The 72,089-nt window shown below is 39.8% G+C and overlaps 5 gene segments (V, D, J or C); 3 read left to right on the top strand and 2 right to left on the bottom strand.

The window, feature by feature from the left end:
• Nucleotides 1-18,527: 18,527 nt before the first annotated feature.
• Nucleotides 18,528-19,088, top strand: LOC118240946 (the record flags this gene model as incomplete). The annotated part of the segment is given in 2 exon segments: nucleotides 18,528-18,545; nucleotides 18,783-19,088. Coding segments are annotated over 2 exon segments (324 nt in total), but the record flags the coding sequence as incomplete, so codon positions are not given.
• Nucleotides 19,089-33,925: 14,837 nt separating this feature from the next.
• On the top strand, nucleotides 33,926-37,353 carry LOC118240947 (the record flags this gene model as incomplete). The annotated part of the segment is given in 3 exon segments: nucleotides 33,926-33,960; nucleotides 34,800-34,906; nucleotides 37,067-37,353. Coding segments are annotated over 3 exon segments (429 nt in total), but the record flags the coding sequence as incomplete, so codon positions are not given.
• Nucleotides 37,354-44,045: 6,692 nt separating this feature from the next.
• LOC118240925 lies at nucleotides 44,046-44,771 on the bottom strand. The segment is given in 2 exon segments: nucleotides 44,046-44,356; nucleotides 44,537-44,771. Coding segments are annotated over 2 exon segments (363 nt in total).
• A 1,214-nt stretch (nucleotides 44,772-45,985) lies between these two features.
• LOC118240948 lies at nucleotides 45,986-46,895 on the bottom strand. The segment is given in 3 exon segments: nucleotides 45,986-45,990; nucleotides 46,273-46,674; nucleotides 46,847-46,895. Coding segments are annotated over 3 exon segments (456 nt in total).
• A 17,728-nt stretch (nucleotides 46,896-64,623) lies between these two features.
• Nucleotides 64,624-67,150, top strand: LOC118240949 (the record flags this gene model as incomplete). The annotated part of the segment is given in 2 exon segments: nucleotides 64,624-64,635; nucleotides 66,845-67,150. Coding segments are annotated over 2 exon segments (318 nt in total), but the record flags the coding sequence as incomplete, so codon positions are not given.
• Nucleotides 67,151-72,089: the final 4,939 nt, after the last annotated feature.

Genomic DNA, 72,089 nt, shown 5'->3' on the forward strand with positions numbered 1-72,089 from the left:
GGCCTCTGCCTTTTGACTCTTGGAACCAGGTCTATAAGACAAAGTGAAGTTAAACCTGGAGAAGAACAATGACCACCTAGCTTGCCTCGGGTTCAGTCGTCGAGCTGACTGTAGGTACTAGAGGTTCGATGGTCTGTGTATACCAAGAAGGGATGTTCAGCCCCTTCTAACCAGTGTCTCCATTGCTCAAGTGCAAGTTTGACCGCGAGAAGTTCCAGGTTCAGTACATCATAGTTCCTCTCAGTGGGCTGTAGATTCTTGGAGTAGAAAGCACAAGGGTGCAGTTGAGGTGGGCTGTCATGACTTTGGGACAGAACTGCCCCACTCGTACCACAGAAGCATCCACTTGCACAATGAAAGGAAGAGAAGGGTCGGGCTGTTGGAGAACGGGTGCTGAAACAAAGGCCCCCTTCAAGGTTAGGAAAGCCTGATCCATGGCCGAGGTCCACTGCAGCTGCTTTCTGCCCTGCTTATTTTTTAGGAGGTCTGAAAGGGGAGCAGCTATGGTGCCAAACCCCTGAATGAACCTTCTTTAGAAGTTGGCAAAACCCAAGAAACGTTGCAACTCCTTGATAGTGGTGGGTTAAGGCCAACTATGTATAGCAGTTACCTTATCAGGGTCCATGGAGAGGGCTCCCAGTTTGAGAGTACACCCTAAAAAGGTGACACATTTACTGTGGAACTCACTTCTCAGCCTTGGCTTACAGTTGATTTTGCTGGAGATGCGTCAGGACGGCCATTACATGATCCACATGCTCCATTTCTGATTGGGAAAACACGAGGATGTCGTCTATGTAGAAAATCAGGAACTTGTCTATCATGTCCTGAAATATATCATCCATAAATGCCTGGAAAACAGAGGGACTATTAGATAAGCCATATGGCATTACCAGGTATTCATAATGGTCTCGTGTCATGGTGAAGGCTGTCTTCCATTCATCACCCTCACATATGCATATGTGGTTGTAGGCATTACACAAGTCTAATTTTGTGAAGATGGTAGCCCCTAATAGTCATTCATGGGTTAAAGAGATGAGGGGAAGAGGATAGGAATACTTCATTGTCACCTCGTTAAGGGCCCGATAATGGATGCACAGCCTTAAACCCCCTCCTTTCTTCTCCACAAAGAGGAATCCAGCAGCGACTGGTGAAGCAGAGGGCCGTATGAACCCGAGCTGCAGTGCCTCACTGACGTAGGCATCCATTGCCTCCGCTTCAGGTCAGGAAAGCGGGTGAGGCTTAGATCTGCGAGGTAGGGGAGCCCCAGGAAGGAGCTCTACAGCACAATCACAAGATCAATGAGGTGGGAGTTTAGTCACTTTAACCTTAGAGAACACATCAGCAAAGGCTCTATAGAGCTCAGGGACAGACTGGAGTGCTAGTGGCTCAGGGCTCATGACTGTAGTGGAGAAAATAGGCAAAGACATGCAGTTTTGGAAGCAGTGTGCACTCCATGATGTTAGTTCAGCCAAGGACCAAGAGATACAAGGGTCATGGATCCACAGCCAGGGAAAGCCCAGGATGACAGAGTCACGGGACATGGGCAGAAGCAATTACTGAATCGACTCGCAATCTTTAGTGTGACTGGGACAGTTTTGTGTCAGACAATACCCTCACCTTTGGGTTTGTCATTAAGAGAATGAATACATAATGGAGGATTTAAGGTGACTCTAGGGATTCCCAGTGATGTAGCTAACCCAACATCTAAAAAATTCCCTGCTACACCGGAATCCACTAAGGTAGATAGAGAAACACTGTTACCATCAGCCCTAAGGACTACAGGGAGTGTAAGCTGACAAGTCAGATACAGTAGTGATGTTCTTATGTGTGTGTTGAACGTAGGAGACCTCCCATTCTCTCGACGGGGATGGGGACATACAGGACAGCTGTAGCGGAAGTGGCCTTTAGCACTGCAGTACAGGCATAATCCACCGGCGAATCGTCTGGCACGTTCTTGAGGGGTGAGGCGTGAGCAACTCACTTGCATAGGCTCAGGGACTCCACCAGATCTATCGTCAGAATCCTCTGATATGAAAGCCCGGGGTACGCGTTGTAATGGCTGATGGGTCTGTCGTAGGTTATTCAATAGCAAGTTTGATAAGTTCGGACAGTGTAGTTGACTCCCCTCAGCATGCGAGTTCCGCCTGGAGTCCCGGAGAAAGTCCGCAACAATACACGGGTTTCAACGCCATCTTGCTCCAGCCACTGCCGGCAGCGATCGTACGGAATTCCCCGGCGTAGTCAGCTGCCATGTGCCTCCCTTGATGTATCTCGCATAAAATAGTTCCAGGATCCCAACCACTCACGGAATGATAGAACACAGCCTTGAAAAGATTGTAGAATTCTGTTTCAGACTGTAACGTAGGGTCCTGGCTATCCCAGAGGGCAGTTACCCAAGCCCTTGCCTCACTAGTTAGTAGCAACAGCACAAACTGTACAGGGTCCTTGTCGGTGATGAATTATATGGAATAATGGGAGAAATACATGGAACACTGCAACAGGAAGATCTTGCACCGATCTGGAGAGCCATTGAATCGTTCTGGGTGGCCATGGGAATGCAATGAGCGAAGGAGTCACTGAAGTCACAGTAAGTATGACCTGTGAAAGTCTCTGAACGGTTTCGTGTCCTCAGCCATGGAAACCTCATGCTGGGCCAGTCTGTTTTGTACCTCCGCTGGATCCATGAAAATGGTGAAGTATTCTGTAATGATTGCACAAACCCTGAAGTGGATCCAGTTGTGGAGGTTTATTTATGCAATCAAACAGGTACGTTTAGTAACATGGGTAAGCATAGAACAGGTTGGTCTGAGGTTGATATACAGGGTAGCGTTCAGGAGGTGTCTGAGGGTCAGGCAGGAGAGAAAGTCTAGAAGCCAAGCAGGAGTCAGAAAAGCACACAGGATGAGGAAACGCTCGGTATGGCACATGGGAACAATACTTTGCAACGTGTGCACAGGGAAGGGAATCTTATAAAGGGGTTGGTAATGAGGGGAATGGGAATCAGGTGTGTGCTAGAATTCCGGTGAGTCAGATTGAGGGTGTGTGCGAGTGGGCATGGTTGTGCAGGGCTGAGGGTTGTTCCTGGGGCTCGTAACAAAATGAGATCTTCTCCATCATAACTGTATTCATTAATGCAACTTAAAATATTAAACATTACATTAATTTCACAGCCAAACCTTCACGGAAGGATGTAAACATCTGAAATTGAGTTGAGACACAGACACGTTTAGTACACAAACATTTCTCATGAGTTGTCCACTCTCCCACAAGTGTTTCTACAGTGCAAACATCCCCAAGAGTAAACAGTAACACACTAGAACTTATACCTAGTGTACATATTCAGAGGACTAAATGAATGCAACATCCAAAATGGTATACAAACTGTGCTTTCTTGACTATATGATGTTTTAGAAATTTGTCTTAAATATGTACAGCAGATTGCTCAGGACACAGACCAGTGCAGACTAGAATAACTTGGAATGGAATATAAAATATGGAACAGTAAATCAACTCATTTCTGTATAGTAGGTGTAAAAGTCTGTTTACACACTGTAGGCACCTATGGTATGAACAGACACCCAAGACATTATAAACTATTTAAAATGGCAGTGATTGTTTATTTACATGTACATCACAATATAACACATAAATCAATACTACTACAATACATCATTAAGGCAAAAAAAAAGAACACAATTAAGGGTGTGTTTTTGATGGAGGTACAGGTAGATAGTGTTTTTGATGGAGGTACAGGTAGATGGTGTTTAATGGAGGTATGGATAGATGCTGTTTTTTATGGATTTGTGCATAGTGTTTTTGATGGAGGTACAGGTAGATGGTGTTTTTGTTGGAGGTATAGGTAGGTGGTAGATGGTGTTTTTGTTGGAGGTACAGGTATATCTTTTTTTAATGGAGGTACAGGTAGATTGTGTTTTTGATGGAGGTATAGGTAGGTGGTATATGGTGTTTTTGATGGCGGTATGGGTAGATGGTGTTAAAAGGATTTATGGATAGATGGTGTTTTTGATGGAGGTACGAGTAGATGGTGTTTAATGGAGGTATGGGTAAATGGTGTTTAATGGAGGTACGGTGTTTCCTGGTGGGTGTTTCTTCCTGCACCATCTCCAACTGTGCCCTTCTGACTCAAACATCTTTCAGCACAGCACTGACTTAAATGAAACACTAAAACATTAAAAAGCTCCAGATCTGTTTCCTTGCTACATGTACAGACCAGTCTGATCCTCATCAGAACTGGGGTCATATGAGATCAAAATCTAAAATCAGGTAAAATCTGAAGCAACTCAGGAGAATTTAACACAGTGACGCCGTTTTTCTTTAAGCAAATAAACAGGCCTGTTTATTGTTCTTGTATTGACTATTTCAGCAGATTTCCATAACTCCACAAACACAGTATTTTGGCCTAAGACTTTTACACAGTACTATGTATGGCAGACATAACTTTACTATACATATCAGACATAACTAATTAATAATTAATGTAGATCTACTCCTTCTGCTGCATTAATAATGTAGATCTACTCCTTCTGCAACATTAATAATGTAGATCTACTCCTTCTGCAGCATTAATAATGTAGATCTACTCCCTCTGCTACATTACCATCAAAAAATAAATATTTGTAGAAACTGACAAAAACATTTTCTCATCTGATTTATTGTGTCCAAAGTCCTTAATAATTAAATGTAGATGGTCATTTAACCAATGTCTATACTCCTGTAGTTCATCTGTGCCTGTTTGCCAGCAGCAAAAGTTTGGCAGCAAACTCATGTAAAATGTCTATTAAGCTTTATAAACCCTATAAAATACGTCAATCACATTACTATCAGACCACTAAATTCTTGAAGAACACTTTCTCATGTACCCATTCTATCTATGGCTTTCAATTTTATTCACTGTAGGAATTCTGAGAAATGGGATTGCAAACTCCTGTTAAATGTGCATTAATTTCCTTATATACAACTTGTAAAATTAACTAATCAAATTGTTATTAAGACACTCTAGTATATTCTTTAAGAACACTTCCTTATATGCTCATGATTTTGTAAATTTAAAGTGTCTTTACTGCAGGAATTTGGAGTAATGGAATGGAAAATATGTTTGAAATAACCCTTCCAGATTGTGGTTATATCTTGTTCCTCATACTCAGGCCTGCTACTGGAGGCCTGGGAGTTTGAAGATGTAGTGCAGTATTTTGCTGTTCCTGTTGTGCTCTTCTGCACTGAGGTTGAGGATGTCCTATCTGGGATCTGATGGAGGTTGTTCTACAGCTTAGGGGTCACAGCCCCAACTGCTCATATCTCCACTGGCACAACCTTGGTGTTAATTTCCGCAATCTCTTTATTGATTCTTTGTTTCCCTGCTATTAATCCAACTTATCATATTCCTTCTATTAGATGTTTCCATCACTTGGGACTGCGACATCTATTACCACTGCTGTTCTCTGCATCTCGCCCACTATCACAATATCTGGTTGCTTTACTACTCCTTGTTTATGTCTGTCTAGATTTCATGGTCTCACGGGATATTAGTCTTGTTGTTCTCCATCACTCTGTGGTTCTTCACATTTGATCTCCAGCTCATATGCCATGCATATGCTTCTGTATATGATCTGCCACTTGCATGTCTATTTCAATGTTTGCTTTCTTTCCTGGTACTAGGTGCTAGATCACCTCAGATGTTCATTTGCACAGACTACATCTTGGGTCTTTTCTGGTGCTATACACCTCTGCTTCATCTACCTAGTGCTTAGTGCTTGATCTTGTGCTGCCATGATTACTGACTCTGTGCTGTCCTTCAGTTCTGCCTTTTCCATTCATTGGAAGGATTGTCTTTAGTCGACAACTTCCGCTATCACTTGGCGCTTTGTTTCATTGAGGGGCATCTCTTTCCATGGAACCTCCTCTACTTCCATGGTGAGCCCATCTGACATCTCACTGAGGCACTCCATCAGCTCATCCTTGGGGGCCATTGCTTAGATGTATTCATGAACGTTTCATGTCTCACCCTGGACAGTGGATTTGTTAGTCAACTTCACCCTCATTCCTTTTGCTATTTGCAGCTTTTGGGTGGAGTGCTCCATACATTGTTTCCTGGCCTTGATGTTGGCAGCTTGCAGTTCTTCTCTTTGCCAGCTTATCATGCCTGCTGGATAGCTGATGACTGGCATGGCATACGTGTTATGGTCATGATCTTATTGTTCCCAGTCAACTGAGTCTTGAGGACTTGCCTTACCCTACAGAGGTACTTGAATGTTGCCGTCCATCTCATTACCTGTGTTGCTTTACTTTGGAACTCCTTGCTGAAAAATCCCTCAACCTGATTTGAAGAGCAGCCTACAGGAATATCTTCATTAAAAACCATTTTTATCTTAGAAAATGAAATGTCCTTCCTTCCTCCTAGATCTCAGTTCTTCACACTGCTCCTGGATGAAGCTCTGCTACTTGTGAGTTTTTCCAAACTCTCCATTATACCATGCGCTTCATGGTGGGAGACTAGAATTTCTTTTGAACCTTTAGGTCTCACAGGTTCTTAAAACTCAGATTATATTTCTGAGTAATAAACATTTATAATCTCATTGATTATATTGTTTGTGTATGTTACAATAAGATCATCAACCAGGGAAACACCATGGTCATTAGAGAGCTGCAAAGCAGAGTGGTGGGAGGTTGGCTGGCTCTCGCATTTGATAGAGGACTGCTCTTTAAAAGCAGAATTTGGCCTGAAGATACCTAAGTACCCTGTTAAACAAGCCACAGTTTGTTGGAACTTCTGTAATATCAGATCCACTTAGGCTACATGTGGATGAAACCCAAGAAAATGAATCAAGAGCACTAAATATAGTAGGAGAGTCAGTGTCACTCCCTATCACACTTGATTCAACAAGCTTATCCAAAGCATCAACAACTGTAATATTAGCAGCAGCACACTTCAAGTCTGTTGATGACACTGATGGAGAGCTTTGTCTTGTGCTAAGGTTCAAATCAGTTTGGGTGGCTGTACCTCGTGCCATCTGCAGTGATGCATTTGTGGGAAGGACGTCACTCACTACCTGACTGTCTGTGGTAAGGGATCTCCCAGAGTTCATTGTTGCTGTGCTGATTTCAGACTCTGAGTACTGGGAAGGAGGTGCAGCTGCTGACCTCATCACTCTGAACCCTTGAATGCAAACTCACAGTCTGGCTTGCCTGACATATTTCAGATGAACTGGACTTAGCAGGCTGCATCTCCTTTTTATATAAATCAAGGATTTTGCAGATGTCCTCATCAGTGCAGGAATCACCATCACTCACTTTTTGCAAGACCAGCAAAAAAAAAGTTCTCTGCTATGACTTCAGTGTCAGAATGCGTAATTGGACTTTTATCCAATGCAACTGGAGTGCGTGTGGAGTATGAAGATCTCCTCAGAAGAATTAAGGCATTTGTTACAACCACGTCCAGGCTGTGAGGCCGTAACAAGGAAAACGAAAGATAAATTGCTAACAGAATGTAAGCTGTAAAAAGTGAATAGCAATAAAATAAACAAAAGCACAAATGGAAGTCTCCTTTTGGTGTATTTCACAGAGGATATTATTTACAAACAATCTTACTGGTGCAATGTCTTCAGCAGTGACCCAGGCCAAAACAATAAACAAAATCCACACTAATGGAAGAAAAATACACACTAAATAATCCCAACAAACAAAAGAAACATACAACAGACTTTCTTAACTACCTGACAGATAAACAGAAGCAAAACCCACACCCAACAAAAATGGCAGTCACTCCCTACCACCATTATCCAACACCAAAGCACCAAACAAAACAATATTTACACTCTCTGTCCAATATCTACAGGTATATGTGCAACAGCTACTGAAGCAGAAGGGGTGAAGCCAAAGAACAAAGTCCAAAAATGGGGAAAACAAGGTCATACACAAGTTATACAAAATTGCAACCAAAAGCCAAACAAACCAACAAAACTGTGTGTCTTCCCTCTTCCCTTCCTCCCTTGTGGGAGGGGCCATTAAATAGCAGGAGCAGTGGGAACTGTGTCCCTTAGTAAGCAGAGCACTACGGGCTGTGACCCCCATACTGGGAGAACGGCTCCAGCAGATCCCAGGAGCAACATCTGAGATCTCCATCCAGAAGATCACAGTCTAATTATTAGTTCTGTTGTATGTTTCTATAGGATTCATGACAATAGGTGTTACTAATGTTAGTATAGCAAATTATTGAGTTATAAACTGGGGGTAGGCAGGAATAAACTAGGTAGAGGCAGGGGTAAACTGGAGAGAGGAGGGGTAAACTGGATAGAAGCAGGGGTAAACTGGAGAGAGACGGGGTAAACTGGATAGAAGCAGGGGTAAACTGGAGAGAGACAAAGGTTAACTGAAGAGAGACACAGTGGTAAACTGGAGACAGGAGGGGTAAACTGGAAAGACACAGGGGTAAACTGGAGAGAGACATAGGGGTAAACTGGAAAGACACAGGGGTAAACTGGAGAGACACAGGGGTAAACTGGAGAGAAACACAGGGGTAAACTGGAGAGACACAGGGGTAAACTGGAGAGAGACACAGGGGTAAACTGGAGAGACACAGGGGTAAACTGGAGAGAGACACAGGGGTAAACTGGAGAGACACAGGGGTAAACTGGAGAGAAACACAGGGGTAAACTGGAGAGACACAGGGGTAAACTGGAGAGAGACACAGGGGTAAACTGGAGAGACACAGGGGTAAACTGGAGAGAGACACAGGGGTAAACTGGAGAGACACAGGGGTAAACTGGAGAGAGACACAGGGGTAAACTGTAGAGAGACACAGGGGTAAACTGGGCACAACAGAGGAAACTGGAAGCAGCTCCATCAGCAGATTGATGACTTCTCCAGAGGAATAATAACAATGGGGTGTATTTTTTTTCAGATGCAGCTGTCTGAAGGGATTAAGGACTCAGTGAAGAGGAACCAGATACACTAATCTTGAATCAGCTCATGGGCATAGATAATATGTTTAACCATCCACATACTGTTTGTACAGTTTTTCAGATGTAATACCAAACACATACAAAACAAAAATCAATTCTAACATTGTATTGTCGTGAGTCAGTATGTTGTGGTTCCTAGAAGAATGATTTTCTATAGATGTGTGTTGTTCAGTAGTGAGTGAGTGTGATGGGGCATCTCTCCTGCACAGAGTGTGTCATTGTGCTGTATCACATCCTCCCCCTCCACACCTGCAGTAGGTCCCAGCTGCAGCAGTGCAGTCTCTGTGCAGTCTGACTGAGGGAGGTTTTTGTACGACTCTCTAACACTGTGTGAACAGCCAGTTACCACCAATGTTGTGCTCACTCTGACAGTAATAATCTCCTGCATCTTCAGTCTGGACTCCTCTGATGGTCAGAGTGAAGTCAGATCCAGATCCACTACCACTGAAACGAGCTGGAATTCCTGACTGTAAGTTAGTAGCCCTGTAGATCAGGAGTTTAGGAGCTTCTCCAGCTTTCTGCAGGTACCAGTTTAGATAATGTCCATAGCTGCTGCTGTAATACACCGCAGGGTTTGTTCTACAGCTGATGGTGACTGTGTCTCCTGGAAGAGCAGATTTCACTGAATCCTGAGTCACTGTTACCTGACCTCTGGATCCTAAAAAATGAATACAAAACACAAAAAAGTTAACAATTAACTGTACATATGCTATTATATAGTACTACTAACCCTGTGAATAATTTTTTAAATAAGAATAGTAGATCTGTGTCACAGTGATAGTTCACCACAGAGGTAAAGCAGTGAGTTACCTTGAGTCCAGAGGAGCAGTGTGCAGATGAAGATGGGGATCAAAGTCATGGTTGCTGTGGGTGAAGTTGCTGGGACAGGCAGCTCTCAGTCATGAAGTGTTAAACTCACAGGACTATAAACACTCCCAGAGCACTGAAGCAGGTGCTGCACATGCAAAGTTTCCTCTCTACACAAATTCATCTACACACACACACACACACACAAAATAAAACTTATCCCCAAATGTAATTTAACAGACCTTATTACACATCTGTAACATGGTTCTATAGTAGCGCTGTTGCTGAGTGAGGGTACCTGTTTTTCCTTAAGCCAACTAAAACAATTTGTAATGGATTGGTCTATCCTTTATGCAGACATCAACACAGCTTGATCTATAGGCTCTGTTGAAATGGAGCTAGACAGAACAGGCTTATCAATAGCAGCACAGAGATTGTTGGATGTTGAAAGAGCAGGCTTAAGGACAGAGGGCTTAAGGAAAGCAGGCTTAAGGAAAGAGCAGGCTTAAGCGCAGGACAATTAGCTATAATGTGTCCATGCCCATGGCAGTAGAAGCACTTTCGTGTTTCCACAGAAACAGACAAAAGGGGGCATCCGATTTCGGGAAGCTCACAGGAGTCCTTGAGCGAGTTGAAAGACTGGGAGCTTCACTATGGGAAACAGGTGCATTGAAAACATTTCTGTGAGTCAGCACTAATTCATCTGCAAGCATCGAAGCAGCAGATAGATTACACATTTTTTTTTACATTTAAATACATTACAATGATATCAGGAAGACAATTCTTGAATTCTTCAACCAGTATGAGCTCTTTAATTTGGTCAGATGTGGCAGTTAAGCAGCACACCACTTCTCTAATAAAACATTTCTCTGAAAAATTGCACAATTGTCTGGCTGGGGTTATTCTTTTAGCAACTAAAATTCTGTCTGTTTGCTTCCTGCACTGGTTCATATGCTCAGAGAACAGCTGCTTTCACAAGGTGGTAATGTAGGCTCTGCTCAAGCATTAGGGAGGAACACACATCTACCTACTAACTTACACTGTAGTAAGATGGCCCATACATCCTTGGGCCAATTTTAATCCAGCACACAACCCCATACTGAAAACATTGCAGACCAGCCTTAATCCAGCACATAGACCCGTTACTGAAAACAATCCAGACTGGCATTATTCCAGCACACAGACCCCATATTATATATGGAATATTCAAATCTTATCTGAAAATGCACTTTAAGCACAAAAATCTTGCCTTAAGACTCAGTAAAACCATGAGACATAGCCTTCTTGTTTTGAGGGAGTTCATGTTGTCTGTTGTAGTGGTAGTGATGTTTGATTATTATTTTGTATTATTATCCCAGAAGATATCTTCAGATGTATTACACTATTTAACAGACAGGAGCTCAGGGATAGTGTGAGTAAAGATTTCTTAGCCTGTCAAAAACTGAATAAAATGCAGGGAGCCAATATGCCTGTTGTCTGTGTATGATCTGATTATGCAATTTGTATTCTTATGACTACATGTAGAACACAAAATAAATATTCAACCAAACTGATACACATCACGCACACATCTATGTACCTTCAAAATAAACAGAAGATCATTCAGTCTGGAAGATCATCTGGTATTCTGGAATGTTCTTCATTCTGATGGGATGACCCACAGTTCCCACAGTTATACTCCGTGACGTCACTAAAGGAGAGGTTCTGTGACTTCATTGATAACGGCCTCATGTCCATTTATTTTGCCAGAATATTTTGTTAACGGGAGTAGGAAAGTTCTCTCTTAGTGTGAAATGGCTGGGATGTAACAGGAAGGACACTGGTTGGGTCAGACCTTTATTGCCTTTTTGATTTGATATCTGACATTTTTATTTATCACCACAAGGGGAGCTCTGCTGACATGGGCATGTCCTGGCAGGAACACAGAAGTGGACCTGCAGTGCTGTGTGCATTCTGGCTTTATAGTTCTTTACAGATGTGTGTGTTCAGTAGTGGTGAGTGTGGTGCGGTTCCTGTCCTCCACAGAGTGTGTCATTGTACTGATTGGTGCAGTACAGAAATACATCTGTGATCTATTTGTGCAGTATAAAGCCAACAAGCCTCTGAGATCATCAGCAAGCAGTGAACTAGTCACGCCTAGAGAGATTTTTAACATCCTTCACATTTAACTTTTCACTTTTAATTTTAGCACTGGAATTCACTTTTATGTCTTTTAAAGTGAAGTCAGTTTTCTGTTTTTTAATTTTTTACCTACATTTGGTAAATCCTAGTGTATTTAGAGCTTTCTTCTTGGCACCTTCCATTTGAAGTTTGTTGTAATTAATAACCACTTTATCATTGTATTATATTTTCCCCTTGCATCAGTAATTTTATTTATCTGTGTAGTTTTTTTTTTTTTTACATAAGCCATCCTAACACGATAGATCTAAGGATGTAATAAGGTTGTTATGTAATAATCTTTTGTGAAGTATTTTAAATTACCATTGTGTATAAAGTGCTACATAAATAAACTTGTCTTGCCTTGTATCACATCCTCCCCCTCAACAACTGCAGTAGGTCGCAGCTGCAGCAGTGCAGTCTATGTGCAGTCTGACTGAGGGAGGTTTTTGTACGACTTTCTAACACTGTGTGAAGACCATGGCATTGACCCAGTGTTCACTCTGACAGTAATAATCTCCTGCATCTTCAGTCTGGACTCCACTGATGGTCAGAGTGAAGTCAGATCCAGATCCACTGCTTCTGAAACGAGCTGGAGTTCCTGACTGTAACTTGTGAACATGGTAAAACAGGCGTTTAGGAGCTTCTCCAGGTTTCTGCAGGTACCAGGCTAGAAGCTCATTTCCAGCATCAGTGTTCACTGGTGGACTAGATCTACAGCTGATGGTGACTGTGTCTCCTGGAAGAGCAGATTTCACTGCAGGAGTCTGAGTCACTGTCACCTGACCTCTGGATCCTGAGGAAGAAATTAATACAAAACACAAAACATTTAGCTGCACAGATACTTTAATGTGTTACTCTAAATCTGTGAATAGTGCATTTAAAATAAGAATAGTAGATCTGTGTCACATGGATAGTTCACCACAGAGGTAAAGCCATGATTTACCTTGAGCCCAGAGGAGCAGTGTGTAGATGAAGATGGGGATCAAAGTCATGGTTGCTGTGGGTGAAGTTGCTGGGGCAGGCAGCTCTCAGTCATGAAGTGTTAAACTCACAGCACTATAAACACTCCCAGAGCACTGAAGCAGGTGCAGCACATGCAAAGTTTCCTCTCCCCTCCCTCCCAGTATGAACATTACAGCTCTAAGTGCCCCCTCTCACACTGTGGCCCAAGAATGAAACAGTCTGTTTTCCCTTTACTGATGGGCTCATGTATATTTTAAAGAGCTTTGCTCTGATTAGCTGTAGTTAGCTACAGAGTTGATATTTTTAACAACCAAATTAGTTATCTTCTGAGTTGTCTTGTTGATGAAATATGAATTAAAAATTTACCTGACAGGAATTGACAGAATCATCTTCTATTGCAGATTTAAATGGGAGCACAGGCTTCTTTGAATGAAACACAGGCAGAAAAATAAAATGAACCTCTGTGTAAATAAGCTAGATGGTCATTACTACTTAGTTAGTTATGCTAGTAACTAACATCACTAATACTAGCTTGATAACAGCATGAAGTAAATTAAAGTTGTCAGCTCACTATGAAACTGTATACTTAAGATTATAGGACTTCAACCAACAAAATGTGTAAAAGCAGGGCCAGCTGCTTATAGGTTGTGTTTGAGATCGTGATGCCAATAAAATGCTAAATCCAAGATGGCGGCGCTGTAGCGCGCAGCGGCCACTCCAGGTCCGATAAATGGTGCTATTGTGCTACTATCTGTGGTCTCTACCACATTTTTCCAGCAACATAAACCACAAATACATGGAAACAACAGACCTCCATGTATACCACCACCATAGCCTGCTACGTTCCCCTCACACGAACTGTTCACCCTTTTGCCATCTGGAAAAAGGTACTGCAGCATCCGGTCCTGCACCTCCAGACTGTGCAACAGCTTCTTCCCATTAGACTCCTGAACTCTGGCTAACTCCAATCCCAATTCAGATTCCAAAAATGGGCACTTTATACACACACACACACACACACACACACACACACACATACACACACACACACACACACACACACACACACACACACACACACACACACACACACACACACATACATACGTACATACATACATACATACATACATACATACATACATATCCATACACACTCTCACACATTGTTTTGCATCGCACTAGTGCTGAAGTCAAACCTCACACAAATAAACTATGCACTCCTGTTGCAGTCTTGCACATTATCCTACTTGCTGCTAGAGTACTGTACTAAACCAGCACTGTACTCTGAACTGTTCTGGCTGCTACCGGTGACTGCTATGTTCTGTATAGCATGTCACTGACTCCTATGCACAACTCACTTTACATATTCCCAGTACTGTGTACTGGACTAAATAATTGCACTGTCTACTCATTTTGTATTTGTCCTGTCCTGTATTTATTATTGTTTATTTAATGTTTATGACATTTTACACTATATTGGATTTTTTGCACTTGTATAGCATGTTGTCTGTTGCACTGTGTTGCACCATGGTGCTGGAGGAACATTGTCTCGTTTTTATTGTGTACTTGTATATAGCTGAAATGACAATAAAGCCTCTTTGAACTTTGAACTTTGAAATTGGAACTGCCTCTCTCTTCAGTGTCAAACACTGGGTGGAGCTGCTCCATATTGTACTGGATAGGATACGTTCTATGACTAGATGACAAAGCCCTTTTGTAAATCACTCACACATTTATATTTTTAAATGCCAAAAATCTGCAGAGTAAGCTAACGCATTTGAATGAAAGTTGTCTGGGATCCTGTTAAATATGAAAACAACAAAGCCCATTAACAGTGTGGTTCCTTGGGAAGGGTGTGACATCATCTTCACAGCCTGGAATGGTACATTTCTGTATGTAATCTGTCATTTTCATAGTTGGTCTGTTGTCATTGTTTTGTTCTTCACAACTCCTGCAGAACTGCTGAAGCTTTGACTGTGCAGGTCGATGGTAATGTCACCTGGGCTAGAATGTGGGCTGGTGTATGCAAATTTTAGGAGCATAAATATTAATGAGTCAAGACTGTTGTGTAATATTCTAGGATTTTGGAATTGGCTCATTTTACGACCTTGTTTTGCTTATATGCGATTTGTATTTGAAAGAGTAAACAGTGTTTGAGGTTCACAGTATGTCAGGTCCACGTACCAAACTCTCCTTATTCAACTTTGCCAAGATAAATGCTGTTTTCCATTTTATAAGACTGTCTATAGTAGACAGCAAGTCTCTCTACTTTACACAGGCTGTTACTCACCTGCTCTTCCATGGCTGCTCATTCTCTGCCCATAGCAGGTTACATCCCTGTAACAACATTGACCCAGAGTCACTGTGAAGATCCAGCTGCTGTTTATTATAAAACAAGACCTACAAGAATGATTAGGCAAACTGTGCAAGAAGCATGAGGGCTGCATGACAGTACCTCCATAATCCAGGCTTACTGAGACCCTCCCAGCTCATTTTGGACATTTTGGGTTCCACAAAAGAAGATGATATTAAGTCCTGCTTAGTTACTCTACCAACTTCAGCTTTGAGACAAAACTGCTCTATGCTAAGATGAAGCTGAGCTTAGCTCAGTTTGATATGTCCTGTTGGACAGACCCTGTGATGTCATGGGTTTGCCAGCTGGAACAATGATCAAAAACAATGTTCAAGCACAGTTGAATAAACTGAAATGAACCTAGCAAATCCCAAGTATTATTAATTTATGTCTATTACAGCCTAACAAGCTATGACTTTCAAAATATTTGTAATCTATAAATGTTTGATTCTCCCAAAGCACAGACCTCAGATGATAGAGAACACACGTATTTAAAGAAATTATATTCTACTGTGTATCACAGGCTGATCTTCAATGAACAAAATAAATATGTATTTGTCATTGCTCACTTAAAACTAAACACTGAGAAGCTTAGCTCTTTTAATTACATGATCAGTCGTCTTTTCTAATGAGGTATTTATTGTTTCTTCTTATTGATTTCAGTTGTGCAGTGTGACCTGTGCTATTTCCGTGCAAAACTTTGTAGAACAAATAGTAAACTCAGACAAATATATCAGGAAAACTCTTTATTATTGGGCAGGTGTCAGTAAGAGTCTGATGTGTTTTGTAAATCTGCGTCTTCATTCAGTTCTCTGCACATTTGGAGATCACTGGCTGTCTGCCTCTGAGAAGAAAATGAGCAATGTGTGAGACAACTGCAGTTCCTCCCTCAGTACAGCTGGCTCTTCATCTGCCTCTGGGCTGATGGGAGATCAGTAGATTAGGTGAGTTCAGGGGTGTCATTCTGATGAGCTTCACCTAGGTCTGATTAGCTCTGTTCTGGGAGCTGTCCAGGGTCCTGAAGCACCTTGAGTTCCATGTTGCTGAAACAGATGTTACGACACAGTCTAGGTAGGGTCAGTGACAAAAATGATTAAATGATGAATATGGGTTAAATGGCAACAAACACACAATAAACAAAAACGGACTGACCACATTTATATTTTGTATGTTTTTATGCATCAAAGCTGGACATGCAGCTATCAAGTGCACTCTTTCGTGACAGTAAAAACACTCCTGTTTCTCAGGGACTTCACTGGTTTTATGTGGGGTAACTGGATTGTCTTTGCAACCAGATATACTGATCCTGGATCAGCTTGAGTACATGGACAATATGTTTAACCTTCTGAAGTCTCATGGCATTGTCTCTGTTTTTGCATATTTTCTTAAAATTCACTTTAAAACTTCTTAATTATACTTACATGCACTAATATTTGAAGAAAAATTGAGTATTTTCAATTTATGATAGTTTAACCCTGATCAAGTTCCTAATACAATGACTCCGCAATCTGGACGTTCAGATCAGTGTAGTGTTTTGTCAAGAACCAGTGCAGGGCAGCCTCACATTGTTCAATGCATGTTAATGTTTGTTTGTTTACAGTGTCACTCTCTGTGAATGTTGTTTTTGTTGATTCTTTGTCTGGTTTCATATTTGCTTGTACTGAAGATGCAGCCAAACAAAAACAAGGCAGTAAATAAATAAACATTTTTTTAGATCATTATTAGGTTATTTAGCAGAAATTCACAGTAAATTCACAGTAAAACAGGACTGTTCAGCTAGAACTCTTTAATTAGTCCTCTTACACTTCTCAGCATTGATCATTGATTTTGTAAAGTTATATTGGCACGTCCAAAAAATGTTATCGAATGGTTATTTTACATTATTTTTTAAACATCTTAATGTACATATATTTTGAGAATACCAATTAAGACTAATTGTAACACTCGAAAAACGAGCAAACGGAGAAATATATAGACTGCAAGAAAATATTATTTAATTAATTTATTTTTAATGCCTAGATATTTTCCTGCATATTTTGAAAATTATTAATTCTATCCGTTATTACTCTTTTGAATAAGTCTTTCTAGAGCGCAGAGAGAGCAGCTTCTTTACAGCAGGAGGTTTTTGTACCACCACTGAACGAGTTTGTATCACTGTGGAGCACTTTTGGTGGCGGCACAAAACTCGCAGTTGGACGTAAGTAGACTTTACCTTTTCTTCACTATTAATCCACATTATGTAACGTTGCGTCAGTATGCACGGTGGTTTTGTAAACTACCCGTAATCTTTGTTAGACTAATTGTGACTTTGTAAAGTATCTTCCTATCTAATAACCGTTGCTATGTCGTTATAGACCTTCTAATATATACCGATGGAGGGTGTAGAAAATTGTCGTTCAGCAGTAAAAACATACATGTTTCAGAAATATCTCTCCACAAACCTTCATCTGCATGTTTGGTTTATTTTAAAAGTCAGAAATATCGGTGCCTGACTGGATTTTATCGGTGCAGTTCACTTATACCGGAATACTCGCATACTGAAGATCAAAACGTTGGTTACAAATACTCAAAATCTTGTATTAAACATCTAGAAAACAATTTGTGTAAGTCTTCAGAAAAATTATCTTGACTTGGATGTTGCATTAAATGCTGTGTTTTTAGAGTACAAAAATATGAAAAATATCTCCTAAAACACATTTTTGTGACCAAAACTCTCAGTTGGATATAAATAACTTTTTCTCATTATTGGTATCTGTCTTTATTTTTCCAGCTTTACTTCTGATTGTATATAGTATGTATGTAGTATCTTTGATAACGTCTTTCATTACTAAAAAGAAAAGAAAAACAAGCGTCTTTGGGGTTGTATCGTTCACTAACTCTGAAGCTAAACTACGCGCTGTAAAGAGAGGAGACGGCAGTGTGTTTATAGCAGGTTTATGTACGGACCTTAAACTAAGTTAGTGTGGAGGACACTGGACGTAAGAAGAACTTCACTTTTTATTCACAGTAAATCACAGTTTTAAGTAGGTATTGTTTGTAATAAAGGTCTATTTATTAAAGCGCATTAAATGTCATTTTATTCGCGCATTTTTCCTAACCATTGCAGTGTTATTACAGCTTTTAGTGTAAATCGAACCACATTTTTATCGTTTTTTTTTATCAAAAGCATAAATGTTTCAGCAAAATCCCTCATCAAACCTTTATTCTGCCTACTGGATTAATTTTCATTAGTATAAGTGTTTGTCTCTGACTGGAGGTTCTCGATGCAAAGTACTTTAACCGTAATACACGCATACTGAACAATCACCGCCTGTTAAATATACTTCCATTTTAATTTATGTATGATTATAAATTATATTGATTTAAATGGTTCGTGAATTAAATATACTGCCAGGGTTTTAATGCCCATGGAAAATTATATTGTTGATCTAATACATTTCTGACTTTAGTTCCACAGAAAGAGGAAGTGAAACACAACTGATTTTCCTGCTAACGGTTCCTGCCTGTCTGAGCTGTAGACCGTGTTGTATCTCCTAGGTGACGCCCCGCCAACCCTCACGGTCCTGCCCCCCTCCAGTGTACAGCTGCAGCAGGAGAAGGTCACACTCGTGTGTCTGGCCAACAAGGGCTTCCCCTCAGACTGGAAGCTGAGCTGGAAGGTGGCTGGTAGCAGCTGGAGCTCGGGGGTGAGCCAGAGCTCCGGGCTTCTGCAGAAGGACGGCCTCTACAGCTGGAGCAGCACCCTGACCCTCCAGAAGGAGGAGTGGCTGAAGAACACAGTGACCTGTGAGGCCACCAAGGACTCCCAGTCTCCTGTCACACAGACACTGAGTAGAGAGCAGTGTGCTGAGCCGTGAAACTCCCACATGTGTGCTGATGTGTTCTCCTCTCACTGATTAATGTGCTGCCTTTTAGATAGTCTGTGTTTATTACTCAAATGTTCCTGTTTATTGTTCAAAATGAAATTAAAAAATTTGAATAAATGTTATAGTCTCTTAATTAGAACATTTCCCACAACATTACTCATAACAATAAATACCTTTAAAGTCTACATTTCTATACAGTAGAAACACTAATGTGTGATGAGGTATAGGATTAAACTTTGATAAACCTGCCATTTCATCAATCATAATAAAGAAGGAAGCAGGAAGCCAGATATTATGGAAGCAAAAAGTAAGATATTTCCACGTTTCATTCAGTAGAAACTGTAACACGAGTAAGTCGGTGTATTTTAGGAACATCAGGGGCTGGAGGACAAACCATCTTTGGCCCTTTCACTATATCACAATATTATCATTTTTAGATCATTTCTGCCTGAAACTAATCCCATAATGCTTTATATCACTTTGTAGCGCAAGCTGGGCTGTTTTTCAATAAAATACTCTCATTAAAATATTTCTGCCTGAAACTAACCCCCTTTAGCACTTGTCTGTTTAAAATAAAGCTTTGACCTAATGTATTAAGTGTAATAACAAAGAACTCCTTAATATTTGGTACATGTTTTTTTTTATTGCGTCACACAGTGCTATTATGACACAGCCTGGTTTATCACACAGTGGTACTGAACTAAATGTGTATTGCTCTAAGTTACCCAGTACAGGTTTAACATACATACACCCCACTCACCTGATATCCACCCCGACTCTGTGTGTGTGAGTGCGTGTGTGTGTGTGTTACTGAGCTAAAGGTTTGCTGCTCTAAGACACTGGAAACCTGGACACAGTGCTGTTCTGTTCTGGGTGTCAGAAATCTGCATTGCCTGTACAGATTTAACATACATACACCCCACTCACCTCATACACACCCCAACTCAGTGTGTGTGTGTGTGTGTGTGTGTGTGTGTGTGTGTGTGTCTGTGTCTGTGTGTGTGTGTTGTGGGGGCGGCAGAGGGCATAGAGCAAGCCATGCGCTTGTGTGTGAGAGAGAGAATTTTACTGAAAGATTTCAGTCAGTTTTTCAAAAAGTCATTGTTTCAATTGGTGGCATTATGTCATCTTGTTGTGTAGTAAGTTTATTTAAGCAAGTATAGTGAGGTTATTTAACTTTACACCCTAAAGATCTTAAATATTTCACTTTTACTTGTTAACAAAGATTTAGAATGGACATGAAAAGTATGTGTTGGTAGAAATGTTGCACAATGGCTGAGAATAATCAGAGGAAGGCACAGACATGGTGATTAGTGCTTTAGTGTGTGCTTACATCACCTCTAAACAGGACAGAATCTCCTGAAGATTACTGACAATGATTTAGCAGTCATACTACTAGTAGAGATTTCTCTTCTCTAATAACTACCTGCTCTATTATAAGAACAACTGTCCCAAGAGACCAAAGGACTCCGTACTGCAGTGCTGTGACTGGTTTCTGATGCTCCATGCACTGGGTGTGTGTAAATGTGCCTCTGTGGGGTCTTGATAAGCACTAGATAAATTCCATTTGTTGTTATTATTGTTATAACTGTAGTGTTTTGTCTTCACCTGCTCCAGCAGAAACAGAGAGATCATCTGATCAAAGAAAAGAGAGACAGGACTAGTTTGGGAGCTTCTCCAGGTTTCTAGTGATGCAGCCACACTGATAGACCAGGCTGATGTTCAAATCATTCTAACACATGAACATCAGGGCTAGAATGACATAAAGATCTACAAAACTCTCCTCTAACAGTGTTGACTGTATTATGCCTTTATGATTCATTATAGATTTTTATGTTTACTTCTGAGTCATTGTGCTGTGGTTCCTCTCCTCCACAGAGTGTGTCATTGTGCTGTATCACATCCTCCCCCTCAACACCTGCAGTAGGTCCCAGCTGCAGCAGTGCAGTCTCTGTGCAGTCTGACTGAGGGAGGTTTTTGTATGACTCTCTAACACTGTGTGAACACCCAGCTACTACTAATGTAATGTGCACTCTGACAGTAATAATCTCCTGCATCTTCAGTCTGGACTCCTCTGATGGTCAGAGTGAAGTCAGATCCAGATCCACTACCACTGAAACGAGCTGGAGTTCCTGACTGTAAGCTAGTAGCCCCGTAGATCCGGAGTTTAGGAGCTTCTCCAGGTTTCTGCAGGTACCAGTGTAAAGGTTGGGCACTCCAGCCCTGATACACTGCAGGGTTTGTTCTACAGCTGATGGTGACTGTGTCTCCTGGAAGAGCAGATTTCACTGCAGGAGTCTGAGTCACAGTCACCTGACACATGGATTCTGGGGGAAAAAAACAAAACAAAACAAAGCAAATCCAATTTAAATCATATTTTATTTTCCATTTCTTATGTTGCTTATATCTGTTAATAGAAGGTTTAGAATATTTTATTAAACAAGACATCTGTTTTTGTTTTTTTAGGTTATTCACCTCAAAAGCAAAGCATAAAATGATCTTTTACCTTGAGTCCAGAGGGCCAGTGTGCAGATGAAGATGGGGATCAAAGTCATGGTTGCTGTGGGTGAAGTTGCTGGGGCAGGCAGCTCTCAGTCATGAAGTGTTAAACTCACAGGACTATAAACACTCCCAGAGCACTGAAGCAGGTGTTGCACATGCAAAGTGACCTCTCTGTTTTAATACACGTCTACCAAATACTCTCTGTGGCCTCTCTGTATTAATACACGTCTACCAAATACTCTCTGTGGCCTCTCTGTATTAATACACGTCTACCAAATACTCTCTGTGGCCTCTCTGTATTAATACACGTCTACCAAATACTCTCTGTGGCCTCTCTGTATTAATACACGTCTACCAAATACTCTCTGTGGCCTCTCTGTATTAATACACGTCTACCAAATACTCTCTGTGGTCTCTCTGTATTAATACACGTCTACCAAATACTCTCTGTGGTGTCTCTGTATTAATACACGTCTACCAAATACTCTCTGTGGCCTCTGTCTGAAGTAATGACTCCACTGAATACCTCTTATATAACCATATTTAACAGAACCAACCATACTAGATAACTATAAACTTTATAATATAATGTAATATATATATACTCTTAAAGGTCAAATAGTACTTCTATTTAATATAAACAATGTCAAAAAACTATGGTACAGTGTGCTGATTATTGGATAACTGGAATTGATAAACAGATTTAGAGAGAATGATAAGAAGTATTTAGTACATTTTAGGTAAGTATTTCTAAACGTGTGTGTGGTGCAGTGCTCTCAATCGCTCCTCTGTACAGGATCTCTGTTGTGCCTGCGGTCTACATACTTTCCACAAGGGGCGCTGGTGAGTTGTACAGTGGATGTCTAAGATGTGAAGCAGAGTGTTCTGACCAGAGTAGAAGAACAGAACTGCTGTTAAAGTCACAGCAGCTCACTGACTCTTAGTGCTGCATTTAGGGAAGAGGAGGAGGAGCTCTACCATCTTCCATGATGACCTCAGTCAGCTGTAATGTAATGTAACACACTTACACAGTCCTGAACAATGGAGCTTATAGTCTGAAGAATGCTCTTTTTTCTTAATTCACCACTCGGGTGGGTTTAATTATTGAGTTTTGTTTTCACTTCAATAAAGCTTCATTTTGAACTTGGTCTGTTCTTGTATTATTTTATTATTCACTATCTGTACTGTAAGATTCTTTGCACTGGAGTGTGTTGTGCTTGAGTAAGTTGGGCTAATGAAAGCTGAACATCTGCAAAAAGTGTTGTTCTATTCTGGGAATGAGCAGGTTTCCCAGAGCACTGAAGCAGGTGTTGCACATGCAAAGTGACCTCTCTGTATTAATACACATCTACCAAGTACTCTCTGTATTTCAGTTTTTTTTTATGGTTCCTTACACACTATAATTACAACTCTCACAGTTAGTGAAATCTGAGACTCAGACAGCAAAACCTCAGCCCAGATCTGCACAACTATAAGCAAATTCTCAGCCTCAGACTTTACACAAATCCCTTCTGCTAAACACACTTCTCTACATTAGACACAGAAATCTAACATATACGGCATTCAGCAGACACTCTTATCCAGAGTGACTTACAAAAGTACATTGCCATGTACTCATAGAATATATCCAAGTACAGTAGGTTAGAATTAAACATACCAATGAACTAGAATAATGTAGAATACAGGGATGAATGCTGATACCTAGAAGTGCAAAGTACATAAGGTCTATCTTAAACTATGATAAGTACTATAAATAATAAGTGCTATAAACAAAATATGCTAGAGTTTGTTAAGCAACATAAACAATGCCCTACAATAAATATTAAATTAGACAGTCAATATGGGAGCAGGGTCAGTCGTCCTTTAAATATTCTGCAAATAGATGGGACTTCAGTCTGCATTTGAAGACTGCAAGGGACTCTGCTGTCCGGACAGCAAGTGGGAGTTCATTCCACCATCTTGGAGCCAGGACAGAAAATAGTCTCCATGCTTGTCGTCCATGAGACCTGAAGCAAGGTATTTCAAGCGGAGCCGTACATGAGCTTTGAAGTACATGAGGTACGGCTCGGGCTTTGCACATTGACTTCATGTATGAAGGGGCTGGTCCATTTTTAGCTTTGTAGGCAAGCATCAAGGTTTTAAATCTGATGCATGCAGCTACAGGGAGCCAGTGAAGGGAGCGCAGCAGTGGAGTAACGTGTGAACTTCAGAAGATTGAAGACCAGTCGTGCTGTTGCATTCTAGACAAGTTGTAGAGGTTTGATGGCTCTTAGAGGAAGACCAGCAAGTATTGAGTTGCAGTAGTCTAGCTTTGAGATCACAAGAGATTGCACAAGCACCTGGGTGGCTTCCTGCGAAAGAAAGGATTGAATCCTTCGTATGGTACAAACAAGGAATCTGCAAGGCCGGGTTAGATTAGAAACATGAGTTGAGAACGACAACTGGTTGTCCAAAGTTACGCCCAGGCTACGGGCAGCTTCGGAGGGTGATACCAGGGAGTTCTCTACAGAAACAGTGAGGTCATGGTAAGGGTTGGGAGTACCTGGGCTGATCAGAAGCTTGGTTTTACCTGGGTTGAACTTTAAGTGGTGGGCTGTCATCCATGACATGATGTCAGTCAAGCATGCCAAGATACGTCTGGAGACATGCGTGTCAGAGAGTGGAAAATAAATAAATAATTGAGTGTCATCAGAATAGCAGTGGTAGGAGAAACCATGCGAAGATATTACATCACCAAGAGAACGAGTATACAAAGAGAAGAGAAGGGGGCCCAATACTGAGCCCTGTGGAACACCAGTGGAGAGTCTACACGGTTTGGATGTGGATCCTCTCCATATCACCTGATAGGACCGTCCCTCCAGATAGGACTGAAACCATCTCCAAGCAGAGCCAATCACACCAAGCCTGGAAAGAACAGAGAGAAGAATGTTGTGGTTCACTGTGTCAAAGGCTGCTGAAAGGTCTAGAAGAATCAAAACAGATAACTGTTTGGTAGCATGAAGTTTCTCAGTCACTGCTATGAGGGCCGTTTCTGTAGAATGTGCCAGTTTGTAGCCAGACTGATTGGGATCTTGCAGCTGGTTCTGGGTGAGAAAGATAGACACTTGATTATAAACTGCTCGTTCAAGGGCTTATGAGAGGAAGTTGGTCTGTAGTTGGTAACGCTGGAGCTGTCAAGTGTGCCCTTCTTGAGGATTGGTACCACCCTAACGGTTTTGAATGCAGTAGACACGTATCCAGAAGATAACATGGTGTCACTTCTACTAAATACACTTCTCTACATTAGACACAGAAATCTAACATGACATCAATTCTACTAGTTTATCTGACTTTAAGTAAAAGACTTGCGGCATAAATATATGGAGGTATGTAATTTAGTCATGTGATCTGTTCACTTCATTATTATTTGCTGCACACAACCTTTTTACATATACGTTACAATGTTGTCTGGTGTTAACCTGACAAACGTAAGAAGAGGGAGAAACATCACTGGCCACAGATATATTTTTACTGTCCAGGGCCAACGTGGTGGTAACATCACATTGTGGCTGCAATCACACATAATGGAGTCCTCCATCGCCATGGCAACCTGAATCCTTACAAAAACACAGTCTACACACAAACGTTACACAAACTACACACCATCACCACAGTCCACACACTCACGTTAGACAGATTACATACCATCATCACATTGTCATGTTATCATATACATTATTTTTCAAAAGAACTGAGGTGTTCTGCTACTTTTGTGTGGCTGTGTGAACTGTGTGTAGTAATTTTACGAAATGAGCCCTGTTTTCAAAAACAGCCTTAAGCAATCATATAAAAAATATAATACACCAAATTCCTCCTCTCTTAGCTGTCATGACAATAAAAAAAACTAAATTATCAATATTCATTAAATATTAGGACAGTGTCATAATGCTTATTTATATTATGTATGGTAGCTCACTGGTTAAGGTACTTGCCTATTAATCAAAAGGTTGCCAGTTCACTTCTCCGCTGTTGGGCCCCTGAGCAAGACCCTCAATTGCTCAAATTGTATTCAGTCATAACTCTAAGTTGCTTTGGATAAAAGCTAAATGCAAAAATTAGTTTGGGAAAAGTAATTAAAGATTTTAAAAAAAATTTCCATTTCTGAAATATAAAGCTTGTGTGTTTGTGTGTGTGTAGTCACTATAATGTGAAAGAGGTTTTTGGATGATGCTTCATTAGAATGTATCACTATGGGTGACTCGTGGATGAGGCACTAAACTCAGTGAGTGGTAAGCTGGACTGTGGATGTCTCAGAGGTGCAGGAGGGAGTTCTGACCAGTGCAGGAGAGCAGAATGCAGCAGCTCTGTTTGTATTCTGTTCTGTGTCCTGGAATTTCTGTTACTTCCACTAAAATAAAGCTTCATTTTGGACATTGTCTGCTCTTTTATAAGAGACAAACATCTTTATTAATGTTACCAGACAGTTTATTGTGCCTGAGTGAGCTTATCTGAACAGACCAGAACATCTGGTGAAAGTGTGGCTCTATTCTGCGAAAAAGAGAATCACTCAGCCATGGTAATGCAAATCTGAGTTGCACCCCACTGCTTTCTCTCTCTCTCTCTCTCTCTCTCTCTCTCTCTCACTCGCTCGATCTCTCTCTCTCTCTCTCTCTCTGTCTCTCTCTCTCTCTCTCTCTCTCTCTCTCTCTCTCTCTCTCTCTCTCTCTCTCTCTCTCTCTAGGCCTGCTGAGGTGGATTATGTCGCCCCCTGCTGTCCAGGTTGGTGGCTCACTCTCCCTGCAGCTACTCCAACACCACCTAACATTCATTCCTCTTGTGGTGGTGAGTGTATCATTAGCCTGATTAAATGAACTAAATAAGAAAAACCTTATTCTTAGTAAAGAGAACATGTTTAACAACACCCTCCATATTCCTACACTCACCTCACTGTTTACACTTCTTGTTCACAAATCATTTTTGCACTTTCCATGTCTGCTGTATACATATGAAGCCTTGCAAATGTTTATTTTTAAATTGCCATTCTATTTCTATTATATTTTTTTATTATTTTTAATGATGCTGTGAGCTACCTGTTTTGTTGTACAAGTACAATGATAATAAAGTCTTTTCTGATCTTATCATATCATAGACCAGCGCCCTCCATACAGAACACGTTTCTTTATTAGTTATTGATTCCCCCTCTTGTCATGGTAGGCTGGTCATCCAGCAGGAGGGACACACGTACTCCTGCCCATGACCGCACTACACTACACTACACTACACACTACACTACACTACACACTACACTATACTACACACTACACTACACTACACTACACTCCACTACACACTACACTACACTACACTACACTACACACTACACTACACTACACTACACTACACTACACTACACACTACACTACAATATACTACACTACACTACACTACACACTACACTACACACTACACTACACTACACCACACTACACACTACACTACACTATACACTACACTACACACTACACTACACTACACTACTCTACACTACACTACACACTACACTATACTACACACTACACTACACTACACTACACTACACTACACTACACTACACACTACACTACACTACACTACACACTACACTACAATATACTACACTACACTACACTACACTACACTACACTACACACTACACTACACACTACACTACACTACACTACACTACACCACACTACACACTACACTACACTACACTATACACTACACTACACACTACACTACACTACACTACACTATACACTACACTACACACTACACTACACTACACTACACTACACTATACACTACACTACACTACACTACACACTACACTACACTACACTACACTACACTACACTACACACTACACTACACTACACACTACACTACACTACACTACACACTACAATACACTACACTACAATACACTACACACTGCAATACACTACACTACACACTACACTGCACTACACTACACTACACACTACACTACACTACACACTACACTACACACTACACACCTCTCATCCCATCAGTTGAGGACTACCCTGGTTACACACTCACCACCCCCTCATTTCCTTGCAGAGCAACAACATTCTTGAATGTTCACCCCATTGCCACATCAGTGCCTCACCTCAGTGGTCCTGCCCTCCCAGTTCACCTCCATCAAGAGTCCAGCGCTGAGTCTGACATCTCCATCCCAGCTCTCTATCAAGACCTCACTGAGGAATTCAGCCCAGTAAAGGCCACACAGCTTCCCCCACACAGAAAAACCGACTGCTCCGTCAAACTACTGGATAACACCTGCCCTCCTCAGTGTAAGGTTTACCCTTTATCTCAGTAGGAAAACCGAGTGATGGAGCAGTATATTCAGCAGGACATAGAGCAGGAGTACATTTACCCCTCCACCTCCACCTCAGTGTCTTCTACGTATAGAAGGACAGCAGGCTGAAGCCTTGCTGGGACCACAGAGCTCCTAATGCCCTCCTGGTGCAATATCTTCATTGCTGCTTTTGTGCATAATTCATGAAATTGATTTGTAATACAATAGTCATGACTTTTGTTTGAGAAAACTGACTGTCAAATAGCAAAAGTTTACTTTGTTAAAGTTTTAGTGTGAAAGGTAGTTTAGTATATGGATGGACTGACATGTTTTGGCTAAGGTCAAATGGTACCTCATAAGGAATAGAGCTGAGATTTGTCTGAACATTTTCATATGAAACATATGGGTATCACACTATAAGTAAGAACCTTTAAAGTGAATTTAAGAAAGTATGCAAAAACAGAGAAAATGCCCTGAGACTTCAGAAGATTAATGAGATCTGGGTATATCCATCATTGTTTACCTTGACAACATACTGGTATATTCCTTTTCCCTAGACTAAGATGTTTGCGACATTTGCCAGGTACTCTGGACAAAGGAGAGTTCCACCTGTGTGAGGTCAGCTACCTAAGCTAGCTCATAAATTTAATCAGTGTATGGATGCAGGCTGCTAAAGTGATCTACAGCACTTTCTGCAATTTGTCAACTTCTACAGGTGTTTAATTGGGGGTTTATTGTTAAGGTGGGAAGCAAAGTCGTCCACAGAGTGAGCAGCCAACACTGGGTAACAACCCAGAACCATATCAGTAAGTGAACTAAAGCCACACACGGGGCTCCAGCTCACACTCCCTCTGTCTGGTCAGCAGGACTGGAGACCTGGAGTGGCATCAGGAATGGAGCGTGTGGTCCAAAGAGATGGAGGAGACAGAGGATCTGGCTCTGGAGTCAAACAGGGAATACACACATATATACAGACCAAACATCACATTTTATTACTCATCAATGCAGAAATATCACTTCTGGATATCATGCAACTGTAGTTACTGAAAAAATGAGAAATTCACATCATTGTAGCAGCTAGTAAGAACATAACAGGGACTGGGAGGCTGCATTTTAAACACTGTGAGTCAGTGCTGATTACTTCATATACTAAATAAATAAAATTAAACAGCATGATGTGCAAGCCCCTTAAACACACTTTGTAATTCATTTGCATTTTTTAAGTTATTTTTATTATATTAAAATATAAAACATTATTTAAAATGTTTTATTCCTGTATATAGTTATTTATTGTTTTGTATTTACTGAATGTTCTCTGATCAAATTAAGGGGGTCTTCATTCATTCTTGTTCATTCTTGATTGTGATGGGAGAGGGTTTCTCTTGGGACCTACGAATGTTCCCACATATGGGACAAACTACCTAGACTTGAATTAAATATCTTCTATATGAAACTGTGTTCAGATTGTTACTCACGGGATACATTGCCAGACTCGTGTGAAATCATTGTACATTTGAATGTCTTCAGTGCTGCTAAAAGCTGATCCAGCACTGCTACCCTCAACTGCAAAAGGAAATACACACACAGTGCACAACACTCACTCAAAATAAAAGTCCAAAATGCTTTAAATGTGGAAAAACATTACCAAAGCCACAATTCCATGGTGGAGAATTTGTTCAAATAAGAATTAAAATAGGGATGGAATTAAAAAAACAAGAGAAAACTTGTCCTTTTCAAACTATATTATTAACCAGAGAAGAGTGAGATTCAGCACCAGTCTAAAGTTACAGCCACTGAACATTTTTTAAATGACTATCTATCCATTAAACTAAATTAGTTTATTACATAAATAATAAAGTGATTTATTATATACATAATCAAATTTATTTATTATATAAAACAATTAATTTATACTTGGTCAGTTAGCTGGTGCATTTGGACCTCACCGTGTGTCTCTTGCACAAGTTGAAGTTGATCTCCTGATCCTGCACCTGAACAGTAAAACTATATGAGGACACATCTGAACTAATTAATGGTACAAAATACTGGAGCTACACATCACTCCCATAAGTCCATGGACTGGTACTACCATTACACGCTTTACCTTTTTGGTACATCACCACCATTTCTTCTTCATGAGGAGGGAGTATTTTTTTTACCTGAAATGAATCAAAGTTCACTTATTAAAGATTTCAGAGTTCATTTATTTCTAATCCAAATGTAGACCATAATATATATATATATATATTTACAAATTGATTTTCCTTGAGAGAATGAAAACCTTAGTCATGAATCACTGTAACTTGTACACTGGAGCTCTCATACAAAACAGGAGAGCAGACACACACACACACATTTAACCTCACAGGGACACAGCAGCAGTATCAGCAGCATCTGACCTGAGCAATTTTAGCTTCAGCAGAAGCAGTTTATAGCTACTCACCAACCACCCTTTTCTTTTTAAGGACAATAGTGGCCACAACTGCCATAATCACAACTCCACAGATCACAGCTCCCATCAGAGTGTTTTTCATTGTAGAGTCACTGTGTTCTCCATCTGTAGTCAGTAAAGTAATAAATTCTCTTATTATAAAACAACAAAACATTCATGAACAGTGATGCAAGTCGAATGTTCTGAATGTAATGTATTGCCTCGTCTCAGCATCAATATTTCCCACTGGAACTCAATATGTCTGATGTGATTTATGCAGTTTGCAAAAGTGCAATACTTTAACAGCCCAACATCTTCTCAAACTCATGAATGCAGTTTTTAGTGTCACAAATATATTTACACCATTTTCTATTACTGTTTCTGTGAGACTACTGTGGGTCATAATCTCCTTCTTCATTCTCCAGGATGTCCACATTCTTCCTCAGCTGGCAGGTATCAACATCATTGGGTCTGACTCCTGAGGGCATTATCAGCTCTTCAGCCAGGGAGGTGCGGTACTTCCTCACACTCATCATCACATCTTTAGGGTAGAAACCCATGGCCAGGCAGGTCAGGGTCAGTTTGCCTGGGTCACTTACAGCTCTCATAGCAAATATATAAACATCCACTTTAGCTGTAGAGAGAGATCAGGTGTAAACACACAAATTTGCATTCAATCAAAAGCCAGATCTCTATCAAAAACATCACTGCTGTGGATAACTGGCTGCACATTCTTTCAGAACCATGTTACCTTATTTATGAAGACACCTGTACTGACATAGGAATGTATCCACTATTTTAGCACTGTGAAGCTCAGACTCAGTTCTACACTTTGGTTTTGAACAATCATCTTCCTCATGTCTGAATCTTTCTTAAGGTGAGACCAACAGAATGAAGAGAGACTGAAGGGAGCATGAAGGGAGTGAAGGGAAAGTGAAGGTGAGCACATGCCATCTAGGAACGGCATTGCAGGGAACCGGTGTGACACCTAGAATGCAAATGACCATAGAATGAAAACTATACTTTCAGAGGTAACGGAGTGACTCAGCATGTGTTATTTCAAATAAATGATCAGTTTTTAGGTACTGCACCCCAGAGCAAACACTGATTGAGCTCTTCACAGGGGTCATCGGGTTGGCACCTCACAGGGGTTATCAGGTAGGCACCTCACAGGGGTCATCAGGGAGGCACCTCACAGGGGTCATCAGGGAGGCACCTCACAGGGGTCATCAGGGAGGTAGGCACCTCCCCTCATCAGTGTTTCATTGAATTAAGCCCATGACACCTCCAGGAAGCTCTGGCTCTGGGCTGATTGGAGATCAGTGGATTGGATGAGTTCAGGAGTGTCTCTCTGATGAGCTCACCTGGGTTTCATTAGCTCTGTTCTAGGAGCTGTCCAGGGTCCTGAAGCACCTTGAGATCCATATTGCTGAAACAGATGTTACGACTCAGTCTAGGTAGGGGCAGGGACAGAAATTATTAAATGATTAATTGCATTTTAAATTGTAACACACAAACAATAATCAAAAACAGACCGACAAAACTGACCGACCGCATTTACCTTTCATGTCTTTGTACGCATCAAAGCTGAACAAGCGGCTATCAAGTGTCCTCTTGTGACAGTAAAAACACGCCCGTTTCCCAGGGACTTCACTTTTTCTGTGGGGTAATGGGACAGTCTTGCAAGGATGGGTTTCTCTTTTTGGCACAGGCAGAGAAGCAAAGACAGTTTTGTGTATTAACATGAACTCGTTGGCATCAATAGCTGTCTGAGAGAGTCAATACTTCTGCTTATTTAAACACACCACTACCTGTGTGGGAGAGCAGATTTTGAACTCTTCTAACAAGATGAGTTCCTTTAGCTCATCAAAGCTCTGACTGTGACTGGCTGCACACCATTTATCAAATTACACAGATTTCCCATGCAAGTTCTACATAAGTGGAGAGGGGTGTTTGTCTAGTTGCCTGAAGCTCTGCTGGTAGGTCTCTGGGAATAACTCATAGTCTCTGAGCATGGCTGCTTTTACAGTGACATACTCCCTACATTGTGAAACAGAGAGAGGAACACACTTCCTGTGCTTTCCCACATAACTTTTATTGCAGTAGCAGGGACCACAGAATTTTAGGCCAGTTTAATGGCAATGCATTCCAACATGGGAAATACGCATCTACCTCATTCTCCCAGAGGACCAATATGATGTGGCAGATGATGTCAAAGTCAGGCTTCTTCTGTCGGCGTGCGGAGCGAACAAAGTTAATGGGACAGCAGGCAAATCGCCAATAGGCGAAGGCAGCACTGCAGGTTCTCACGGAGAGCTCATCCTACGAAGATGTGGAGAAGAGGCTTCCTGCTTTCACACGCCAGCGTTTTGAGCACCATCTCCTTATCAGCCTCCAGCTGCACAGACCACAGCTGCATCAACTGTGTTACACTCCTGCATCTTCATTTCTAGCTCTAACTCACGCAGCCATATCAGTAAGCGAGGGTCTTCTGGTTTGGATCAAGACTCCTCCGGTTTTATGCCCAACCCTGCCTATTGTTCATCCCCGCCACCAGCCTCCATTGAAGGTGGAGACCCAACAGGTTGAGGTGGAACCCCAGGGACCTCGTTTCTTTATGGCAAGATACTCTCCACTACCAAGACTTCCTACAAAACGGCCTTCATATCCAACTTGAGGCCAAGGTATCATTATGTCAAAGAAATCTGCTGTAGCGTGAAGACCGTCTTTACAAAACCTATCAAATACATCCAAAGTAGGCCAGAGTGAATTCTGAAAGCAGCCATCCTAACAAAACAGCCAGCAACAAACTCACACCTCACACCAAAGTGAAAAACGCCCAACAAACGCACACAAACAAAAACTGGATGAGTCCCTTTTTTGTGACAGAAATTAGTCTGTGACAGAAATGAATAAATCATGAATTGGGGTTGAATGGCAACTGAAACTGAATGTGAATGATGGATATGTGAGTAAACAAAATGGAACAAATCAGAGATGAAACAGTGACTGCATTTTGATACATGATATAATCATGTAATGCAATAGGCACAAATCATACCAAACAGACGTCAGGTGGGTCAGCACTGAAAATTGTAAATGAGCAAACAAGAATAAAGAAACTGACTGACCATCAGTGGTACTACATAACCTAACAAAAACAAAATGAGAAAACCAAAATACATACACACTTTCCTGTCTCCCTCACAGACACAAAACAGAGACAAACCCAAAACTGCAAAACAAACAGCACCCCACCCTACACCTGGTGTGAAGTGACACAAGTGAACACAGACTATACAGACTAAAATATAGACACTGTATACACTATATACACTAGATATAAGGGCAACAGAACAAGCAGAAGGCCAAAGCGAATCTCACTGTGGAAGTAGACTAACAGGGTCAGAGCACCACACAGTCAGAACAGCAAAGAGCAAACACACAAGTGAAAACACAAGGTTGAGCATGAAACTTCCTAATAGAGTTTTCAGGAGCCTTTTATACCTGTCGGAAGGGAAGATGTGGCAGGTGGGTGATGTCATCATCAAATATGTGTAAGTCAGGGTCTGCAGCTGCCTGAGACTCAGGACCCAGTGGGGAAGAGCCAGATATATTGATCCTGGATCAGCTTGCATACATGGACAATATGTTTAACCCATTGAAGTGTGAAGGCATTTTCTCTGTTTTTGCATGTTTTCTTAATGTCAGTTTGAAGCTTTTTACTTATACTTACATTGACTTATATTTGAACATTGAGTATTTTCAATTAATGATACTTTTCCTGATCAAGTTCCTAATACAATTACTGCAATCTGGACTTTCAGATCATTGTAGTGTTTTATCAAGAACCAGTGGAGGGCAGCCTCACATTGTTCAGTGCATCTTAAATTTTGTTTGTTTACAGTGTCACTCCCTGTGACTGTTGTTTTTGTTGATTCTTTGTTTGTATTGAAGGTGCTGCCAAACAAAAACAAGACAGTAAATAAATAAACATTTTTATTGGATCATTATTTGCCTATATAGCTGAATTTCACAGTAAATTTAAGAGGAATGTTCAGATTGAACTCTTTAATTAGTCTGCTTACTTTTCACAGCATTGATTATTGATTCTGTAAAGTTATATTGACACGTCCAAAAAAAGAACTGCCTCAAAAGGTAATTTTACATTAAAATATTTGGTGACATTTTAATGACCAGATATTTTGATAATACATATTAAGACTAATATTAAGACTTAATTTTAACATTCGAAAAACGAACCAAAGGAAAAATATATAAGCTGCAAAAAAATTAACTTATTTTTAGTCTTTATAATGTTTAGATATTGCCCTGCATATTTTTAAAATGATCAGTTTTAGCAGTTCATTACTGTGTTGAAAAAGGCTTGCTAAAGCGCAGAGAGAGCGGCTTCTTTAGAGCAGGAGGTTTTTGTACGACCACTGAACGAGTTTGTATCACTGTGGAGGACTTTTGGTGGTGGGACAAAACTCTCAGTTGGACGTAAGTACTTTTCACTGCTTATCCAAAAGTTGGTATTTTCTGAAATAATAATCGATATGTTTGAAGTTTGATAATGATGGAGACTTAAAACAAGTTGCTGTTGCATTTCTTGTGGTTTACAGGGTAACCGCTATTACGACGTAATTTATCTAATAATAGAATATATGTGTGTATTTTATTTTATTATTTTCAAAATCTAAAAAGCTTTTGGGTAAGTCCTTTATAAGTTTTCTAAAGCATTAATATCGAAGCTACATATTAGTGGAGAGAGCGGCGTGTTTAGATCAGGAGGTTTTTGTACGGACAGTAAAGGAGATTGTAGCTCTGTGGTGGGCTTTCGGTGGCGGAACAAAACTATCAGTTGGACGTAAGTAGACTTTAAATTTTCTTCACTATTAATCACACATTATGTAACGTTGCGTCAGAACGCACGGTGGTTTTGTAAACTACCCCGTACTCTTTTATAGACTAATTGTGACTTTGTTAAGTATCTTCCTATTTAATAACCGTTGCTATGTCCTTATAGACCTTTTCATTTATACCGATTGAGAGTTTCTAAAGCTTCGTTAGGTAGTAAAAACATACATGTTTCAGAAATATCTCTCCACAAGCCTTCATCTGCATGCTGGGTTTATTTTTAAAAGGCAGAAATATCGGTGCCTGACTGGAGCTTATCGGTGCAGTTCACTGTTCCTGCAATACTAGAATTTTGATGGATCAAAATGTTGGCAGTTATCAATACTTAAATTCCTATAATATATATATATATATATATATATATATATATATATATATATATATATATATATATATATATATATATATATATATATATATATATATATATATATATCTAGAACACAGATAAAGTTTATCTTGACTTGGATGTTGCATTAAATGCTGTGTTCTTAGTGTACAATAATATGAAAAATATCTCTAAAACACAATTTTTGTAACCAATTGCTGATTCTACAGAGTCTACATTTATCTAACGCATAAACATTAACGATGAAATAGTTTAAAGTCTGAAATAGTTTAAAGAGATCACCGAATTCACTATACACGCACACTTATCGCGGCACAAAACTCTCAGTTGGATGTTACTTTGACTCTTTATTCAAAATTAATTTATTTACTTTCTTTATTTCTCTATATTTATTTACCTTAATTTCTAACTATATATTGCATGTATATAGTGTATTTGATAACTTCTTTCATTACAAAAAAGAAAAGAAAAACAAGCATCTTTGGGGTTGTATCGTTCACTAACTCTGAAGCAAAACTACGGCGCTGTAAAGAGAGGAGACGGCAATGTGTTTAGAGCAGGTTTATGTACGGACCTTAAACGAAGTTAGTGTGGAGGACACTGGACGTAAGAAGAACTTCACTTTTTATTCCCAGTAAATCACAATTTTATGTAGCTATTGTTTAAATAAACGTGACTTTACTGGCGCATTTATCCTAACCGTTGCAGCTTTTAGTGCTTTTAGAGCTTTTAGTGTAAGTCGAGTCACATTTTTATCGTTTTTTATCAATAGCATAAATGTTTCAGCAAAATCCCTCATCAAACCTTTATTCTGCCTACTGGGTTAATTTTCATTAGTATAAGTGTTTGTCTCTGACTGGAGGTTGTCGATGCAAAGCACTTTAACCGTAATACTCGCAAACTGAACAATCACCGTCTGTTAAATAGACTTCCATTTTAATTTATAAGTACTTACATTTTACTTTATGGCTATAAATTATATTGATTTGAATATTCCATGCATTAAATATCATCGGTTGTAATGTGCAGAAAATAATATCTAAAATAAAGTCGAAACTCAGATAGCTAGTTAGATAGAACATTTTATTAATTTGACATGTTACAGTAGCACAAATACATACATATATATATATATATATATATGAATGTAAAAGAATAAGAAACAAGATATAGTATGTATTTCTTGTGCAAGTGTAAGAATGGAAAGATATCGATCACTCTGATCATTCACTGATATGTGCTATATATGTTTCATATGTTAGTCTGAAACATTTGTGACTTCAGTTCCACTTCGTTCAAAAAGAACCCGAAAAAAAAGAGGAAGTGAAACACAACTGATTTTCCCGCTAACGGTTCCTGTCTGTCTGAGCTGTAGACCGTGTTGTGTCTCCTAGGTGACGCCCCGCCCACCCTCACGGTCCTGCCCCCCTCCAGTGTACAGCTGCAGCAGGAGAAGGTCACACTCGTGTGTCTGGCCAACAAGGGCTTCCCCTCAGACTGGAAGCTGAGCTGGAAGGTGGCTGGTAGCAGCTGGAGCTCGGGGGTGAGCCAGAGCTCCGGGCTTCTGCAGAAGGACGGCCTCTACAGCTGGAGCAGCACCCTGACCCTCCAGAAGGAGGAGTGGCTGAAGAAGACAGTGACCTGTGAGGCCACCAAGGACTCCCAGTCTCCTGTCACACAGACACTGAGTAGAGAGCAGTGTGCTGAGGAGTGAAACTCCCACATGTGTACTGAAATGTGCTCCTCTCACTCATTAATGTGCTGTCTTTTAGTTCATCTGTGTTTATTACTCAAATGTTCCTCTGTTTATTGGTCAAAATGAAATAAAAATTTCGAATAAATATTATAGTCTCTTATTTAAAACATTTCCCACAACATTACTCCTAACAATAAATAACTTTGAAGTCCTACATTTCTATACAGCAGAAATGCTAATGTGTGATGAGGTATAGGATTAGACTTTGATAAAGCTGCCATTTCATTACTCATAATAAAGAAGGAAGCAGGAAGCCAGATGTTATGGAACCAAGAAATAAGATATTTCCACGTTTCATTCAGTAGAAACTGTAACACGAGTAATTCGGTGTATTTTTGGAACATCAGGGGCTGGAGGACAAACCATCTTTGGCCCTTTCAGTATATCACAATATTATCATTTTTAGTTTATTTCTGCCAGAAAATAATCCCATCATGCTTTATATCACTTTGTAGCACAAGATGGGCTGTTTCAATACAATACTGTCATGGGTCAATTATGAAGGCAGAAAGTTGTTCTATCCAAAAAAGACTAAATATTTACAAATGTTTCATTAAAAAGAAATATTCCCTACCTGTACAGGTTTAACATACATACAGCACACTCACATGATATCCACCCCGACTCTCTGTTTGTGTGTGTGTGTGTGTGTGTGTGTGTGTGTGTGTGTGTGTGTGTGTGTGTGTGTGTGTGTGCTAGTGTGCTAGAGAGCATTGTGTGTTTGTGAGTGTGAGAAAGAATTTTACTGAAAATTAAATTTAATTTTAAGTTTTCAGACAGTTTAGTAAAAAGTCATTGTTTCAGTTGGTGGCATTATTTCATCTTATTGTGTAGTAAGTTTATTAAAGCAAGTATAGTGAGGTTATTTAACTTTACACCCTAAAGATCTTACAAGTTTCACTTTTACTTGTTAACAAAGATTTAGAATGGACATGAAAAGTATGTGTTGGTAGAAATGTTGCACAGTGGCTGAGAATAATCAGAGGAAGGCACAGACATGGTGATTAGTGCTTTAGTGTGTGCTTACATCACCTCTAAATAGGACAGAATCTCCTGAAGATTACTGATACTGCTTTAGCAGTCATGCTACTAGTAGAGATTTCTCTTCTCTAATAACTACCTGCTCTATTATAAGAACAAATGCCCCAAGAGACCAAAGGACTCAGTACTGCAGTGCTGTGACTGGTTTCTGATGCTCCATGCACTGGGTGTGTGTAAATGTGCCTCTGTGGGGTCTTGATAAGTACTAGATAAATTCCATGTGTTGTTAATATTGTTATAACTGTAGTGTTTTGTCTTCACCTGCTCCAGCAGAAACAGAGAGATCATCTTCTCAAAGAAAAGAGAGACAGGAGAAGTTTAGGAGCTTCTCCAGGTTTCTGGTGATGCAGCTCAGTCTGAGCTGTTATCACTGTCAGTGTCAACAGCAATATTAGCATTGTGTTTAATGGTGGGTTTCTTCTTGATGGATCATACTAATGTTCAGAACTTCCATTTCCAACTCATAGACAGCAGGAGAAGAAGGACATATAGATCTACAAAACTCTCTTCTAACAGAAGTGCAACAGTGTTGTCTGTATTGTGTCTTTGTGATTCATTAGAGATTTTTTTGTTGACTTGAGTGAGTGTGTTGTGGTTCCTAGAAGAATGATTTTCTATAGATGTGTGTTGTTCAGTAGTGAGTGAGTGTGATGGGGCATCTCTCCTGCACAGAGTGTGTCATTGTTCTGTATCACATCCTCCCCCTCAACACCTGCAGTAGGTCCCAGCTGCAGCAGTGCAGTCTCTGTGCAGTCTGACTGAGGGAGGTTTTTGTACGACTCTCTAACACTGTGTGAACAGCTCTGTACTACTGATATAATTTGCACTCTGACAGTAATAATCTCCTGCATCTTCAGTCTGGACTCCTCTGATGGTCAGAGTGAAGTCAGATCCAGATCCACTTGCACTGAAACGAGCTGGAGTTCCTGAATGTAAGTTAGTAGCCAAGTAGATCAGGAGTTTAGGAGCTTCTCCAGGTTTCTGCAGGTACCAAGCTAAAAAGTTATTATTATACACTGCAGGGTTTGTTCTACATCTGATGGTGACTGTGTCTCCTGGAAGAGCAGATTTCACTGCAGGAGTCTGAGTCACAGTCACCTGACACATGGATTCTGGGGGAAAAAACAAAACAAAACAAAGCAAATCCAATTTAAATCATATTTTATTTTCCATTTCTTATGTTCCTTATATCTGTTAATAGAAGGTTTAGAATATTTTATTAAACAAGACATCTGTTTTTTAGGTTATTCACCTCAAAAGCAAAGCATAAAATGATCTTTTACCTTGAGTCCAGAGGAGCAGTGTGCATATGAAGATGGGGATCAAAGTCATGGTTGCTGTGGGTGAAGTTGCTGGGGCAGGCAGCTCTCAGTCATGAAGTATTAAACTCACAGGACTATAAACACTCCCAGAGCACTGAAGCAGGTGCTGCACATGCAAAGTGACCTCTCTGTTTTAATACACATCTACCAAGTACTCTCTGTGACCTCTCTGTATTAATACACGTCTACCAAATACTCTCTGTGGTCTCTCTGTATTAATACACGTCTACCAAATACTCTCTGTGGCCTCTCTGTATTAATACACGTCTACCAAATACTCTCTGTGGCCTGTTTGTATTAATACACATCTACCAAATACTCTCTGTGGTCTCTCTGTATTAATACACGTCTACCAAATACTCTCTGTGGCCTGTTTGTATTAATACACATCTACCAAATACTCTCTGTGGTCTCTCTGTATTAATACACATCTACCAAATACTCTCTGTGGACTCTGTCTGAAGCAATGACTCCACTGAATACCTCTTATATAACCAGATTTAACAGAACCAACCATAGTAGATAACTATAAACTTTATACTATAATGTAATATATAGATACTCTTAAAGGTCAAATAGTATTTCTATTTAATATAAACAATGTAAAAAAAACTATGGTACAGTGTGCTGATTATTGGATAACTGGAACTGATGAATAGATTAAGAGAGAATGATAAATAAGAGGTATCTAGTATATTTTATGTAAATATTTCTAAAAGTGTGTGTGGTGTAGTGCTCTCAATCGCTCCTCTGTACAGGATCTCTGTGGTGCCTGCGGTCTACATACTTTCCACAAGGGGCGCTGGTGAGTTGTACAGTGGATGTCTAAGATGTGAAGCAGAGTGTTCTGACCAGAGTAGAAGGACAGAACTGCAGTTACAGCCACAGCAGCTCACTGACTCTTAGTGCTGCATTTAGGGAAGAGGAGGAGGAGCTCTACCATCTTCCATGATGACCTCAGTCAGCTGTAATGTGATGTAACACACTTACACAGCCCTGAACAATGGAGCTTATAGTCTGAAGAATGCTCTTTTTTCTTAATTCACCACTCAGCTGGTTTTAATTCTTGGGTTTTGTTTTCACTTCAATAAAGCTTCATTTTGAACTTGGTCTGTTCTTGTATTATTTTATTATTCACTATCTGTACTGTAAGATTCTTTGCACTGGGGTATGTTGTGCTTGACTAAGTTGGGCTAATGAAAGCTGAACATCTGCAAAAAGTGTTGTTCTATTCTGGGAAGGAGCAGGTTTCTCAGGGCTGTAAACATTAATCTGTTTCACCCCACTGCTCTCACTCGCTTTCACTCTGACTGGTATTTGACATTACTAGAGACTAGTTTAAGTTCTTCATTTTATATCTGAACATTATGTACTCAGGCAAAGGAAATAATTACCAATAGCACAGTATCAAGATTGAATAAAAATTATGTTCTCTAGTAAGTAAGTTTAGATAATGAATAAAAAATGTATTTAACAAATTTCACGGAATGCTCCCCCTTCACGAGTCATGTGGTTTGGGGGGGAAATTAGGTTTGTTGTCACACCCCCTACATGATGGCACGCACCTGTACGGGGTTCACGTTGAGTGTATGTCTGTTTATTTAAAGCCCTGTCAGTGTGGGCCTCATGGTTGGTCGTTGTTAGTGTTAGTGTAATGTTAGTGTCAATGAGTGTGTAGCCGCTGTTAGTATAACCCAACGTTTGTACCATTTTATGTTGTCGTTGTTGTTTGTGTGTTCCTGTCTATTAGTGTTATTATGTGTGAGTGCCACGCGTGTCCTTTATGTTTCATGTCATTAAATGTTTCACATCGTCAAGGGAGTATGTGCGTCCTGCTCAACGCCGTGACAGCAAATACATGAATAAATGAATGAATGAATGAATGAATGAATGAACAGTCACATACTTGAACACTTCTGTCCATTTCAGTGAGTTTGTAGGTATTTTATTATTTCTCTATTAGCAGGAGAGCAGAGTGGTGCAGTGGAAGTGTGCTGGGACCATAACCCACAGGCTGATGGATCACAACCATCCTCTGATAATATCCTATACTAAGATAAGACTACATTAACTCCCTAAGTGATAACACAGAGAAAATAACCCAGGGCCCAAACTCAACGGCAGCCCTTCCCTGCTTTCCAGAGCACACAAAAATAATAAATTTGTATGCTATGCACAAATAAATACCTACTATATACAAATAGATAAATAATATATACAAATTTACAACAGTGGCCAAGTTAGAGGGATCAAACAAGCTCAGAATCAGAGTAAGGGGGAAAGAGACCAAGCACTGAATCAAATATCAAAACTGACACAAACAGATGTCCAAAATATCATCTTTCTCTTTCTTCTTCCTCCAAAACACTTCCTTATATCCCTCCTTGGGGCAGGGCCTTGTTTCAGGACTGGACAGTGAGTATGAAGATCTGTAGAGGAACTCTGGACTGGGTCTGGGGTAACAGGAACTGGAGAGAACAGAGATCCACACACACATACATATGACACAGGGGGACACAGGACGTAACTACTGTCTCATGCTCTTCACCTGCAGGTCATGAGCATTAATGTGACTGTCCCCACTTTTACATCTTAATGAGTTAAATGTAAATGTTGTGATAATCTTGTGTCTCTCAGTGTGGAGGTGCAGGTGTATCCAGTACAGTTCAGAAGCAGCCCTTCACTCTCTGTTCTGTAATGGTGATTTATATCAGTGGATGTGTGGAATCACATGAGCAGACAGCACTCCAGTTGTCTGGTAGATGTGGGGACTCTTTAGGAGGAAGGACTTCCTGTCTGCTGGTGTCCTGGATAGGAGGAAGCTGGAATGACAAAGTCTCAACTTGATTCATAACTCTTTGAGTAGTAGTGGACTTGTGTGTGTGTGTGTGTGTGTGTGGTGTGTGTGCGTGTGTGTGTGTGTGTGTGCGTGTGTGTGTGTGCAGTGTGTGTGTGTGTGTGTGTGTGTGTGTGTGTGTGTGTGTGTGTGTGTAGTCCAGCTGATTAAACTGAGTCTGCTGGTTCTTGGTTCCCAGCAGTTTGGTCTCTTTTACTCTCTCTGTATTGAGTGTTTTTGTCCTTTAACGAGTTTGTGTTTTGCCTCCTTTTCTATGTATCATCTGGTATGCAAAGTTATTTTCTCCCTTTTTTTTAATAAATTAATTTAATGTACTACTGTATTACTGTCCATCATTACAGTGGAAGCTGACTGATCTAGTCTGGATGGTGGAATCCCTTCACTCTGTGCTGTTTGTAGATCTCTGGGTGTGTGCTGTTCTATATGTGCCTGTGTGGTCCAGGAATATGATTAGTCTGCCCCCCCATGGTCAGTATCGGTATTGCACCCTGGTTTGCCAGTTTCCTCCTCCTGTGGCAGACAATAATTTTGGATAAATAAAAGTGTGAAGTTATTATTAATTTAAATTGCAAAATGTGGAGATCACTAAAACATATGACTGTATAGTTAATGCTGGTTTAAAACGTTGTAATACAGGTGTTTTTATTAATTGTTTGTGATATATTAATGCAGGCTTTTAAGCTGAGCCAAATAAAATTCATTCATTTATTTCAACTTCAGTAAAATATCAAATCATACAAAATTCCTTCTTAGCATGGCAAAGCTATTTAGTTTGTGTGTAAATGGTTAAAATTGTGAATTTTTCCCTGGAGTGAAATTCCCAGGGTGGTGTATTCAGCTACACTTCAACAGTTATTCTAGATTTTCACCCTGTCTGTCCCATCATCACCAGATGTTCCATTAGCAGGACTTTAAAATAACTATTTTTATTCTAAAAAGAAGGAAGAATTAACTTCACATACCAGTTGCTGTCTGGACAGTTTAACACAGTATTTCCTCAGCAGCTTTTCCAGGATCTCCAGGATAAAAACAGCAGTAAAATGATTAAAAGAATCAGGAGTAACTCAGACCAGTTCACTAGGTAGTGATCACCTGTCCTTATACACCACAGTGATGTTCATATATTACTGCCTTTGTCCAGAATCTGAGTGTGGAAGCAGGACGTTATCAGGGGTTGGTTTAAAGGAAAGACATTAACCTGCTACATATGTAGTGATGTAAGTATCCATTACACAATGATGACAATTTAAAAGAGCAAACAGTTCATTACTGTAGTGTTTTGGAGTTGATGAGTTGAGCTGAGTGCAGATTTAGCAGCTATTCAGCTGATCTCAGATCAGTCTGTGTTTGAGTCAGAGCAGTTCCTCTACAGCTGAGGGAGGTTTTTGTACAGAGCTCTAACACTGTGTGAATGGAGTGCTGTAACCCTGCTGACAGTAGTAATCTCCTGAATCTTCAGCCTGGACTCCAGTGATTTTTAGAGTAAAGTCTGTACCAGATCCACTACCACTGAAACGATCTGGAATCCCAGACTGACGGTTTGATGCAGCATAGATCAGGAGTTTAGGAGCTTCTCCAGGTTTCTGCAGGTACCAGTGGAGGTCTTCATCAATATCCTCACTGACCCTGCAGCTGATAGTAACAGTCTGTCCTGGTGTAACAGACTGAGATCCTGGAGACTGCGTCAGGATTATCTCTCCAAATGATTCTAAAAAATAATCACATACAAAACATTCAAATTTGGATTTTATAGAAATAAAATCAAAATCAAATCCAAATTAAAAACATTGTTAATCTGAAAATAAAAAGGACAAAAATCATTATAAATAAATAGGAACATACAAAACCAAGTACAAATGAACACTAAACTTATTTCAGTTTGTCTCACCCTGAGTGAGGAGTCCCAGTGTCCCCAGCAGTAGAATGAGTGACATCATCATTGTGCTGTGTGTCAGTGTGTGTTAAAGGACTGAACACTCTCTGATCACCACTACAGCTCTTAAAGTGTGTGGAGTAGTGAAGCAGCTCACATATGCAAACAACACATCTGTCTTTCTACCACACAGAACTAGTGTGAGCGTTTATCAGATGAATGATAAAATCTCTCCTCTTAGAGCTCTCAGTCATCCCCTCTTATGTGCTGCAGTCACTTTAACATTCAGTCAGGATTTTTCTACACTTAATGAGTCATGACATTACTGAGCTCATGTTGGTGTTGATGACACCTGGATCTCATTTAGTGTCTGAACACTGTTAGTCATCACTGTCACTCTGTCTGTGACTCAGACTCAGAATGAGCTGATACCTGTCAGATCTGCTGCAGTGCTGTGGAATTAATCAGGTTTTAAAGCACACACAGTGCTGAAACACACACATACATGTTTGTGAGAGCTCTTTAACCAGGTGATACACACACACACACATGCTAGTAGAGCTGTTTAACCAGGTGATACACACACACACACACACACATGCTAGTAGAGCTGTTTAACCAGGTGCTTCACACACATACACATGCTACTTAAGAGTTCTTCAACAAGGTGATTTGCACACACACACACACACACACACACACACATGTGAGAGAGAGTTCTATAACCAGGTGCTTCACACACAGTTCAGGATCAAACTGACTTTGGTGTAAGCATCATGGTCTCATGCATCTGCTAGAGTTGTCATTGTTACTGTCAGCTCTCAGGTTGTTCCAGCACAGTGGACAGAGGGAAGGAAGCTCTACTGCACAGCTCTAGGAATGTACCACAGTGCTCAGGCAGTCAGGGGTGCTGCTAGTGGAGCTATTGGACTGGACCACAGTGCTCTGATGGCTGGGGGTGCTGCTAGTGGGACTTTTTTGTTGGCTTTGAGAGAGCTACTGGAGAATAACAATTAGTGTGTGTTTCTGGGATGAGGAGAGCAGATGTGCTGATTTCTCTCCCTCCTGTGGCCAGACTGTGTAGTGACAGGCAGTGTAAAATGGGATCCGCTATACCAGTGTTCTTCAGTCCTTGAGGTTATGTGTTTTATGTTGTTCAGTGTTTTCAGTGCTCTAGCACTCACATGTGCGCGCACACACACACACACACACACACACACACACACACACACACACACACACACACACACACACACACACACACACACACACAGACATTTACATGTCTGACAGTTGGCAGACGCTCTTATCCAGAGCTACTTACAAAAGTGCTTTGTAATTTACTCATAGAGCACATCCTACTACAGTACAGTAGAGTCCAATATACCAATGAACTAGAATGCGGTAGAATACAGGTATCAGTGCTGATACCTAGAAATGTGAAACAAACAATAACAAACAATATCAAGCTATATGTGTTAGAGTTTCAATTACCCAACAGGTTCAGAATCAATGGTCATTGAAATATTCTACAAATGGATCAGTCTTCAATTATTATTAACAAAACATATTAGCTACAAGTAATGTGCTGATAAGGGGACCTGGAAAACTGTGAATATTATGGCTTTATGATTCTTCAGAGTTAAGTGTGTTCAGTACTGAGTCAGTGTGTTCAGTAGTGAGTCAGTGTGTTGTGGTCCCTCTCCTCCACAGAGTGTGTTATTGTGCTGTATCACATCTTCCCCCTCAACACCTGCAGTAGGTCCCAGCTGCAGCAGTGCAGTCTCTGTGCAGTCTGACTGAGGGAGGTTTTTGTACGCCTCTGTAATGCTGTGTGAACAGCCAGTTACCACCAATGCTGTGTAAACTCTGACAGTAATAATCTCCTGCATCTTCAGTCTGGACTCCTCTGATGGTCAGAGTGAAGTCAGATCCAGATCCACTACCACTGAAACGAGCTGGAGTTCCTGACTGTAAGTTAGTAGCCCCGTAGATCAGGAGTTTAGGAGCTTCTCCAGGTTTCTGCAGGTACCAGTGTAGATAGTTATTACCATACACTGCAGGGTTTGTTCTACAGCTGATGGTGACTGTGTCTCCTGGAAGAGCAGATTTCACTGCAGGAGTCTGAGTCACAGTCACCTGACACATGGATTCTGGGGGAAAAAACAAAACAAAACAAAGCAAATCCAATTTAGATCATATTTTATTTTCCATTTCTTATGTTGCTTATATCTGTTAATAGAAGGTTTAGAATATTTTATTAAACAAGACATCTGTTTTTTTAGGTTATTCACCTCAAAAGCAAAGCATAAAATGATCTTTTACCTTGAGTCCAGAGGGCCAGTGTGCAGATGAAGATGGTGATTAAAGTCATGATTGCTGTGGGTGAAGTTTCTGGGGCAGGCAGCTCTCAGTCATGAAGTGTTAAACTCACAGGACTATAAACACTCCCAGAGCACTGAAGCAGGTGCTGCACATGCAAAGTGACCTCTCTGTATTAATACACATCTACCAAACACTCTCTGTGGCCTCTCTGTATTAATACACATCTACCAAATACTGTGTGGCCTCTCTGTATTAACACATGACTACCAAATACTCTCTGTGGCCTCTCTGTATTAATACACATCTTCCAAATACTATATGTGGTGTTTCTGTATTAGTTTTTTACGATTTATTACACACTATATTTAAAAATAACTCAAATTTAGTGAAATCTGACAATCAAGAAGCAAAGCTTCAGGCCAGATCTGCATAACTAATAAGCACATTCTCAGCCTCAAACTCTAATCAAATCACTACACACGCACACACCACTTCTACTAAACACACTTCTCTACATTGGACATATAAATCTAACATGACATCACTTCTTTGCCTTTCAAAACCTCCCATCTGTGAACCAACTGATCAAACACAGCTGTCAAATGTACTTGGGATGATTAACTGGGATGATTACTTGAGTGATTAATTGTGAACTCACCAATCAGGTCTAAGCACTATAAAATGCAACTGGTGACTTTATCTGTCTTTAAGTAAAAGACCTGTAGCATAAATATATCGAAGTATGTAATGTATTCATGTGATGTGTTCTCCTCAGTATTGTTTGCTGCACGCAACCTTTTTACATGTACATTTCTATCAGGTCAACGCATTGTTATCTGGACTTAACCTGACAAATGTAAGAAGTGGGAGAAACATCACTGGCCATAGAAATATTTTGAGTGTCCAGGGCCAATGTGGTGCAGAGTGGAGTCCTCCATCGCCATGGTAACCTGGGTCCTTACAAAAACACAGTCCACACATATTAGACAGACTACACACCATCCTCACAGTCCACACACTCACATTAGACAGACTACACACCATCCTCACAGCAGAAGACCAAGTGGATGCAGAGCAGATGAAACACATTGTCATTGTCATGTTATCGTATAAATTATTTTACAAAAGAACTGGAATGGTGTGTAGTCTGCTAAATGCCGTAAATGTAAATGTAACAACTGAGGTGTTCTGATACTTTTGTGTTGCTGTGTGAACTGTGTGTAGTGTTTTGACAAAATAAGCCCTGTTTTCAAAACAAGGCTTAAGCAATCATAAAAAAATAAAATAAAATATTCCAAATTCCTCCTCTCTTAGCTGACATGACAATACAGAATATACTAGATTATTAATATTCATTAAATATTAGTTTAGGTGGAGATGGGAAAAATAATTAAAGATTAAAGATAAAATATGAATCTTAGGGTTGTGTGTGTGTGTGTGTGTGTGTGTGTGTGTGTGTGTGTGTGTGTGTGTGTGTGTGTGTGTGTGTGTGTGGTCACTATAAAGTCAAAGAGGTTTTTGAATGACAGCTTCATTAGAATGTATCACTATGGGTGACTTGTGGATGAGGCAATAAACTCAGTGAGTGGTAAACTGGACTGTGGATGTCTCAGAGGTGCAGGAGGGAGTTCTGACCAGTGCAGGAGAACAGAATGCAGCAGCTCTGTCTGTATTCTGTTCTCTGTCCTGGCATTTCTGTTACTTCCACTGAAATAAAGCTTCATTTTGGACATTGTCTGCTCTTTTATAACTGATAAACATCTTTAATAATGTTACCAGACAGTTTCTTGGTAATGGGACAAGCAGGAACGATTACTACTTTAAACAAATATGACGCTTTTACCCTGTGATTCAACTTTTGGTGCTTTGTTGTAAACTTCATTTTTATGCATATTTTCCAACTTCAAGTTGAATGGTTAATGATTTTAAGCATATCAGGTGATGTGTATTTGTGTAATGAGGGAGGATGTGGGCTAAGGAGATCAACACCCTATAAGAAGCTGTGCATAATTATTAGGCAGCTTCTTTTCCTCATGCAAAAAGGGGCCAAAAAAAGAGATTTATCTGACTCTGAAATATCAAAAATTGTAAAAAGTATTCGAGAGGGATGCAGCACTCTTAAACTTGCTAAGATATTGGGGCATGATCACAGAACTGTCAAACATTTTGTTGCAAATATTCAACAGGTTCACAAGAAATGTGTTGAGAAAAAAGACTCAAATTAAAGATTAGAGAAGAATCAAATGTGAAGTGACCAGCAACCCATTATCCTCCAGTACTGTCATATTCCAGACCTGCAACCTACCTGGAGTGCCCAGAAGTACAAAATGTTCAATACTCAGAGATATGACCAAGTGAAATGTCACATAAGGTGAAATGTCAAGACTGGGCCAAGAAATATCTGAAGATATCTGATATCTGAATTTTCAAAGGTTTTATGGACTGATAAGATGGGAGTGACTCTTGACAGATCAGTTGGATGGACCCATGGCTGGATTAGTATTGGGCACAGAGCTCGACTTCGACTCAGACCCCAGCATTGTGGAGGTGAGGTACTGCTATGGGCTGGTATTATTAAAGATGAGCTAGCTGGACCATTTCTGGTTGAAGATGGACGCAAACTCGTCTCCCAAACCTACTGCCAGCCTTTCGAAGGCACTTTCTACAAGCAGTGGTAAAGGGAAAAGTCTGCATCTTTCAATGAGACCATGATTTTTATGCAGATGTAACGGCACTCCGGTCTGTTCCATGTGGACAAACAGCAGGGCCGAATATTAGAGGGATAACATGGACAGTACAAGGGGTTGAAAGACTTTTATAGTAATTACACTGTTAATAGAGGGAACAAACTTGCTGAAGTTCTGTAAAGTAATAATTGTAATTTTCTTACATTGTTCAGGGTGGCCAACTGACTGTGTAGGTAACTACTAGAGTTAATGCATATGTGTAGGTAATTACTAGAGTTAATGCATATGTGTAAGTAACTACTAGAGTTAATGCATATGTGTAGATAACTACTAGAGTTAATGCATATGTGTAGGTAACTACTAGAGTTAATGCATATGTGTAGATAACTACTAGAGTTAATGTATATGTGTAGATAACTACTAGAGTTAATGTATATGTGTAGATTTCTACTCGTGTTAATGCATATGTGTAGATAACTACTAGAGTTAATGTATATGTGTAGATAACTACTAGAGTTAATGCATATGTGTAGATGTAGATATATTTACTATAATAAGGTAACGGGAGTTTGGCTTCAAAGCATGTACTTGTTTTGTTCAGCGGTTGTAAGGGGACAAGTCAAGCGTACTGCCCCGAATTGAGGGGGAGTTGTAGTTTTGGTTCACGTTATTGGAGCAGGTAATTTTCTAAATAGAAAGGAGGAAGATAAAATTGTGACTACTGGCTCTGTTTGGATATGGGTATATTTTATTTTAATAAGACAATATTTGGATAATGGGAAAATGTTTTAAATTTTAGCCTTTGTTTTGAACCATAGGGGAGAGATATTATGAATTCTACATTATGAAGTATCTAGAATTGTTCGTTCTAAGGGGCAAAGATTAAATATAAGGAGTGGCATTGGAATGCAAGGGAGAGATGCGTTGATTGAATGCCATAATTGGATGTATGTTAAGTTGCCTTATTTGGGTATAATTCTTTGTTGGCCTTGATGACTGAATTTTTTTTTTCTCTATGTTTTTTTTGGAATTTATTTATTTTTTTGTCTGCTTATGGCATCATGCCCCTCTCACTGGACTTTTTGAATAAATCTCCATCATTGGCACACTTACTACTGGGATCATTTTGACTGATAGACTTACAGTCCTGAAGATGTTCAGAGGAGGCTGCAGTGTCTCGGCCAAAGAAAGTAGGTGAAACCAACTGACTAGCTACAAATTTGGCTGCACTGTGGCTCAGCAAGGGTTTAACAGACTCCTCTACAAATATATCTGACGCTGAAATTGGCCTCTCACAAACAGTACCATCCTCTCTGATGGTTGGAAGTACTGCAGACAGTAGAGCACACTCACAGATTCAATGAGTTTAACAGGTGAGGAAGCCTGTGCCTCTCTTGAAAATGATTCCTGTATCCCATGGAGCAACCCCAAAACCTTCTTCTGCATGGCTCTGTAAATACTCAGGGGAGCAGAGAAGGAACCCTTTTGTTTTGGGCTTGGTCCAATTACAGTGCTAGCATTCTCAGACATGGCAGCTGAACTCTATGAAACACCTTCAGTTTCCTTCTTCAGCTTTTCTTCTTCACTGAGACCTGCTTCTATCCCACGTACAATAACAACTGTTGGATACAGCGAGATAGCAGATTTTGTGACTGATCACAATGGTTGCACACAAAATCCCAAACTCTGGCCGTTGTATTTGGCTGTTAGGGAAAGATGGATGTGTGTGTATATGTGTTCCAGGTACACTGCCAGGATTTCTACCCTGTTTGAGACTCTGCCCCGTTCCTTGCGGTTTTCCAGCCAACTGTATCAGCTATTTAAAAGTCCCTCCCACAAGAGAGGGAGAGAGAGAGAAAGGAGACTGTGTGTTAGTTTGGAGTTTGTTTGGCTGTGATTAAAAATTTGTATGTTTTGTGTATGACCTTGTTTTTCTCCATTTTTGGACTTCATCTTTGGCTTCGCCCGTCCTGCTTTGATAGCTGTGTATATATACATATATGTAGATTGTGTAAAGAGTGTAAATATTGTTTGTTTGCTACTTTTGTGTTGGACACTGGTGGTAGGGAGTGACTGCCATTTTTGTTGGGTGTGGGTTTTCTCTCTGTTTATGTATCAGAGAGTTAGGAAAGTATTTTGCATGTTTCTGCTATTATTAGGATTAGTTAGTGTGTAGTTTTATTTCATTAGTGTCGGTTTTGGTAATTATTTTGGCCTGGGTCACTCCTGAGGGAATTGCACCAATAAGATTATTTGTAAATGATAACCTCTGTACAATACACTAAAAAAAGCTTCCATTTGTGTTTCTGTTTGTTTTGTTGCTGTTCCTTTTTTTCACAAATTCTATTACATTAGCCATTTGCACTTCTTTTAGCTTGATACGGCCTCACAGCCTAGATGGGGGCGTAACATTGGCGTATACTTCATCAAAGTCATCCATTCCCAGGAAACATGTTACCCATGTTTAGCACATATATGCTTAAACCCCATTCTCGTGTACCATATCATAATGAATAATATAGAACTGAAGGTCAGATAATGATTATACTCACTGCTCATATTTATGACTTCTCCCAACGTTCAGATGGCTCAGACCCCTACTGGGTCTTCTGAGCAGTTTGTCCCACAGGGTCTGGTGCTCCCAGATCACATCTATCTATCTATCTATCTATCTATCTATCTATCTATAAATTGTTCCACAGGTAGGATAGACTGGATGGATATATATTCTTCACGTGACCTTTTTTTGTCCAGGCAGTGTATATGGAGTTTTAAGCATCCCTCATTTGTATATGTATTAGCGCTGATGTAAACAAGGACATTATTGGAAAAATACTTTTAAATTCAAACAATCCATGGTTTTCAAACGTATTTCATTCTTAAAAATCTACTCCTCAAAATAATCGATTTGAGTGAGTAACGGTGCTTTTGTTATTTTTGCAGTGGTGTATTGTGGTGGGTAGCATTTAGCTCGTATAGTTCCATACTTTTACAAATCAACAGTTGTTTCACACAATAGGACATGAAATAAATTCCTATCTGCTGTTAGAAGTGAATTTAGTCGGATTAAATGATCAGATTTCAAAAGTGGCCTCTATTGGCGGTAACTGCTGAGTGACACAAGCCTTTATGTAGAGCGCAGCGCTTGTGATGTCATCGAACAATGACGTCACTCAAACGCTGGCGATAAAGACTTTTATGTTTTTGTTCTACAATAGGCAGAGGCACAGGCAGAGAAGCAAAGACTGCAACAACTGTGTTATACTCCTGCCTCTTCATTTGCAGCTCTAACTCACGCAGCCATATCAGTAAGTGAAGGTCTTCCAGTTTGGATGGAGACTCCTCTGATTCTACGCCCAACTCTGACTGTGGTTCATCCCCACCACTAGCCTCTGCTGAAGGTGGAGATGTCACTGGTTGAGCTGGAACCCAGGGACCTCATTTCTTTATGGCAGGATACCCTCCACTACCGAGACTTCCTAAAAAACAGCCTTCACCGCCACCTCAAGGTATCGCCACATCAAAGAAATCCTCTGTAGTGTGAAGTGTTACAACACCTATCAAACACCTCCAAATTAGTGCAGAGTGAGAAGTCCACTATTGTGAAAGCATCCATCCTAACACAACAGCCAACAATAAACTCACACCCCTCGGACAAAGTGAAAAAATGCCAGACAAAGCACACAAAGAAAAAATGGACAAGATCTTAATTTCTGTTATGACCCAGTCCAGGTAGGGTCTGTGACAGAAATGAGCAAATGATTAGCTGGACTTAAATGGCAAATGCAACTGAATGTGAATGATGGATATGTGAGTAAACTAAATGGAGCAAATCAGAGATGAATCAGTGACTGTTGTATATTGATACATGATATAAGAGTGTAATACAATAGGCACAAATAACACCAGACAGACTTCAGGTGGGTCAACACTGAAAATGCTAAATCAGCAAACAAAAATAAAGAAACTGACTGACCAAAGTGGAACTACATAACCTAACGAAAACAAAATGAGCAGCAGGAGCTTTTTGTACGACCACTGAGTGAGTTTGTATCACTGTGGAGGACTTTTGGTGGCGGCACAAAACCCTCAGTTGGACATAAGTAACTTTCACTGCTTATCCAAATGTTGGTATTTTCTGAAATAATAATCGATATGTTTGATGTTTGATAATGATGGAGACTTAAAACATGTTGCGGTTGCATTTCTTGTGGTTTACGGTGCAACAGCTATTACGGGGTAATTTATCTAATAATATAATGTATGTTTGTATTTTGTTTAATTACTTTAAAAATCTGAAAAGCATTTGGGTAAGTCTAATGAGTTTTCTAAAGCATTAATGTCGAAGCTGCATATTACATGGTAAATAGTGGAGAGAGCGGCATGTTTAGATCAGGAGGTTTTTGTATGGACAGGAAACAAGATTGTACCTCTGCGGTGGACTTTCAGCGGCGGAACAAAGCTATCAGTTGGACGTGAGTAGACTTTAGGTTTTCTTCACAAATAATCCACGTTATCTGAGCACGTCAATATGCCCGGTGGTTCTGTAAACCACCCGTACTCTTTTATAGACTAATTGTGTACTGACATGTTCTCCTCTCATTCATTAATGTGCTTTTAGATAGTCTGTGTTTATTACTCAAATGTTCCTCTGTTTATTGGTCAAAATGAAATAAAAAAAATTTTGAATAAATATTATAGTCTCTTATTTAAAACATTTCCCACAACATTACTCATAACAATAAATATATTTAAAGTCCTACATTTCTATACAGCAGAAATGCTAATGTGTGATGACATATAGGATTAAACTTTGAAAAAGCTGCCATTTTATTAATCGTAATAAAGAAGGAAGCAGGAAGCCAGATATTATGGAAGCAAAAAGTAAGATATTTCCACATTTCATTCAGTAGAAACTGTAACATGAGTAAGTCGGTGTATTTTTGGAACATCAGGGGCTGGAGGACAAACCATCTTTGGCCCTTTTAGTATATCACAATATTATCATTTTTAGTTTATTTCTGCCAGAAAATAATCCCATCAGGCTTTATATCACTTTGTAGCACAAGATGGGCTGTTTCAATACACTACTGTCATGGGTCACTTATGAAGGCAGAAAGTTGTTCTATCCAAAAAAGACTAAACATTTACAAATGTATCATGAAAAATAAATCTGCCCTACCTGAACAGGTTTAACATACAAACACCCCACTCACATGATATCCACCCCGACTCTGTGTGTGTGTGTGTGTGTGTGTGTGTGTGTGTGTGTGTGTGTGTGTGTGTGTGTGTGATAGAGAGCATTGCATGTTTGTGTGTGTGAGAATTTTACTGAAAGGAAAATTTTATTTTGAGTTTTCAGACAGTTTAGTAAAAAGTCATTGTTTCAGTTGGTGGCATTATTTCATCTTGTTGTGTAGTAAGTTTATTTAAGCAAGTATAGTGAGGTTATTTAACTTTACCCCCTAAAGATCTTAAATTTTTCACTTTTACTTGTTAACAAAGATTTAGAATGGACATGAAAAGTATGTGTTGGTAGAAATGTTGCACAATGGCTGAGAATAATCAGAGGAAGGCACAGACATGGTGATTAGTGCTTTAGTGTGTGCTTACATCACCTCTAAACAGGACAGAATCTCCTGAAGATTACTGACACTGATTTAGCAGTCATGCTACTAGTAGAGATTTCTTTTCTCTAATAACTACCTGCTCTATTATAAGAACAACTGCCCCAAGAGACCAAAGGTCTCAGTACTGCAGCGTTGTGACAGGTTTCTGATGCTCCATGCACTGGGTGTGTGTAAATGTGCCTCTGTGGGGTCTTGATAAGCACTAGATAAATTCCATGTGTTGTTATTATTGTTATAACTGTAGTGTTTTGTCTTCATCCGCTCCAGCAGAAAGAGAGAGATCATCTTCTCAAAGAAAAGAGAGACAGGAGAAGTTTAGGAGCTTCTCCAGGTTTCTGGTGACGCAGCTCAGTCTGAGCTGTTATCACTGTCAGTGTCAACAGCAACATTAGCATTGTGTTTAATGGTGGGTTTCTTCTTGATGGATTATACTAATGTTCACACCTTCCATTTCTAACACATAGACAGCAGGAGTAGAATGACATATAGATCTACAAAACTCTCTTCCAACAGAAGTGCAACAGTGTTGTCTGTATTGTGTCTTTGTGATTCATTAGAGATTTTTTTGTTGACTTGAGTGAGTGTGTTGTGGTTCCTAGAATAATTATTTTCTATAGATGTGTGTTGTTCAGTAGTGAGTGAGTGTGATGGGGCATCTCTCCTCCACAGAGTGTGTTATTGTGCTGTATCACATCCTCCCCCTCAACACCTGCAGTAGGTCCCAGCTGCAGCAGTGCAGTCTCTGTGCAGTCTGACTGAGGGAGGTTTTTGTATGACTCTCTAACACTGTGTGAACAGGTATGTACTACTGATCTCATGGTAACTCTGACAGTAATAATCTCCTGCATCTTCAGTCTGGACTCCTCTGATGGTCAGAGTGAAGTCAGATCCAGATCCACTTGCACTGAAACGAGCTGGAGTTCCTGAATGTAAGTTAGTAGCCAAGTAGATCAGGAGTTTAGGAGCTTCTCCAGGTTTCTGCAGGTACCAGGCTAAAAAGTTATTATTATACACTGCAGGGTTTGTTCTACATCTGATGGTGACTGTGTCTCCTGGAAGAGCAGATTTCACTGCAGGAGTCTGAGTCACAGTCACCTGACACATGGATTCTGGGTGAAAAAAACAAAACAAAGCAAAGTAAATCCAATTTAAATCACATTTTATTTTCCATTTCTTATGTTGCTTATATCTGTTAATAGAAGGTTTAGAATATTTTATTAAACAAGACATCTGTTTTTTTAGGTTATTCACCTCAAAAGCAAAGCATAAAATGATCTTTTACCTTGAGTCCAGAGGGCCAGCGTGCAGATGAAGATGGGGATCAAAGTCATGGTTGCTGTGGGTGAAGTTGCTGGGGCAGGCAGCTCTCAGTCATGAAGTGTTAAACTCACAGGACTATAAACACTCCCAGAGCACTGCAGGTTCTGTACATGCAAAGTTACCTCCCTGTATTAATACACATCTACCAAATACTCTCTGTGGCCTCTCTGTATTAATACACGTCTACCAAATACTCTCTGTGGCTTCTCTGTATTAATACACGTCTACCAAATACTCTCTGTGGCGTCTCTGTATTAGTTTTTTATGTTTCATTACACACTATGATTAAAAATAACTTACAGTTAGTGAAACCTGACACTCAGAAAGCAAAGCAGAACTATAAGCAAACGTCTCAGCCTCAGACTTTAATCAAATCACTACACATACACAAACCACTTCTACTAAACACACTTCTCTACATTAGACACAGAAATCTAACACGATGTCACTTCTACTAGTTTATCTGTCTTTAAGTAAAAGACCTGCAGTATAAATATATGGAAGTATGTAATGTATTCATGTGATGTGTTCACCTCAGTATTGTTTGCTGCACGCAACCTTTTTACAAGTACGTTTCTATCAGGTCAACACAATGTAGTCTGGACTTAACCTGACAAATGTAAGAAGAGTGAAAAACATCACTGGCCACAGAACTATTTTGAATGTCCAGGGCCAGCATGGTGGTAACGTCACAATGTGGCTACAATCACACAGAATGGAGTCCATTGCCATGGCAACCTGGGTCCTTACAACAACACAGTCTAGACACTCACTTTAGACAGACTACACACCATCATCACAGTCCACACACTCACATTTGACAGACTTCACACCATCATCACAGTCCACACACTCACATTAGACAGACTACACACCATCATCACAGTCCACACATTCACATTAGACAGACTACACACCATGATCACAGTCCACACACTCACGTTAGACAGATTACACAACATCATCAAATTGTCATGTTATTGTATAAATTATTTTGCAAATGAACTGAGGTGTTCTGCTACTTTTATGTTGCTATGTGAAATGTGTGTAGTGATCTGACAAAATGAGCCCTGTTTTCAAAATGAAGCTTAAGCAACTGTATAAAAAATTATACCAAATTCCTCCTCTCTTAGCTGTCATGACAATACAAACTAAACTAGATTATTAATATTCATTAAATATTAGGACAGTGTCATGGTGCTTGTGTGGTATTATGTATGGTAGCTCAGTGGTTAAGGTACTTGACTACTCGTCAAAAGGTCACCAGTTCAAGTCCCCACTGTTGGGCCCCTGAGCAAGACCCTTAACCCTCAAATTGTTTTCAGTCATAACTGTAAGTTGCTTTGAATAAAAGTGTCAACTAAATGCCATAAAATGTAAATAGTTTGGGTAAAGATGTGAAAAGTAATTAAAGATTTAAAAATGATCCATTTCTGAAATATGAAGCTTAGGGTTGTGTGTGTGTATGTAGTTGCTATAAAGTCAAAGAGGTTTTTGAATTACAGCTTCATTAGAATGTATCACTATGGGTGACTCGTGGATGAGGCACTAAACTCAGTGTGAGTGGTAAACTGGACTGTGGATGTCTGAGAGGTGAAGGAGGGAGTTTTGACCAGTGCAGGAGAGTAGAATGCAGCAGCTCTGTCTGTATTCTGTTCTGTGTCCTGGCATTTCTGTTACTTCCACTGAAATAAAGCTTCATTTTGGACATTGTCTGCTTTTTTATAAGAAATTAAGATCTTTATTAATGTTACCAGGCAGTTTCTTGTGCCTGAGCTTATCTGAACAGATCAGAACATCTAGTGAAAGTGTGGCTCTATTCTGGGAGAAAGAGAATCACCCAGCCATGGTAATGCAAATCTGAGTTACACCCCACTGCTCTCTCTCTCTCTCTCTCTCTCTCTCTCTCTCTCTCTCTCTAGTCCTGCTGAGGTGGATTATGTCGCTCCCTGCTGTCCAGGTTGGTGGCTCACTCTCCCTGCAGCTACACCAACACCACCTAACATTCATTCCTCTTGTGGTGGTGAGTGTATCATTACCCTGATTAAATGAACTAAATAAGAAAAACAAAAGGCCTCATTCTTAGTAAAGAGAACATGTTTATGCCCCGTAACAACACAGTTCATATTCCTACACTCGCTTCACGGTTCACACTTCCTGTTTACACTTCATTGTTTGCACTATCTAAGTCTGATGTATACATATGTAGCACTGCTAATATTTCTATTTCCATTCTATATCTCTTATATTATTTATTATTGTTATTGCTGCTGGTCCCTCTGTGAGCTAAGTTTTGTTGTACAAGTACAATGATAATAAAGTCCTTTCTTATCTTATCTCATCATAGACATGAACTAACACAGGTTGTGTTTGACCCCCACCTCCACACCACATGGTCAGACCTTTAGTATTTAACATGTGGATGACCTCACAATCTCATGCTGAAGTATTCAAAAACTTCCAAGGCTAATATCTTTTTTTCTGTAACTCCTTGTTATGTCCTTGTGATTTTCTGAGTTGTTTCCTCGTGCTGTGGTGTTAAAATTTGTTTTTCAGGTTACCCGCATGAGGGCACACTAATAACCAGTGAGCTGTAGAAATAATACGGTCAAAACAACGGATGACCTGATTGGTTAAAGGGATAATTAACCTTCTATCTGTCATATACAGTCATATACAGATATTTGATTGTCAGAAACATTAAGTGTTGTTCTTTTCTTATTGTTTGGAGTTGTAGGGATGGACACTGTGTTCTTTTTGCTTTGTTCTTGTATTTCTGTTTTTGTGATTAAGGAGTTGAGGTAAGAGTGATTTGTATTTTATTTTATTTTGTTTTAGGGGGGTTAGTGATTGAATTCACTTTAGTAGATTTTTTGTTTGTTGCTTTGTTGTAAAGCCCACCCTGAAGAAACACTCCTGTTTAGATTCGGTTTTACATATATATATATATATAGTGAGAGAGAGAGAGAGAAAGAGAGAGAGAGAGAGAGAGAGAGAGAGAGAGAGAGAATGTGTTTTTGTTTCCATATAAAATAAAAAAAACAAACATCACTGACTGAAAACCCCGTACAGAGTGTGTCTCCGTGTTTCTTTTTATGTTGTGCCCTTCTTAGTCCTTACTGCATCTTACAGCATTTCTTTTGGCCAGTGTTAGTCTGACGTGAGGGACTATTGTCGGTCTTGTCACACCTGTCAGCTAACCGGCAAACCAAAGCAAAAGATGCCGCCTGCCCTGTTTCGGCCTATACCTGTGGTGGGTGTTCCTTTTGATACACTTCTTTTAGACTGCGTAGGCCCACTGCTCAAAACAAAAACGGGACATCGGCTTCTGACAGGAATGTGTGCCATTACAAGGTTTCCAGAGGCTATTCCATTACGCAACATAAAAGTTAAGTCCATAATTTAACTTTTGTTCTATTTTTGGTTTACCACAGTACATTCAGACCGACCAAGGATCCAATTTTCTATCCAAAATATTTGCCCAAGTTTTACAACAGTTGTCTATGAAGCATAGGGTATCGAGTACTTACCACTCTGAGACCCAAGCAGCTTTGGAATTCCTTTAGTTTTATTTGCGCTTGGACAGACTGTTCAGGGGTCTCTTAGTTTCAGTCCTGCTCAATTAGTGTTTGGACATATGGTTAGAGAACCTCTGAAACTTTTGAAGGATTGATGGCTACGAAGCGATGAGCCAAATTTAGGATTGCTAAATTATGTGAGTCATTTTAAAGAATCGTTAGAATCCGCTTGTTAACTTCTTAAAAGGAGTTAGCTGCAGTGCAATCAAAAATGAAGAGGAGATACGATAAAATTGCTACAGTCTGTTCGTTTTAGCCAGGTGATGAGGTGTTGGTTTTGTTGCCTCATGTCATTCTAAACAAGATTTTCAGCACCATATGTTATCATGGATAAAATCAGTGAGACGGATTATGTGATACAAACTCTGGACCGAAAACATAAAACACAAGCTTGCCACATCAGTAAATTAAAGCAGTATATTCTACTGTCACGTTCAAAACCTAATGTTGTCCCTTCTGCTGTTGCTATGTTGGTACCTATAAAGGAGGAGGATGATGGGTTAGTTCCTTCTGCACCAGTGATGGCTGCGCGTTTGCCCAACTCCACTATACTACAGGACTTGGATGGTTATTTATCAAATCTAGAGCCAAAAGAGTGTTCTGATGTTAAGTCTTTAATTACCCGATATCATGGTTTGTTTTCTGATATACCAACTCAGACCTCCGTGATCGTTCATGATATGGATGTGGGAGATCATCCCCCAACTAAGCAACTCTCTTTGCTTAGTCGGATTAAATGATCAGATTTCAAAAGTGACCTCTACTGGCAGTAACTGCTGAGTCACACAAGCCTTTATATAGTGCACGCTGGCAATAAAGCCTTTCATGTTTTTGTTCTACAATAAACCAAGCAGGAATACAGGTTTACATATTAAGCCATTTCATGTTTAGTAGGAAATTTTGATGAGAACAAAATTATTGTGCTTAAAACAGAAGTTTCTATCTGGTCTGCCTGGTTTATTTTTCCATGGTTTCTTTTACCTATACCATATCAGGGCTGGGTTGGTCCAAACCCACATATCTCCATAACTTCAGCAAGTGTCTCTAGATTACTAATCGCAGCACAAACTGAGAATATACTGAATATATAACACAATGATGTAAATCTTTATTTACTTTACATAGAGAACACAGGTCTGATTTGGTGACACTCTGCCTTAAAGCAGACAAGAGCCAGATTTTCCAGATGCACTACAGTACTTCAGTACTACAGAGTATCAGTCTGTGTGCTCTCTCTAATAGTTATAATGATTTTACCACTACAGCCACTCTACTGATGTCAGTAGCGTAAGGATGATTGATATGTGCCTCAACCAGCTTATTGTAAAACTCCTGTAACTGATTCTTAACTGTACTCATTACCCTGGCAGCAGGTCAGTGAACTGTATTGCCTTTTTGGAAGGCAGATAGAACATTCCAGGGATGAAACATGGAGACGGGCAGATTGGCAAGAAATGACAGACATGATGAAGAAAATAAAATAGGGTGAACAAACAAGAGCAAGATGAGAAACACGAAACAATAATCATGCAGAGAAAGCACAAGTTAGGCTGAAACAGTATGGACCAGTTAAATATTCAACTCTTCTAGTATAATGTTTATTTTAAAGCAACACCTAAATGCATTTATACAATTCTCCAAATTTGATCTTACTGGATATGTTCAAATTTGACCTCCATTATACCCAATAGAAAAAAGACCCAGGCCCAAACAGGTGGCGGTCCAGTGATGTAAGTATCTATTACATAGGGATTTAAATGATGTGTCAAACATTGAGTGAAGCTGTTTGTGTTTGTGTTTGTGAAGTCTTGTCAAACCGTGTTACGTTTGTTGTTTTGTGTGTTGCTTCTGGTTTGTTGAATCTACACCTGTGTTTTGGATTACTCTCTTTGCCTGATCCCTATTTGTTTTGGTTTACATTGTGCATTGCTTTTCTGAATTATGAACTTGGCTTATGTACTTTGGATTCTGTTTGTGAACTAAATGTGTTCTCTAATAAAGATGAAACTGACTTACTGTGAGTGACTCCATCTCTTTACGTGCTCAGAACATTACAAGATGACAAAATACTTTTGTAAATCACTCTAGATAAGAGCTCCTGCTAAATGCCAAAAATTTAAATGTAAAATGTAAGTGTTTGAAAAATTCTTTGGAGTCAAATCTGCAGAGTAAACTAGCTTATATGAATTAAAGTTGTCTGGAATCCTGTTAAATATGAAAATAACAAAGCCCATTAACAGTGTGGTTCCTTGGGAAGGGTGTGACATCATCTTCACAGCCTGGAATGGTACATTTCTGTATGTAATCTGCCATTTTCATTGTTGGTCTGTTGTCATTGTTTTGTTCTTCACAACACCTGCAGAACTGCTGAAGCTTTAACTGTGCAGGTCGATGGTAATGTCACCTCGGCTAGAATGTGACATATGCAACTTTTAGGAGCATGAATATCAATGAGTCAAGACTGTTGTGTAATATTCTAGGATTTTGGAACTGGCTCATTTTACTGCCTTGTTTGGCTTATGTGGTATTTGTATTTGAAAGAGGAGTAAATAGTGTTTGAGGTTCACAGTATGTCAGTTCCATGTATCAAACTCTCCTTATTCAACTTTGTGAAGGAAAATGCCATTTTTTCTTTTTATAAGACTGTCCATAGTAGACAGTGAGCCTCTCTACTCTACACAGGCTGCTACTCACCTGCTCTTCCATGGTGAGATCTTCTCTACCCATAGCAGGTTACATCTCTATAACAACACTGACCCAGAGTCACTGTGAGAATCCAACCGCAGTTTATTACAAAATGAACGCAACATGAATGATAAGCCAGCCAGTGCAAGGAGAGAAGCTTACCTTTGTTTTAATTCCATGATCAGCAGGCTGTTGTAATAAGGTATTTATTGTTTATTTCTGTTGGTTTCTGTTGTGCAATGTGACCTGTGCTATTTCTGTTCAATACATTGTAGGACAAACAGGAAACACAGAAGAATATATCAGGAAAATTCTTTCTATTTGGCCAGGTGTGGGTAAGAATCTGATGTGTTTTGTAAATCTGCATGTTCACTCGACTTTTGGGGATCACTGGCTCTCTGCCTCTGAGAAGAAGATGAGCAATGTGTGAGACAACAGCAGTTCCTCCCTCAGCACAGCTGGCTCTTCATCTGGCTCTGGGCTGATTGGAGATCAGTGGATTGGGTGAGTTCAGGAGTGTCTTTCTGATGAGCTTCACCTGGGTCTCATTAGCTCTGTTCTGGGAGCTGTCCAGGGCTCTGACACACATTGAGTTCCATGTTGCTGAAACAGATGTTACAACCCAGTCTAGATAGGAGCAGTGACAGAAATTATTAAATGATGAATAGGATGAATTTAACACAATCAATAAACAAAAATGGACCGACAAAACTGACCGACCGCATTTACCTTTCATGTCTTTGTACGCATCAAAGCTGGACAAGCAGCTATCAAGTGCCCTCTTTTGTGACAGTAAAAACACGCCCGTTTCTCAGGGACTTCACTTTTTCTGTGGGGTAATGGGACAGTCTTGCAAGGATGGGTTTCTCTTTTTGGCACAGGCAGAGAAGCAAAGTTTTGTGTATTAACATGAATTCATTGGCAGCAAAAGCTGTCTGAGAGAGTCGATACTTCTGCTTATTTAAACACACCACTACCTGTGTGGGAGAGTAGATTTTGAATTCTTCTAACATGAGTTCCTTTAGCTCATGAAAGCTCTGACTGACAGGCAGCACACCATTTATCAAATTACACAGATTTCCCATACAAATTCTACATAAGTTTAGAGGGGTGTTTGTCTAGTTGCCTGAAGTTCTGCTGGTAGGCCTCTGGGATTAACCCAAGAGGTTTAGGCGGAACCCCAGGGACCTTGTTTCTTTATGGGAGGATATTCTCCAATACCAAGACTTCCTACAAAATGGCCTTCATGTCTACCTTGAGGCCAATGTATCATTATGTCAAAGAAATCTGCTGTAGCATGAAGACCGTCTTTACAACACCTATCAAATACCTCCATAGTAGGGCAGAGTGAGAAATCCACTATTCTGAAAGGAACCATCCTAACCCAACAGCTAGCAACAATCTCACACTCCCCAGGGAAAAAAAAATGCCCAACAAATGCACACAACCAAAAATGGATGAGCCCCTAATTTCTGTTATGACCCAGTCCAGGTAGGGTCTGTGACAGAAATTAGTAAATGATGAATTGGGGTTAATTGGCAAGTGAAAGTGAGTATGAATTATGGATATGTGAGTAAACAAAATGGAACAAATCAGGGACGAAACAGTGACTGTTGTATTATGATCAATTATATAATAGTGTAATACAATAGGCACAAATCACACAAGAAAGACTTCAGATGGGTCAACACTGAAAATGGTAAATCACCAAACAAGAATAATGAAACTGACTAATGCTTCCGACAGGAACAGGCAGAGGTAGAATGCAATTGCAGGAGGTGGTTTATTAAATGTAGGAAACATGACACGAAGGGTAAAACAAACAGGCTAAGGGCTGCTGAGGGTAATAACACATGGTTGGAATACACAGAAAAGCAATGACGGCAACAGTAAAACAGGCATAAGGCAAACCTGACAGAGAGACATAACTTACCACCATAACAAACAACCAGAAGACAAAACTACAGGGCTTAGATAAGCAAGACAAGCAGACACTAAACAGATACAGGTGAACATGGGAAGAGTGGAAACTAAAACAAGGAGTGGAATAGAGGAACAGACGGGGGTGGAGAAAATGAAACTAAGGCTTGGAACAAGGGAGTGCAGGAAGACAGGGAAACCATGACATCAGGGACGTGAGGAGGGTGGACCTTTGTGACACTGACCATAAGTGGGGCTACAAAACCTAATGAAACAAAATGAGAAAACCAAAACACATACACACTTTCTTATCTCCCTCACCAGACACAAAACAGAGACAAACCCAAAACTGCAGAACAAACAGCACCCCACCCTACACCTGGTGTGAAGTGACACAAGTGAATACAGACTATACAAACTAAAATATAGACACTGTATACACTATATACACTAGATATAAGGGCAACAGAACAAGCAGAAGGCCAAAGCGAATCTCACTGTGGAAGTAGACTAACAGGGTCAGAGCACAGAACAATCAAAACAGCAAATAACAAACACACAAATGAAAACACAAGGTTGGGCATAAAGCTTCCTAATAGTGTCTTCAGGACCCTTTTATACCTGGAAATGAGATTGTAGCACTGTGGTTGACTTTCGGTGGCGGAACAAAACATGTCAGTTAGACATAAGTAGACTTTAACTTTTAATCCACATTAGGTGACACTATTAATCCACATTAGGTAACGTTGCATCAGAACGCACGGTGCTTTTGTTAACTACCCGTACTCTTTTATAGACTAATTGTGACTTTGTTAAGTATCTTCCTATATCATAACCATTGATATGTCCTTATAGACCTTTTAATTTATACCGATGGAGAGTTTCTTAAGTGTCCTTCAGTAGTAAAAACATACATGTATCAGGAATATCTCTCAACAAGACTTCATCTGCATGCTGGGTTTATTTTAAAAGTCAGAAATATCGGTACCTGACTGCAGCTTTATCGGTGCAGTTCACTTTTACTGTAATACTCGCATACTGCAGGATCAAAACGTTGTTACAAATACTCAAATTCCTAAATTATACATCTAGAACACATTTATTTATGTCATTAGATAAATTATCTTGATTTGGATGTTGCATTAAACATTGTTTTTAGTGTACATAAATATATCTAAAAACACAATTCTTATAATCAATTGCTATGATTCTACAAAGTCTACATGTATCTAACGCATAAACATTAACGATATAAGTCTGAAATAGTTTAAAGGGATCACCGAATTCAGTTCTGCGAAACAGGTTCATACACACACGCACACTTTTAGCGGCACAAAACTCTCATTTGGATTTAAGTAACTTGCACTCTTTATTCAAAATTAATGTAGTTACTGTCTTTATTTTTCTATCTTTATTTATCTTTATTTCTAATTGTATATTGTATGTATATAGTATCTTTGATAACTTCTTTCACTACACAAAAAGAAAAGAAAAACAAGCGTCTTTGGGGTTGTATCGTTCACTAACTCTGAAGCTAAACTACGGCGCTGTAAAGAGAGGAGACGGCAGTGTGTTTAGAGCAGGTTTATGTACGGACCTTAAACGAAGTTAGTGTGGAGGACACTGGACGTAAGAAGAACTTCACTTTTTATTCCCAGTAAATCACAGTTTTAAGTAGGTATTGTTTGTAATAAAGGTCTCTTTATTAAAGCGCATTAAAGGTGATTTTATTAGCGCATTTATCCTAACCGTTGCAGTGTTATTACAGCTTTTAGTGTAAATCGACCCACATTATTAGCGTTTTTTGGTAAAAGCATAAATGTTTCAGCAATATCCGCCAGCAAACCTTTATTCTGCCTACTGGGTTAATTTTCATTAGTATAAGTGTTTGTCCCTGAGTGGAGGTTGTCAATGCAAAGCACTTTAACCGTAATACTCGCATACTGATGAACCACCGTCTGTTAAATATACTTCCATTTTAATCTATGTATGACTATACATTATATTTATTTAAATGTTTCATTAATTGAATATATTGGGGTTCTAATGTCCAGGGAAAATAATATTGAAAAAAAAAAAAAGTTGATCTAATACGTTTCTGACTTCTGTTCCTCACTGAAGAGGAAGTGAAACACAACTGATTTTCCTGCTAACGGTTCCTGCCTGTCTGAGCTGTAGACCGTGTTGTGTCTCCTGGGTGATGCCCCGCCCACCCTCACGGTCCTGCCCCCCTCCAGTGTACAGCTGCAGCAGGAGAAGATCACACTCGTGTGTCTGGCCAACAAGGGCTTCCCCTCAGACTGGAAGCTGAGCTGGAAGGTGGCTGGTAGCAGCTGGAGCTCGGGGGTGAGCCAGAGCTCCGGGCTTCTGCAGAAGGACGGCCTCTACAGCTGGAGCAGCATCCTGACCCTCCAGAAGGAGGAGTGGCTGAAGAAGACAGTGACCTGTGAGGCCACCAAGGACTCCCAGTCTCCTGTCACACAGACACTGAGTAGAGAGCAGTGTGCTGAGTAGTGAATCTCCCACATGTGTACTGAAGTGTTCTCCTCTCACTCATTAATGTGCTGTCTTTTAGTTCAACTGTGTTTATTACTCAAATGTTCCTCTGTTTATTGGTCAAAATGAAATAAAAAATGTGAACAAACAACATTATAGTTTCTTAATTGAAGATTCTTTGCCAACATTGCACATAACAAGAAATGCCTTTAAAGTGCTAATTGTCTGTACTGCAGAAGTCCGTGTGTGTAATGAGTTATAGGTTTAAACTTTGATAATGTTGCCATTTGACCACTCTTGGTAAAGTTTGTTAAGGAACCAGGAAATAAGATGACTCAACATAAGTTTCATTCACTAGAAACTGTAAGGTGTAAGTCAGTGTATTTTTTAACATCATGAAGTGGGTGCTAAAACATATTTTGCCCCCTCCATATACCATAATAGTATTACCTTTTTCTAAATTTATGCCAGAAACTAACTGCATATCACATTTTAGCACAAGCTGGGTTTTTTTTAATAAAAGATTGTCATGGGTCTGTTAGGAGGTAATAAATGTATTTTTTATTGCAAAAAAATTACAGGTTTCATATAAAAAACAACCTACTTTTTATTGAAAACCCACAGTCGACATATTTTTACAATGGGCTTTATGATAGAAAATCTATGCTCCAGGCCTCTGTTATCTGTTTGGATAAAATAAAGCTTCAAGCTAAACATAATAAATGTAACAGTAAAGAACTGTTTAATGTTTGGTATGTTTTATATGATTTGAGGAAGAGTCACACAGTGCATTAATGACACAGGCATGTCCTTCACACCAAAACAAAATTAGTGTTTGTGTGTGAGAGAGAAAACTTTACTGAAAGGTTTTTCGTCTGGTGGCATTTCTCATGTCTTTACCCCCTAAAAAGCTTTACTTTTAGACCTTTGCTTGTTGGTAAAAAAGATTTATAATTAACAGGAAATGTACTTGCTGGTAGAAGTATTTCATGCTACTATAAGAGATTTCTCTCCACTAATAACTACCTGCCCCAAGAGACCAAAGGTCTCAGTACTGCAGTGCTGTGACTGGTTTCTGGTGCTCCATGCACTGGGTGTGTGTAAATGTGCCTCTGTGGGCTCTTGATAAGCACTAGATAAATTCCATGTGTTGTTGTTATTGTAATAACTGTAGTGTTTTGTCTTCACCTGCTCCAGCAGAAACAGAGAGATCATCTGATCAAAGAAAAGAGAGACAGGAGAAGTTTAGGAGCTTCTCCATGTTTCTGGTAATGCAGCTCAGTCTGAGCTGTTATCATTGTCAACAGCAACATTAGCATTGTGTTTAATGGTGGGTTTCTTCTTGATGGATCATACTAATGTTCACACCTTCCATTTCTAACTCATAGACAGCAGGAGTAGAAGGACATATATATCTACAAAACTCTCCTCTAACAGAAGTGCAACAGTGTTGTCTGTATTGTGTCTTTGTGATTCATTATAGATTTTTTTGGTTACTTGTGCGTGAGTGTGTTGTGGTTCCTAGAAGAATGATTTTCTATAGATGTGTGTTGTTCAGTAGTGAGTGAGTGTGATGGGGCATCTCTCCTGCACAGAGTGTGTCATTGTTCTGTATCACATCCTCCCCCTCCACACCTGCAGTAGGTCCCAGCTGCAGCAGTGCAGCCTCTGTGCAGTCTGACTGAGGGAGGTTTTTGTACGACTCTCTAACACTGTGTGAACACATCACCACTATGGTAACTCTGACAGTAGTAATCTCCTGCATCTTCAGTCTGGACTCCTCTGATGGTCAGAGTGAAGTCAGATCCAGATCCACTACCACTGAAACGAGCTGGAGTTCCTGACTGTAATGTTTTCACATATCTAATCAGGAGTTTAGGAGCTTCTCCAGGTTTCTGCAGGTACCAGAATATCCCTTCATCTCCATCACTCCAGCGGTGCACTGCAGGGTTGGTCCTACAGCTGATGGTGACTGTGTCTCCTGGAAGAGCAGATTTCACTGAATCTTGAGTCACTGTTACCTGACCTCTGGATCCTGGGTAAGAAATAATAAAATCATAAAAAGGTAACATTTGCCTGTACAGATACTTTTGTTTAGTTACTCTAAATCTGTGAATAGTGCATTTTAAATAAGAGTAGTAGACGTGTGTCACATGGATAGTTCACCACAGAGGTAAAGCAGTGAGTTACCTTGAGTCCAGAGGAGCAGTGTGCAGATGAAGATGGGGATCAAAGTCATGGTTGCTGTGGGTGAAGTTGCTGGGGCAGGCAGCTCTCAGTCATGAAGTGTTAAACTCACAGGACTATAAACACTCCCAGAGCACTGAAGCAGGTGCTGCACATGCAAAGTGACCTCTCTGTTTTAATACACGTCTACCAAATACTCTCTGTGACAATACACATCTACCAAATACTCTCTGTGACCTCTTTGTTTTAATACACATCTACCAAACACTCTCTGTGACCTCTCTATATTAACACATGTCTACCAAATACTCTCTGTGGCCTCTTTGTATTAATACACATCTATCAAATACTCTCTGTGGCCTCTCTGTCTGAAGTAATGACTCCACTGAATACAATAACCATATTTAACAGAACCAACCATACTTGATAACTATAAACTTTATAATATAATGCAATATATAGATGTTTACTATCAACAATGTCAGAACACTATGGTACAGCGTGCTGATTATTGGGTAACTGGAATTGAAGAACAGATTAAGAGAGAATGATAAATCAGAAGTATCTAGTATATTTTATGTAAGTATTTCCAAACGTGTGTGTGGTGTAGTGCTCTCAATCGCTTCTCTGTACAAATCTCTGTTTTGCCTGCTGTCTACATACTTTCCACAAGGGGCGCTGGTGAGTTGTACAGTGGATGCCTAAGATGTGAAGGAGCGTGTTCTGACCAGTGTACAGCCCTGTACAATGGAGTCTACAGTCTGAAGAATGCTCTTTTTTTCTTAATTCAACACTCAGCTGGTTTTGATTCTTGGGTTTTGTTATCACTGCAAATAAGCTTCATTTTGAACTGTTCTTGTATCATTTTAATATTCATTATCTGCACTGTAAGATTCTTTGTACTGGAGTGTGTTGTATTGGATTGTGTTGTGCTTGAATAAGTTTGGTTAATGAATGTTGAACATCTGCAAAAAGTGTTGCTTCTGGGAAGGAGCAGGTTTCTCAGGGCTGTAAACACAAATCTGTTTCACCCCACTGCTCTCGCTCTCTCTCACTCTGACTGGTATTGACATTAGAGACTAGTTTCAGTTCTTCATTTTATATCTGAACATTATGTACACAGGAAACGGAAATAATTACCAATAAAACAGTATGAAGATTGGATCCAAATTATGTTCTCAACTACATGTAATTTAGATAATGAATAAAAATGTATTTAGCAAATAAAGAAATTAATGAATAAGCAATCATATAAATTAATGCTTCTGAGCAATTGCTCTAGTTGTGTTCAGTCATAATTATATGTTGTTTTGGATAAAAAGCTTCAGCTAAATGCTGTAAATGTAAATTTCTCTACTTCAGCATTACGACCTCGTCTAGGCTTAAGGCTGTAACAAGAGTTTTGTGTTAAGAATGTAAGTTAAAGAAACCTCAGAGAAGACCATCGTAGTTCAAGGTCTGCCAGTGTATTATACAAACAAATATCCAACATCTAATAGACACAGTTCAAAGTGTAAGACTGGTGTTACAGCAGCAGGTACACAGGACAAAACAACAAACAAACCCACACTAGAAAACAAAGATGCTGACTAAAGCTGCACAGGACAAAATAAACACATAAAACTACAATAGCTCCCTTAGTGAAAACACAGACAAACTAACCCAGGACCCAAAGCCAACGGCAGTCACTCCCTACTTACCAGAGCACACAAATAGATACATAAATATACAAATATATACATACAATATACAAATAGATACATACAATATAGATACAAATAGATATGTTATGTACAAATTTATCATTTATATATATAAATAGATACATAAAATATAAAGATCGATAGTTAATATATACAAATTTACAACAGTGGCCAAGTTAGAAGGATCAAACAAGCTCAGAATCAGAGTAAGGGAGAAAGAGACCAAGCACTGAATCAAAGATCAAAACTGTCACAAGACACAAACAGGTGTCCAAAATATTATCTTTCTCTTTCTTCACACAGGATGTAACTACTGTCTCATGCTCTTCACCTGCAGGTCAACAGCAATAATGTGAGCAACTGTCCCCATTGTTATATATTTTTTTATTTGGAGTGAGTTAACACTCACTCATCTGCAGCATCAGAGAGACATACAAGTTTTTGCTCATTTACATTTACAGCATTTAGCTGATGCTTTTATCCAAAGCAACTTACAATTATGACTGAGTATAACTTGAGCAACTGAGGGTTAAGGGCCTTGCTCAGGGGCCCAACATTGGCAACTTAAATGCAAGACAAGTTTTTCCAGCAAAACATTCTTAAAATTCTTTCAAAGTACAAGTTCTCTAAGCTGTTTGAATGAAGTTACTTTACTCAATTTGCACCATTTATCGAACAAGCCATTAATCTCCCGTGCAAACTCGTTACCAACAACACTAGCATGGTCCATGGTTGTAGAGACAGGTTAGTCAGAGACAGCACATTACTGGGTCACATTATCCTGCCATCAAGGACATTTTCAGCCAGTGATATATCAGGAAGGCCTGAAGCATAAGGAAGGGTCTCTTTCAGCCCCCAGATGGTGTGTTTACAAACCAAGTCCTCTGGACTGTGTACTGTGTACTGCACACACTGTGTTTTGTTCAACATTCAGCATTTCTGTGGCTCCTTCACTGTGGTTACATCAGCTCACGTGAAAACTTAGCATCAGACCAGCAGCCCTGATATTAGTACACTACACGTCTCCGTGATACTAT

This window comes from Electrophorus electricus, chromosome 2 (genome assembly GCF_013358815.1).
Source record: "Electrophorus electricus isolate fEleEle1 chromosome 2, fEleEle1.pri, whole genome shotgun sequence".
NCBI lineage: Eukaryota > Metazoa > Chordata > Actinopteri > Gymnotiformes > Gymnotidae > Electrophorus > Electrophorus electricus.